Here is a 72,089-nt window from a genome sequence, read left to right on the forward strand (position 1 = left end):
TGTCTGTATGTAGAAGGATGTGTCTGTCCTCATTGGTCCTGGATGTAAAGTTGGTCCCAAGGACAAAAAATGATTTGCATTGCTCTTCCCTCCATCCTGAAATAAGGACTGACACCTTCTGTGTTTTAGATTATTATAATAATACAGGATTTATATCGCACCTACAGATTGCTGAGGGGAGGCCACACTGATACAATACAATACAAGATGGTGTGATTTGTGGGATATGGTGATAACTTTCCGGTCTATGTCCACCATTCCTCCAAATAACAAAGGGGCACCATTCCTCCCACCGATACCAACAAAGGGGCACCATTCCTCGAAATAACACCAACAAAGGGGCACCATTCCGCCAACACCAACGTTGGGGCACCAATCCTCCAACACCAACGAAGGGGCACCATTCCTCCAACACCAACGAAGCGGCACCATTCCTCCAACACCAACGAAGGGGCACCATTCCTCCAACACCAACGAAGGGGCACCATTCCTCCAACATCAACGAAGGCACCATTCCTCCAACACCAACGAACGGGCACCATTCCTCCAACACCAACGAAGGGGCACCATTCCTCCAACACCAACGAAGGGGCACCATTCCTCCAACACCAACGAAGGCACCATTCCTCCAACACCAACGAACGGGCACCATTCCTCCAACACCAACGAAGGGGCACCATTCCTCCAACACCAACGAAGGGGCACCATTCCTCCAACACCAACGAAGGGGCACCATTCCTCCAACACCAACAAAGGGGCACCATTCCTCCAACACCAACGAACGGGCACCATTCCTCCAACACCAACGAAGGGGCACCATTCCTCCAACACCAACGAAGGGGCACCATTCCTCCAACACCAACGAAGGGGCACCATTCCTCCAACACCAACGAAGGGGCACCATTCCTCCAACACCAACAAAGGGGCACCATTCCTTCAACACCAACAAAGGGGCACCATTCCTCCAACACCAACGATGGACCACTATTCCTCCAACACAAACGAAGGGGCACCATTTCTCCAACACCAACGAAGGGGCACCATTTCTCCAACACCAACGAAGGGGCACCATTCCTCCAACTAACACCAATGAAGGGACATCATTCTTCCAACGCCAACGAAGGGGCACCATTCCTCCAACTAACACCAACGAAGGGACATCATTCTTCCAACGCCAACAAAGGGGCACCATTCCTCTCACTGACACCAACGATGGGGAGCAAGTACAGAACATCCCTTTTGTTCTTGATAAAATACATTTAAAGTTGAGACGGTGTGACACGCATGTCTCCCTCCACAGAGAGGAGGGGGAGAACTGAGCGTTGTCACCCTAAGACAGGAAGTGCGTTATTCACCGGGTGAAACTAAAGGGGGAAAAATGCAGCCACCACACCTGAGGACGGGTACACTGCAATCTATTACAGATTGATTTGTTTTTAGGTTTAGACGCGCCTTAGGGAAGCTCTATTGTGCTTTTTCTTTCTTATATTACAAGTGAAATCACGTGTAACGAAAACTAAATTAAAAATATAATTGAGCGTATAGAAATGTCGGCATCAGCAGATTGCAGAGATCTGCATCGTGATCAATCACACAAATGATATCTATATAATTGTATATATACTGTATATATAGACGCCAGTACACAGGTTATGGGGAGATTGGACTAAAGCAACCGAAAAGCTCTCCAACTGAACCTTCTGTTCTGAAGCTGGACATAGACAGGTCCTCTTTTTCGTCATTCCTCCACACACATGTACATTTTGGATGGAGAACCCCCCCCCCCCCCCCCACCTTGCGGAACCAGCCAAGTTTCAGCCCATCTATGGCCAGCCTAAGAAGACTTTATCACTGATCTGGTTGGAGGACTTTCTGACACCGTTTGGTTGGGCCCCAAGCCCTACTCCATGGTTTCCATACACTAGAGACCAGTGCAAACATACCAAACTGCGCCCCAACAATTGACACCCCCCCAAAAAAAATCAGGTACAAATACCTGTATTATACAGGTATCTGCACCCCCCCCCCCCTGAAAGGTGCCAAATGTGAGACCGGAGGGGGGGGGGGGGGGTTTCCGAAAAACGGAGGTTCACTTTTTGTGTGGACCTCCGCTTTAAGTTAAAAATCAATATTTTTTGCTAGAAAATTACTTGGAACCCCCAAACATTATATATATATATATATAGCCGGATTCGGGTAGAGCGGCGCTTCTGTAGTTCGGCGTAACGCATCCCATTTGCGCTACGCCGACGTTACACAGTGAGGCAAGTACTGTATTCACAAAGCACTTGCTCCCTAAGTTACATCGGCGTATCGTAAATGAGCCGGCGTAAGCCCGCCTAATTCAAAGTAGGCTGGTAGGGGGCGTGTTGTATGGTAATGAATCGTGACCCCACGTAAATGACGCGCCTAGCGAACGGCGCATGCGCCGTCCGAGGACGTATCCCAGTGCGCATGCTCAAAATCACGTTGCAAATAGTCAATGCTTTCGACGTGAACGTAACCTACGCCCAGCCCCATTCACGTACAAATTAACGCAAATGGCGTAAACGACGTGAAATTCAACGGCTGTTCCGACGTCCATACTTAACATTGGCTGCGCCATCTTTTAGGTGGTTTATCTTTACGCCTGAAAAACGCCTTACGTAAACGTCGTATCTTACTGCGACGGGCGTACGTACGTTCGTGAATAGGCGTATCTAGCTCATTTACATATTTTCGGCGTGAATCCACGTACACGCCCCTAGCGGCCAGCGTAAATATGCAGCTAAGATACAACGGCATAGGAGACTTACGCCGGTCGTATCTTAGCAACAGGTAAGCGTATCTCAATTTGAGAATACGCTTAAAGATACAACGGCGCGGATTCAGACTTACGACGGCGTATATACTGATACGCGGTCGTTACTGTACCTGAATCCGGCTAATATATTTTAGCAGAGACCCTAGGGACTAAAAAGGTGGTTGTTGCAACATTTTATGTCGCACTGTATTTGCCCAGCGGTCTTTCAAATGCAGTTTTTGGGGAAAAAAATACACTTCAATGAATAATAAAAAAAAAACAGTAAAGTTAGCCCAATTTTTATTTATTTTTTGTTTTAATGTGAAAGATGATGTTACGCCGCGAGAATCGTGATCCATCTTCTAATCGCGATTCTCATTTTAGCGCAGAATCGTGTGTATCTGTAATGTACATTCTCTGGTAGGATAATCCTCGATGTCTATGTATTATTTGCCATGAGGACCTTCATTGGACCATGCCGGGGTATTGCTTCCACTTTTCTGCCTCTTTTAGCTGCAGTGTATGTGCCGCACATAGAGGGGGCGCTCTGGAGCCATGGATGAAAGAGTTATGATAGGGTGTCCTGGGGGGGTGGAGAGGGTGACAAAAGAGCCTCTTGAAGTGAGAAGGGCGTCTTGCTGAGAGGCAGCCTGGAGAAGGAGCTGAAAGTGACAATTAGTGACATAATACGGCCATTTAATTGTCCTAATGCCCCTTGGTGGGGGTTATATGGCCGCCATAAGCCCTCCTTGTATTGACGGAGCTCTCACCCTCTACAGCTCTATTGTTTTTTACGTCAATGTGTGAAGAGATTTACAGTGGGCTTCTTGGGGGGGGGGGGGGGTTAGAAAGCGAATTTCCTCAGATCAGAGTTCCTGAGGCCATCGCGGCCAATCAGCGATTACGCGCCTCTTCGCGTTACAAACGTGATTATTCAGGGAAACTCCATCTTGTCCACTTTAAGTCATCCGGAGACTTTTCTATTTCCAACATGTTCTATAAAAACTTTATTTTTCTGTGAAGTTAAACGCAGAAGAACAACTTATGAATAAAGCTTTGTCCCGTTTGAACACAAAAGAGTGTCAGCGGTCAGGTCACAAAAAAATCGCCCTTGTTTGGAATTCATCTTTATGACGTCACGCGTTTTATCTGCCGCATTCTCGCCACGTGAGCGGCGCTGGAATCCTCTAGAGCAGGGGGTCTCTGAACTTTCTAAGCACAGGGCCACTTTACTGTCCATCAGGCTTTAGGGGGCCGGACTGTGGCCAAAAGGAGTAGAAAAAGGTCCCAGCATCAGTTGGAGTAAACCATGCCCCATCTTCGGTGTCAGTGAGAGGAATCGTGCCCCATCACTTGTGTCATTGGGAGGAATTGTGCCCCGTCATTGGGCCCCATTGTTGATGTCATTGGGAGGAATTGTGCCCTGTCATTGGACCCCATTGATGATGTCATTGGGAGGAATTGTGCCCCATCTTTGGTGTCTTTGGTAGGAATTGTGCCCCATCATTGGGCCCCATTGTTCATGTCATTGGGAGGAATTGTGCCCATCTTTGGTGTCTTTGGTAGGAATTGTGCCCCGTCATTGGGCCCCATTGTTGATGTCATTGGGAGGAATTGTGCCCCGTCATTGGGCCCCATCTTTGGTGTCTTTGGTAGGAATTGTGCCCCATCTTTGGTGTCTTTGGTAGGAATTGTGCCCCATCATTGGGCCCCATTGTTGATGTCATTGGGAGGAATTGTGCCCCATCTTTGGTGTCTTTGGTAGGAACTGTGCCCCATTATTGGCCCCCATTGATGATGTCATTGGGAGGAATTGTGCCCCATCTTTGGTGTCTTTGGTAGGAATTGTGCCCCATCATTGGGCCCCATTGTTCATGTCATTGGGAGGAATTGTGCCCATCTTTGGTGTCTTTGGTAGGAATTGTGCCCCGTCATTGGGCCCCATCATTGGTGTCTTTGGTAGGAATTGTGCCCCGTCATTGGGCCCCATCGTTGATGTCATTGGGAGGAATTGTGCCCCATCTTTGGTGTCTTTGGTAGGAATTGTGCCCCGTCATTGGGCCCCATCGTTGATGTCATTGGGAGGAATTGTGCCCCATCTTTGGTGTCTTTGGTAGGAATTGTGCCCCGTCATTGGGCCCCATTGTTGATGTCATTGGTAGGAATTGTGCCCCGTCATTGGGCCCCATTGTTGATGTCATTGGGAGGAATTGTGCCCCGTCATTGGGCCCCATCTTTGGTGTCTTTGGTAGGAATTGTGCCCCATCTTTGGTGTCTTTGGTAGGAATTGTGCCCCATCATTGGGCCCCATTGTTGATGTCATTGGGAGGAATTGTGCCCCATCGTTGGTGTCTTTGGTAGGAATTGTGCCCAGTCATTGGGCCCTATTGTTGATGGCATTGGGTGGAATTGTGCCCCATCTTTGGTGTCATTGGGCCCAATTGTTGGTGTCATGAGTAACTGTGCCCCTTTGTTGGTGTAGATGAATGAAATACTTCCCCAAGGGCCAGATAAAAGCAAGCAAAGGGCTGCATCCGGCCCCTGGGCCGCAGTTTGGAGACCACTGCTCTAGAGCAGGGGGTCTCCTTCAAACGTTGGAAAGGCCCGACTGTGGCCAGAGGGAGGAAACAATACCCCATGATTGGTATTAGAGGGAGTAATAATGCCCCAACATTGGTATCAATGGGAGGAATAGCGTCTCTATGGTCTAAACCCAAAGTCCTCCACTACAAAGCTGCGCCGATCCGCCAACATCTGCACCGCCGATCCGCCAACATCTGCGCCGCATCCCTTCCTCAAGCTGCCGGTAATTTGATTTATAAAAACGGAGAATCGCTTCATCAATCTGGACATAAAAAAAACGCAATAATTAAAGCGGCGTAATCTGATTATAGAAACTGTCTAACGCTAATGGAACGGCGTGGCGTACGTCTCTTTTACGGCGGCGTGTTTACATCGCCATATAATGAATATTCAGCGGAGTTCTGGCGCTCGCTGTAAAAACACCACAATTCATGCGCTCGCCCTGAGCCGCGAAGCCGGCGCGTTTCATGGCACGTCGCTCGCCGTCACCTCGGCGGTGCAGAGAGAGAAGAGAAAAGAAAACATTTAGGGAAACGCACACTTTGCGGTTCTTTTATACGGATTTTTCTTCTGTCTGCAAAGTGGTGTCAAGTTTTCAAACTTCTATAAAACGTGTTCGGCGTTTATGGGCTTTATACGAGGAAACCGCGTCCGCGGGAGGAACAGGAGCCTTCTGTGTTCTCATAACCACAAATACAATATTTTATGTCACCTATAAACACCAAAATACGCCGTGGATAATATTCTATAGACATTTCCTTCTTTTTTAAAGGATATAGGAAAAAATGTGGGGGAGGAAGAGATCATAACAAAGTCAAAAAATAAAAAATAATATTTTCATATATATGTGCGAAAAAAGTTGTGGGGGGGGGGCATAACAATTGAAGAAAAAAAAAAGAAGAAAGGTTATATATATATATATGGGCATAAAAAGTCAAGAGGAAGGAAAAAAAATTCTCTCTCCTTTGACATACTGTATGTACAGTATATATTATTATTATTTAATATTTTTTCATACAGATATAATCATATCCGTATATAAAGATATAACGTTTGGGGGTAGGGCATAACAATTAAAAAAAAAAAATTATATTACACACACATACATACATTTCATAAATATATATTTAATATATATATTTTTTTCTTATTTTCTTATATTATTATTATTTTTTATATCATTACATAAAGATATAATCCATATCCGTATACAAAGATATAAAGTTTGGCAGTAGGGCGCATAACAAGTCATGGGAGATTTTTTTTTATTATTTGTTTATATATATATATGCACACATACATTTCATAAATATATATTTAATATATATATATTTTTTTTAATGCCCCTATAAAAATATTTTATAGTTCTGGGGTGGGGTAGGGCATAACAAATGAATATGAATATATATATATATATATATATATATATATATATATATATATATATATATATATTCATTTGTTATGCCCTACCCCACCCCAGAACTATAAAATATTTTTTATTGGGGCATTAAAAAAAATATATATATATTAAATATATATTTATGAAATGTATGTGTGCATATATATATATATAAAACATTGTTTTTTTTCCCCTTCAATTGTTATTTATATATATATATATATATATATATATATATATATATATATATATATATATATATATATATAAAATCATTTTTATTTGGCCTGTATTATCTTTGTGTAATATTACAATTTGTTTGATGATCTAAATTATTTAAGTGTGAGAGATATGCAAAAAAATAAATCAGGAAGGGGGCAAATACTTTTTCACACAACTGTGTGTGTGTGTGTGTATATATATATTTGTTTTTTCCATTGCGTTTTTATGCCCTCCCCCCACAACTATTTTTTATATTATATATATATATATATATATATATATATATATATATATATATATATATATATATACACACACACACACACACACACACACACACACACACACACACACACACACATACATACATACATACATATAAATAATAAATGGAAATAATATTTTAAAAATGCATCTTGGATTTCCTCGGGTTATCTTTGTGTAATATTACAATTTGTTTGATGATTTGAATCATGTAAGTGTGAGAAATATGCAAAAAAAAATTATAAAAAAATCAGGAAGGGAGCAAATATTTTTTCACACAATTGTTCCTTCCTTTTTTTTTTTTTGTTTGCATATTCCTCACACTTACATGATTCAAATCATCAAAAAAAATTTAATATTACACAAAGATAACTGGAGAAAATCCAAGATGCATTTTTTTATTATTATTTCCAATTATTAAGGGGAAAAAAAGCTGTTCAAACCTGCCTGTCCCTATGTGAAAAAGTAATTACCCCCCCCCCCTCCCATGCTGAATCATGAGTGAATTGTAATTAACCACCATTTTTGGAAAGCGGAGTTAAATTTCACTTGCCACACCCAGGCCTGATTACTGCCAGACCTGTTGAATCAAGAAATCACATAAATAGAAGCCGTCTGACAAAGAGAAGAACGCCAACAGATCACAAAAAACTGCACATCAGCCGCCACAATCTAAAAATATTCAAAAACAGATTAGAAACAAAGTAATGCTCATGTATCGGTCTAGGAAGGGTTTCAAGGTCATTTCTAAGGTTTTTGAACTCCAGTAAACCTCGGAGGGGGGGGGGGGGGGTCCAATATCCACAAATGGAGATAACATGGAACAGTGGTGAACCTTCCCAGGAGTTGCCGGTGATCTGCCGTGCTGGTTTCAGGTATCCTGGAAGTTCCAGCGCATGCGCAAACTGATGCGCTGAGCTGGTTCCAGCTATCGGGAAAGTTCCTTCAAGCCCTGTGCAGGTGCAAAACTTGCTGACGGAAATCTCCGAACCTCGGCCGGCATCCAGGGCGACGTGGATTTTGAGGTAAGTGGCCAGTCGGCCTCACGTCCTCGCTCGCTCGGCCTCCTGGCTCTTTTTTTTAACATCCTCCAATCCACGGGGATGTTAAAGAATGAGCCTGGATGCAGGGCGAGGTTCGGGAATTTCCGTCGGGAAGTTTGCGCCTGCGCAGTCAGCGAAGGAACTTCCCCCACAGGGGAACATTGAGGACAAGTCACCGGCCTACAAAAATGACTCCAAGAACGTGACGAGGACTCATCCAGGAGGACATAAAAGAGCCGAGAACATGTACAGACCTTCCCTCAGGTGAGATCGGTGTTCATCATTCACCAATAAGAAAGAGACGGGGAAAAAATGGCGTCCATGGGAGAGTTCCAAGGCCAAAGCCACCGCTGACCAAAAAGAACACAACGGCTCTTCTCACATTTACCAAAAAACATCTGAATGTCGCAATATTAATAAGCCCCAGTGAGTGCGGCCACACATCACATTGATGAAGGCGTTGTGGATATATGAACACAGACAGACCTCTATATATTGTAGGGGGGGGGAGGGGGGGGGGGTCCAGTGATACAATCCTCATCCCTCTCTATAAACACCCCTCGGGGGCCCTATGCCGGGGCCCCCCATGCACGCAGCATATTGAACGTGTCACTTCTCAATGGACATGTTAGATAAATAATTGTACATTTGTAAAGACATCCATCTTGTGAGCGGCAGCTGCACCCCCCCCCCCCCCCCCCCCCGCGCCGGAGACGGAGGAAGCTCTGCGTCCCTTCACAGAGAAAAGAAAGAAAAAAGAAAAAAAAAACACAAGAAAGGAAAACTTGCGGCGCGTATCGATCCCCGGCACCGAGGGCACGGAGCGCGGCACTAAATTATTAAACGGAGCGATTCTTCCCGTGCACTTAGAGCCGCGCTCGCATACAAATCCTCGCCGTTTACCAATCGCGCCATCGTCTCTCCTTCCAATTATTCTTCTCATTATTGGATTTCCCCTCCCCCCCCCCCCCCCCAATTTATTACTCAGATTAAAATCTTCACATTAAATTATTTTCACTTTTTCTTTTTCCTCCTCTCTACAGAAAGTAATTATCGATCACGCTGAGCGGCGGAGGGGAGGGCCAATCATTGCCGACGGGCCGCGTACAACGCAGGGATTTATCAATGACTTTAATTATCGATCGGCATTCCTGAAGGGGGCGGGGCAATGAGGACGCAATCAATTGCGATCGCCGTTTTGTTTTCTCTTCTTCCCGTGACGCGTCAGTCAGGATAGCGGAGGGGTAATGACAGTACATGGGGGGGGGGGTTACTAAAGGCAAATAGACGGTGCACTTTGCAAGGGCAGCTGCTCCAGAGCTTCGTAAATGACGGGGAAGCTCTGCTAACTTCCCTCATCCAATCACGTGCAAGCAAAAGGGCGTTTCTTTTTTTTTTTTTCTGCATGTGATTGGGAATTCTTTGCAAAGGGAATCTTTCGGGTGAATTTACTAAAGGCAAATAGACTGTGCACTTTGCAAGGGCAGCTGCTTCAGAGTTTAGTAAATGATGGGGAAGCTCTGCTGATTTCCATCATCCAATCACATGCAAGCTTTTCCTCATAGATTAGTAAATGGGATGGAGCAACTGACCTTGCAAAGTGCAACAGTTTTTGCCTTTAGTAAATCCTCCCTAAAGATCCACTTTGCAGAGAATACCCAATCACATGCAAGGAGAGAAAGCATTTTTTGCTTGCATGCAATTGGATGATGGGGGTCAGCAGAGCTTCCCCTCATTTACTAAGCTCTGGAGCAACAGTCTATTAGGTAGATTCAGGTACGTTCGCGTAACTTTGCGGCGGCGTAGCTTAAGGAATTTAAGCTACGCCGCCGTAAGTTAGCGAGGCAAGTACATGATTCACAATGTACTTGCCTGCTATGTTACGGCGGCGTAGCGTAAATGCGGCGGGCGTAAGGGCGCCTAATTCCAATGTGTTTGAGGGGGGCGTGTTTTATGTTAATGGCGCTTGACCTCACGTTTTTCCTCTACTGCTCATGCGCCGGGCGCCTACATTTCCCAGTGTGCATTGCGGCTAAGTACGCCGCACGGGCCTATTGATTTCGACGTGGACGTAAACAACGTAAATCCCGATTCAAGGACGACTTTCCACGCGGGAACGGCGGCCATACTTGACATTACTATTCCAATAGGGCCCAGCTCTAACTTTACGCGGCCTATCTCTTACGTAAACGGCGTAGAAGTACTGCGGCGGCCGGGCGTACGTTCGTGAATCGGCGTATCTCCTCATTTACATATTCTACGCCGACCGCAATGGAAGCGCCACCTAGCGGCCATCCAAAATATTGCAATCTAAGATAGGACGGCGCAAGCCGGCGTATCTTAGATATGTTTAAGCGTATCTCTGTTTGAGCATACACTTAAACGTACGTCGGCGTAGATTCTGAGTTAGGTCGGCTTATCTACTGATATCTACTGATAGGCCGACCTAACTCTACCTGAATCTACCTATATTTGTCTAATTCCACCCCACAGTGTCACCGCGCTGGAAATAATGTGTAACCCCCATTTACCAATCACAGGAGCTCAGATTGTGATAAACTGAAATCTGATTGGCTGCTGTGCCGTACCCCATAAATCAGGACCGGTCTGGGGGGGGGTATATATATATATCCAGACAATGATCTTCTCTTATTTCCTCCCTATAACAAGGGCTTGTTTACACTGCCCTCCTGAAAAGTGATCCGTAGTGTGGATCCCTTTTTATAGGGTGGTTAGGGAGGTGATATATTGCCTCCTCACTGCATGTTTTTCCCCTGAAACACAAGAGTACAGCATTGGAGATCGCTGTACTGACATCAAGTAGTTAGTACAGCGGTTCCTCTTGAGCTGTCAGTTTTTTTTTTTCTTGCTCAGCCTGCTGGGTTGAAAATAAATAAATAAAATAAAAACCAGTAGTGAGTAGCAGGCTGTAGGGGGCGCTGCTGCACAGAGAAGGTTTTCTACTTTCATTCATAGAATCAGGGGTGGACTGACAACTCATGGGGGGCCCCAGGAAATAGGAGATTATGGGGGCCCCCAGGCAATAGGAGATTATGGGGGCCCCCAGCAATGGGAGATTATGGGGCCCCCAGCAATGGGAGATTATGGGGCCCCCAGGCAATAGGAGATTATGGGGGCCCCGGGCAATAGGAGATTATGGGCCCCCCGGGCAATAGGAGATTATGGGGCCCCCGGGCAATAGGAGATTATGGAGCCCCCGGGCAATAGGAGATTATGAGGCCCCCGGGCAATAGGAGATTATGGGGGCCCCCAGCAATGGGAGATTATGGGGCCCCCAGCAATGGGAGATTATGGGGCCCCCAGGCAATAGGAGATTATGGGGCCCCCGGGCAATAGGAGATTATGGAGCCCCCGGGCAATAGGAGATTATGAGGCCCCCGGGCAATAGGAGATTATGGGGGCCCCGGCAATAGGAGATTATGGGGCACCCGGGCAATAGGAGATTATGGGGCACCCGGGCAATAGGAGATTATGGGGCACCCGGGCAATAGGAGATTATGGGGGCCCTGGCAATAGGAGATTATGGGGCCCCCGGCAATAGGAGATTATGGGGCACCCGGGCAATAGGAGATTATGGGGCACCCGGGCAATAGGAGATTATGGGGCACCCGGGCAATAGGAGATTATGGGGGCCCTGGCAATAGGAGATTATGGGGCCCCCGGCAATAGGAGATTATGGGGCACCCGGGCAATAGGAGATTATGGGGCACCCGGGCAATAGGAGATTATGGGGCACCCGGGCAATAGGAGATTATGGGGCCCCCGGGCAATAGGAGATTATGGGGCACCCAGGCAATAGGAGATTATGGGGCCCCCGGGCAATAGGAGATTATGGGGCCCCCGGGCAATAGGAGATTATGGGGCCCCCGGGCAATAGGAGATTATGGGGCCCCCGGGCAATAGGAGAACGCAAACACATCAAAAACATGCGGCTAGCGCAATAAGTGTCTTAACGGCGCTGAAACGTCTTTGTGCATCTAAAGGAGCCCAGGGAAGCAATTTCATGAAATATAGATGAAGATCCGGAGAGTAGTGGATGGAGGAGGAGGAGCCGGAGGAGGGGGAGGAGGAGGAGCCGGAGGAGGAGCCAGAGGAGGGAGAAGTGGTTTAGTGTCACTTTAACTTCAACTGATGAGCTCTGGTGAGATGGAAACAGCTGTGTGTGTGGGGTGGATGAGGAATGTTCTGTATTGGGGAATAGAAGTGACTTTGCATCCAGTGAATGTTCTGTATTGGGGAATAGAAGTGACTTTGTATCCAGTGAATGTTCTGTATTGGGGAATAGAAGTGACTTTGTATCCAGTGAATGTTCTGTATTGGGGAATAGAAGTGACTTTGCATCCAGTGAAAGTTCTGTATTGGGGTACAGAAGTCACTTTGTATCCAGTGAAAGTTCAGTATTGGGGTACAGAAATCACTTTGTATCCAGTGAATGTTCTATATTGGGGTACAGAAGTCTCTTTGTAACCAGTGAATGTTCTGTATTGGGGTATAGAAGTCTCTTTGAATACAATGTATCCAGTGAATGTTCTGTATTGGGGTACAGAAGTCTCTTTGTAACCAGTGAATGTTCTGTATTGGGGTATAGAAGTCTCTTTGAATACAATGTATCCAGTGAATGTTCTGTATTGGGGTACAGAAGTCACTTTGTATCCAGTGAATGTTCTGTATTGGGGTACAGAAGTCACTTTGCATCCAGTGAATGTTCTGTATTGGGGTATAGAAGTGACTTTGCATCCAGTGAATGTTCTGTATTGGGGTACAGAAGTCACTTTGCATCCAGTGAATGTTCTGTATTGGGGTATAGAAGTGACTTTGCATCCAGTGAATGTTCTGTATTGGGGTACAGAAGTCACTTTGTAACCAGTGAATGTTCTGTATTGGGGTATAGAAGTGACTTTGCATCCAGTGAATGTTCTGTATTGGGGTACAGAAGTCACTTTGCATCCAGTGAATGTTCTGTATTGGGGTATAGAAGTGACTTTGCATCCAGTGAATGTTCTGTATTGGGGTACAGAAGTCACTTTGCATCCAGTGAATGTTCTGTATTGGGGTATAGAAGTGACTTTGCATCCAGTGAATGTTCTGTATTGGGGTACAGAAGTCACTTTGTAACCAGTGAATGTTCTGTATTGGGGTATAGAAGTGACTTTGTAACCAGGGAATGTTCTATATTGGGGAATAGAAGTGACTTTGCATCCAGTGAATGTTCTGTATTGGGGAATAGAAGTGACTTTGCATCCAGTGAATGTTCTGTATGGGGGAATAGAAGTCACTTTGTAACCAGTGAATGTTCTGTATTGGGGAATAGAAGTCTCTTTGAATACAATGTATCCAGTAGGGATGAGCTTCGAGTTCGAGTCGAACATTGCCTGTTCGCCGAACAGCGAACTATTTGGGGTGTTCGCTGCAAAATCGAAAAGCCGCAGAACACCCTGGAGAAGTCTATGGGAGAAATCTAAAGTGCTAATTTTAAAGGCTAATATGCAAGTTATTGTCGTAAAAAGTGTTTGGGGACCCGGGTCCTTTCCCCAGGGGACATGTATCAATGCAAAAAAAGTTAAAAAAAAAAGCAGATTTTTCGGTAGCAGTGATTTTAATAATGCTTAAAGTGAAACAATAAAAGTGAAATATTCCTTTAAATTTTGTACCTGGGGGGGGTGTATAGTATGCTTGTGAAGTAGCTCTTGTTTCCCGTACTTAGAACTGTCCCTGCACAAAGTGTCATTTCTGAAAGCTAAAAAGTCATTTAAAATCACTGCTCCCGAAAAAAATGCAGTTTTTAAAACTTTTTTTTGCATTAATACATGTCCCCTGGGACAGGACCCGGGTCCCCAAACACTTTTTATGACAATAACTTGCATATTAGCCTTTAAAATCAGCACTTTAGATTTCAAACGTTCGAGTCCCATAGACTTTAATGGGGTTCTACAGTTCACACAAACTTTTGGTTCGTTCGCAGGTTCTGGTGCAAACCAAAGGGGGGGGGGGGGGGAGTTCAGCTCATCCCTAGTATCCAGTGAATGTTCTGTATTGGGGAATAGAAGTGACTTTGCATCCAGTGAATGTTCTGTATTGGGGAATAGAAGTGACTTTGTATCCAGTGAATGTTCTGTATTGGGGAATAGAAGTGACTTTGTATCCAGTGAATGTTCTGTATTGGGGAATAGAAGTGACTTTGCATCCAGTGAATGTTCTGTATTGGGGAATAGAAGTGACTTTGCATCCAGTGAATGTTCTGTATTGGGGAATAGAAGTGACTTTGCATCCAGTGAATGTTCTGTATTGGGGAATAGAAGTGACTTTGCACCCAGTGAATGTTCTGTATTGGGGAATAGAAGTGACTTTGCACCCAGTGAATGTTCTGTATTGGGGAATAGAGGTGACTTTGCATCCAGTGAATGTTCTGTATTGGGGAATATAAGTGACTTTGCATCCAGTGAATGTTCTGTATTGGGGAATAGAAGTGACTTTGCATCCAGTGAATGTTCTGTATTGGGGAATAGAAGTCACTTTGTATCCAGTGAATGTTCTGTATTGGGGAATAGAAGTGACTTTGTATGCAGTGAATGTTCTGTATTGGGGAATAGAAGTGACTTTGTAACCAGTGAATGTTCTGTATTGGGGAATAGAAGTGACTATGCATCCAGTGAATGTTCTGTATTGGGGAATAGAAGTGACTTTGCATCCAGTGAATGTTCTGTATTGGGGAATAGAAGTGACTTTGCATCCAGTGAATGTTCTGTATTGGGAATAGAAGTGAATTTGTAACCAGTGAATGTTCTGTATTGGGAATAGAAGTGACTTTGTATGCAGTGAATGTTCTGTATTGGGGAATAGAAGTGACTTTGCATCCAGTGAATGTTCTGTATTGGGGAATAGAAGTGACTTTGTAACCAGTGAATGTTCTGTATTGGGGAATAGAAGTGACTTTGCATCCAGTGAATGTTCTGTATTGGGGAATAGAAGTGACTTTGCATCCAGTGAATGTTCTGTATTGGGGAATAGAAGTGACTTTGCATCCAGTGAATGTTCTGTATTGGGGAATAGAAGTGACTTTGCATCCAGTGAATGTTCTGTATTGGGGAATAGAAGTGACTTTGTATCCAGTGAATGTTCTGTATTGGGGAATGGAAGTGACTTTGTACCCAGTGAATGTTCTGTATTGGGGAATAGAAGTCACTTTGTATCCAGTGAATGTTCTGTATTGGGGAATAGAAGTCACTTTTTAACCAGTGAATGTTCTGTATTGGGGAATAGAGGTGACTTTGCATCCAGTGAATGTTCTGTATTGGGGAATAGAAGTGACTTTGCATCCAGTGAATGTTCTGTATTGGGGAATAGAGGTGACTTTGCATCCAGTGAATGTTCAGTATTGGGGAATAGAAGTGACTTTGCATCCAGTGAATGTTCTGTATTGGGGAATAGAAGTGACTTTGTATGCAGTGAATGTTCTGTATTGGGGAATAGAAGTGACTTTGCATCCAGTGAATGTTCTGTATTGGGGAATAGAAGTGACTTTGCACCCAGTGAATGTTCTGTATTGGGGAATAGAAGTGACTTTGCATCCAGTGAATGTTCTGTATTGGGGAATAGAAGTGACTTTGTATGCAGTGAATGTTCTGTATTGGGGAATAGAAGTGACTTTGCATCCAGTGAATGTTCTGTATTGGGGAATAGAAGTGACTTTGCACCCAGTGAATGTTCTGTATTGGGGAATAGAAGTGACTTTGCATCCAGTGAATGTTCTGTATTGGGGAATAGAAGTGACTTTGTATGCAGTGAATGTTCTGTATTGGGGAATAGAAGTGACTTTGCATCCAGTGAATGTTCTGTATTGGGGAATAGAAGTCACTTTGTAACCAGTGAATGTTCTGTATTGGGGAATAGAAGTGACTTTGTATCCAGTGAATGTTCTGTATTGGGGAATAGAAGTGACTTTGCATCCAGTGAATGTTCTGTATTGGGGAATAGAAGTGACTTTGCATCCAGTGAATGTTCTGTATTGGGGAATAGAAGTGACTTTGCATCCAGTGAATGTTCTGTATTGGGGAATAGAAGTGACTTTGCATCCAGTGAATGTTCTGTATGGGGGAATAGAAGTGACTTTGCATCCAGTGAATGTTCTGTATTGGGGAATAGAAGTGACTTTGCATCCAGTGAATGTTCTGTATTGGGGAATAGAAGTGACTTTGCATCCAGTGAATGTTCTGTATGGGGGAATAGAAGTGACTTTGCATCCAGTGAATGTTCTGTATTGGGGAATAGAAGTGACTTTGCATCCAGTGAATGTTCTGTATTGGGGAATAGAAGTGACTTTGCATCCAGTGAATGTTCTGTATTGGGGAATAGAAGTGACTTTGCATCCAGTGAATGTTCTGTATGGGGGAATAGAAGTGACTTTGCATCCAGTGAATGTTCTGTATTGGGGGAATAGTAGTGACTTTGCATCCAGTGAATGTTCTGTATTGGGGGAATAGTAGTGACTTTGCATCCAGTGAATGTTCTGTATTGGGGGAATAGTAGTGACTTTGCATCCAGTGAATGTTCTGTATTGGGGGAATAGTAGTGACTTTGCATCCAGTGAATGTTCTGTATTGGGGGAATAGTAGTGACTTTGCATCCAGTGAATGTTCTGTATTGGGGAATAGAAGTGACTTTGTAACCAGTGAATGTTCTGTATTGGGGAATAGAAGTGACTTTGCATCCAGTGAATGTTCTGTATTGGAGAATAGAAGTGACTTCCAGTGAATGTTCTGTATGGGGGAATAGAAGTGACTTTGCATCCAGTGAATGTTCTGTATGGGGGAATAGAAGTGACTTTGCATCCAGTGAATGTTCTGTATGGGTGAATAGAAGTGACTTCCAGTGAATGTTCCTCTGATTTCTCTCTCCCCCAGCCTGGCTCAGTGGCTCTGTTGAGCTCCCAGCCCCCCTTCTCTTCCCCCTCCTCTCCATCCAACATCTGAAGCAGCTCTGTCCTCCTCCAGGCTCTATATAGGATCAGCAGCCAATCAGAAGGCATGGCCAGCTGCCAGGCACCCTCATCCCATTGGTCTCCCTTTATCAACAAATGGCTAATTTGCATAGGCTGCCCCGGTGTGATTGGCGGGGAGGTGTGGCTGGTCCCCGCCCCCTGCCATGGATGGGGAGCTCTCAGTCCCCGGGCAGTCAGTGGTGTGTTGGATCTCCACCTGGAAGGAGGAATAGGAGAGGTGTGGGAGTCATGTCGGTCCTCGGTCCGGATCTATGGATTGTGTTGTGGGGGGAGTAGCTTCCCTGGGCTGGGGGTGTCGGGTGATGATGAGACCCCCTCCTCTATGGATGTCCCCCCCGTGTCCTCTCTGAGAAGAAGGCTCGTCCTCCCTCTCTGCACCATGCTCATCCTCGGACTCTACATGATCTATTCCTGTGCCGGATCCTGCGCCCCCCTCCCCGCCCCCCGGATCCTGCTACCCCCCCGGGGGACATCGGACGATGGAGCTCCGATCTCCACCTTCTACAACGGATCGGGGAGCAAGAAGCTACCCCAGGCCATCATCATTGGGGTGAAGAAAGGGGGGACCCGGGCTTTGCTGGAGTTCCTCAGGGTGCATCCCGACATCAGGGCTGTGGGAGCCGAACCCCACTTCTTCGATCGCAACTACGACATGGGACTGGACTGGTACAGGTGAGATCGGCCGATGTGATGATTGGGGGTATACTGGGGTGCGAGGTGTGTGCGATTATAGGGGGGGGGGGTGTGTGTGATTATTAGGGGGGGGGGGTATGTGTCCAATTCGGGATCGCAATGTTGAAAATAGAATTTCCCGACAATTCCATCTCCCCCTAAATCTGCCGATCTCCGTCTATAGCCACCTATCTGTATACAGGAATCCTTCCCAGATCTCTGTGTACCAGCAGCGATATATATATAGATATTCTATTATTCCCTCTGTATATGGATCCATCTCTCTATATCCTCGATCTCTTACCATTACATTGGATCTTCTTCTTTCCTCCAGATCCCCCCCCCCCCTCCATTCATCTCCATGTATATTTCTATCTATAAATCCCCATTATATCTTCTCTCTCTATATCTCTGTATCTATCCCTCTCTCTGCCCATTATATGTATTCCCTTTACAACTTTCAGTTTATCATTATATATATATATATATATATATATATATATATATCCTCCATGTTCTCTCTGTATATGGATCCTCTTATTCCCACTTTCTCTATATCTGTTGCTATATATATATATATATCTCCTCCTTATTTCCTCTCTCTCTATACCTGCCCATATATATTTATATGTATCGATCTCTCTATTATACCTTCCCTGCAGAACATCCGATCTCTGTGTATATCTATCATTTTGTATCCCTGGAATGTCCTTCCTCTATATACCTGTCCCTGTATAATGGATCTATCCTCTTCTCATAGAACTTCCAATCTCTCTGTATATGGATCCTCTTATTCCCTGGAACTGTTCATATCTTTTAAAGTATATACCTGTTCCTTTTTGTGTGTGTGTGTGTGTGTGTGTGTGTGTGTATATGTATATATATATATATATATATATATATATATATATATATATATATATATATATATATATATATAATCTCTACACGTTATATTGTCTTCTCTCTGTATATCTATCCCCACATATCCTCATGTCTCCCCTCTATAATGTTATCCCATTCTCTCTGTATATCTATCCCTATATCCTCTCTCTGTATATCTATCCCTATATCCTCTCTCTGTATATCTATCCCTATATCCTCTCTCTGTATATCTATCCCTATATCCTCTCTCTGTATATCTATCCCTATATCCTCTCTCTGTATATCTATCCCTATATCCTCTCTCTGCCTCCCCTCTATATCTGTTCCTTTATAATGTTCTCTCTCTCCGACCTTTCCTATTCCCTCTCTCTATACAGAGATCTCCCAATCTCTCTGTATATCTATCCCCATATATCTCCTCATGTTCTTCCTGTCTGTATCTGCTCCTTTATAATATTATCCATCTCTCTCTTCTCTCTATATAGAACTCCCAATCTCTCTGTATATCTTATTCCCAGGATTTGTCTTGCCCACCTTTTTAAATCTGTATGTTCCTTAATACTTTGCCAACTATCACTGGCAGTGATATCTCATTCCTTCTCTCCATACAACTGCCCATCGCTCCAATATATCCACCCCTCTCTGCCTCTGTAGTCTTCGGATGTCCCTTACTGCACATTCTATATGCCCCCTCACTGCCCACCCTATGTGCCCCCTTTGCTACCCACCCTATATTATACCCTCGCTGCCCACCCAATATGCCCCCTCACTTCCCACCCTATATTATACCCTCGCTGCCCACTTCTATATGCCACCTCACTGCCCATCCTATATGCCCCATCTTTGATGCGTCTCTTACTCTTCTCATTCCCTCTTTCATTCTCTTTTCCCTCTTCCACTTTTATTTTATTTTTTTATTTTTTTACTCTTCATTTATCTCACCCTCTCCCTCCTTCACTTTCATTCTTTTCATCTCTTTTTACTCTGTCTCCTCTCTGTATGAAATCAATGGGGTCTAGCAGTCTCCATCTCTCTCTCCCCCTCCATCTCTCCTATATATAGGAAAAGATTGGGGTCTAGCAGTCTCTGTCTCTCACTCCTATGTATGAAATGATTGGGGTCTAGCAGTCTCTGTCTCTCTCGCCTATGTATGAAATGATTGGGGTCTAGCAGTCTCTGTCTCTCTCGCCTATGTATGAAATGATTGGGGTCTAGCAGTCTCTGTCTCTCTCGCCTATGTATGAAATGATTGGGGTCTAGCAGCCTCTGTCTCTCCACTCCTATGTATGAAATGATTGGGGTCTAGTAGTCTCTGTCTCTCTCGCCTATGTATGAAATGATTGGGGTCTAGCAGCCTCTGCCTCCCCTATGTATGAAATGATTGGCGTCTCGCAGTCTCTGTCTCTCTCGCCTATGTATGAAATTATTGGGGTCTAGCAGTCTCTGCCTCCCCTATGTATGAAATTATTGGGGTCTAGCAGTCTCTGTCTCTCTCGCCTATGTATGAAATGATTGGGGTCTCGCAGTCTCTGTCGCCTATGTATGAAATGATTGGGGTCTAGCAGTCTCTGTCTCTCCACTCCTATGTATGAAATGATTGGGGTCTAGCAGTCTCTGTCTCTCTCGCCTATATATGAAATGATTGGGGTCTAGCAGCCTCTGTCTCTCCACTCCTATGTATGAAATGATTGGGGTCTAGCAGCCTCTGTCTCTCCACTCCTATGTATGAAATGATTGGGGTCTAGCAGTCTCTGTCTCTCTCCCCTATGTATGAAATGATTGGGTTCTAGCAGCCTCTGCCTCCCCTATGTATGAAATGATTGGGGTCTCGCAGTCTCTGTCTCTCTCGCCTATGTATGAAATTATTGGGGTCTAGCAGTCTCTGCCTCCCCTATGTATGAAATTATTGGGGTCTAGCAGTCTGTCTCTCTCCCCTATGTATGAAATGATTGGGGTCTAGCAGTCTCTCTCCCCTATGTATGAAATGATTGGGGTCTAGTAGGACTCCAGTCTGCTCTGCCCAACCATGGTCCATACATTACAGATCCCTCGTAGTCTATATACAATGTAACACAAGTCAATGATGGGCTCTATCACCCCCCAGCTGTCCAGGTACCGTCAGGGTTTGCGGTGTCCCTGGAACAGTCCTTGTTCCATTGATGCTCCATTCTCATATTAACAGATCATAATCTCTGGTTTGGTTTTATTTCTGAATTTCCAGATTGCCTCTAGTAAGATCCAAGCACCATCCAGCATCTCAGCTAGTCCCTCTTTATATATAGATGTATTAATCGAAAGAAATGAGACTGGACTTGTCTGGGGTCTGGTATCTCCAGCTCTCCGAACACAACGGTCATTAGAAATGGATTATGAATCATTAGGTAAAATATCAATCCAGTCTATGGCTGGTACAATACAACAAAAGCCTTGGGTTCAACAATGTCCACACCTACATGTACCCTGATCAATAAATTGTATATTAATTTCCTGAATTTGTATATCCCCATCATATTCCAAGGTGCTGTACAGAGAACCATTTGCATCCATTCCTGTGCCAGAGGAGCTTGCACTCCAATATCCCTTCAACGGTCATACAGATGCATGCCGAGGGCAGTTTTAGCCTAGCAGTACATCTTTTTGAGGAAACCCACATGAAAATGGGGTATTTTTAAAAAATTTATTTGGGAACTGATCCCGGGACCCCAGCACTTAAAGGGAAGAGTGCTGACCACTTGTCCAGCGTGCCATATAGCTAAAGCCACGTATGTAGAGAACTCAGCTGTGATCTGCAGCTTATCTGAAGGCTGGCTTTGTGTCGGGTGATCCCAAATAATACACTTCTCCTACCCTTAACCCACATCTTCGTGTTCCCTAACACACTCCTCGGGGACACTTGACTTAAGCCAAGCCATGGCTGCTACAAGCCTTTCTCTTCAAAGATAAGGGTTCTGGCAGTGGGGGGAGTGTGTGATCTCTATAGGCTTGCTTTGTAAAGATTCATAATTTATCAGCAGAGCCGTGTAACACACACACACACACTCCGAGGGGGGTCACAGGCTCCCCTCCAAGACATGGCCCAATTGGTATTGATCCGGGAGCATCGATGACGTACAATGAATCCAGCATGTTATAAGATTGCAGTGAAGGTCTAATTTTCCTTTATCTAAAATGGGTCTGTGCCTTACAATGTAAAACAAAATAACTAAATAAAAAATTGCTTTGATGCGAATTTGTAATTTGGGCGGGGGGGGGGGGGGGGGGGTGTTGTGGTTTACTGCCCTGGGGGATTTCTGTTGCAGGCTGAAATTAGGCAACAATAAACTATTGATTTTTTTTTTTCCCTTTCTTCATGCCCAGACCACTTTTGTGTGGCCTCGCTGTCCTTTCATCAAAATGCATTTCCCCCCATACATTATAGATGGAGGAGACCGTAAGCGCCACTTACTGCACAAGTGCGCTTCTTGTAAGGTTGGGCCTAATCTGATAAGACCAGAAAAAAAAAAGAAACGCAGCTGCAAAGTTCCATAAAATGTAATTGTGATCATAGAAGGGTAACGGCGGAAAAAGACCATTGGTCTCAATGGACCAAGTGGTCCATTGAGTTCGCCCCCCCCCCCCCGTTTATTTTTTGTTGTTTTTGATCTTTATGTATAGTAACTTAACTGTTGACTGACCCACTAACTCCCAATACATCATTGCAGTATGGATTGCCGTTATTACTATCGGTGTCAGTTTCTATATGTGGCGTTATGTTTGGTGTTCCCGGTTTATTATATTTCCACTCTTGTTTTAAGTGATCTCATTTTTTTTATGTGAAAACAGTTCGGCGTTTTTTTATAATTTTTTTGAGACCAGTGGCTCGAAACCTTTAAGGATTTTCATTTTAACACCATAAAAGACAGCGTACCTATCGTAACGAGCTGTATGAGCTGTGAATGTTCTAAGGATAGAGTTGCAGTGATCCCTGTTGAGAATAAAGGGGCATTGCAGCCTCACAGTATTTTCAGTACAGAACAGTTATCGCCTTGGGACAAATAGAATCCCAAGGAGGCAGAACAAACGTCTAAATGTTTACAGTCATATCGGTCTTTTCACATAATTGAAGGCAGTGGGGTGGATTTATTAAAAGGAGTGGAGCATGTTCACCTCATTCAGAAGCAGATACTCCGTTTTGTTTATTTTTTCTTCTTTTTTTCTTGCATCATTGGCTATATTTTGCAAAATGAATTCTGATGTGAGAAAAGTTGAAATCCACTTTGAAACTTTAATATTCTCTACGGATTTAGTAAATTAAAGCTAATGCATATCATTGACAAAAGAATGGCATGCAAAGACTTGGACGAAAAAAGTTTAGAGCTAATCTGATCACAAAAAAAAAGTTAAAATACAAAGGACAGTTTTAAAAAAGTTAAAATAAAAGATACCGTTTCAAAAAAGTTAAAATAAAAGATACCGTTTCAAAAAAGTTAAAATAAAAGATACAGTTTCAAAAAAGTTGAGATAGTTAATATTTTCAAATAATTTGAAATAAAAGATAGTTTCAAAAAGTTAAAATAAAAAATACAGTTTCAAAAAAGTTAAAAGAAAAAAGATAATTTCAAAAAAGTTAATAGTTAAAAAAAAAAAGTTTAAATAAAAAGATAGTTTCAAAAAAGTTAAAATAAAAGATACAGTTTCAAAAAAGTTGATATAGTTTAAAAAAAAAAATAGTTAAAATAAAAAGATAGCTACCTGAGGATTCAACCTCCTGCACATTTAGTTGAAACTACTGTTTCATCGTTAATATCTGTTATGTATGTTTACTTGAATTTTTTTTTTCTTACTCTTTGTACTTTTTTTTTTAAAACTAGACTAATGCAGTACTTGCTGTATCTACCTTTGGCTATGTTTATTGAGATGTATTGCCTTATATCTTACAAATAAAGATTATTTAAAAATAATCTTTTTTTTTTTTAATTTAAAATAAAAGATAGTTTCAAAAAAGTTAAAATAAAAAGATACAGTTGCAACACCCTTTCATGAAAAATTTAAAAAAAGTCAGGAAAAAGTTAAAATGTAACTCCCTTAATTCTGTTTTAAAAAATGTTCTAACATTACTGATATTATTTCAGTAAATATTTTATTTGTGAACATTTTAAAATGTTTTGCAATTTAAATAAAAAAATTCTAAAAAGGTTTTCTCAGAATTAGCAGCAATTTTTTTGAATCCTCTATTCCTGACTCCCATACGGTGTTCCCTTTGATTTCATTTAAGAATTTCTTCCTTTTTTGTGTGTGGAATGTTTGATGTTTTTGTTTTCACATTTTAAACACTGGCTCTTTTGACAAGGAAAATGTCATTTTTTTCCCCCCTCCCTCCCCAATAATGAGCTCTTGCCATGTGCAAGCATCCTAATATTCTCCTAACATCTTTTGAACTCCAACATCCTGACAGAGATCAAATTGAGAAACGCATGAAGTATCGTCTGTAGAGCTGAAAGGGGAAGTGCATAAATATTTATTTACTCTTTTTTTTTTTTTTTGCATAAAAAGAATAGTGTTAAAGTAACAATTTTTCACTAGGCTCTCTCGTCTTTAATCTGGCTTCAAAAGAACAGACTAGGGAGAGAAAAAAAGGAAGACTTGTCACGACAGGGATGTGAACATTACCACACACACAAAAATGCCTTGGGAAGATTCTGTGTCATAATAATGTTTTGTTCTGCCCTTTGCTCTTGAAACTTTTGTTCTCAACTTTTTACTCCCTCCTTTACTCTTTTTTTTTTTATGGGAAACGACGGCTCAGGACTTCTGTTCTTTTAAATGCTTTTAGTAAGTCACCTAAAATGTTTGAGCCGTGTTCACTTTGTTTTAGTTTAATCTCACTTTGTTTCATTTTAAATCTCTTTTATAGGTTATAAAAGAGAAAAACAAGAAACTTTATAAATTTAAGTCACAAGTAGAATTGTTTTTTTCCTAAATTCAATATGGTGCTGTGGACGGTTAACAATGGATTTTTCTTGGCTGGGCGCAGGTTATGGGACAGGACGCCACAACGAACAGATGATGGTGTTAAATTGTTCTGGCAATCCTGTTCTTGAACATAAAAAAATAAAAATATAAATTGGTCTGTCAAGCAAACATTTGGGGTTGTTTTTAATAAAAATTGAAGAATGCAAAATCTGGTGCAGCTCTGCATAGGAACCAATCAGCTTTCAGGATTTATTGTCAAAGTTTAATTTAAACACTCCGAAGTTAAAAGCCGATTGGCTCCCATGCACAGCTGCACCAGATTTTGTACTCTCCAGTTTTAGTAAATCTCCCCCAAGGTGTCGTGTAGTAAAATATAGGAAACAATAAAACATCAGCGTTGTATGATGTGATGCCTTTTGTACTCTTTTTTTTTTTTTTTTTTTTTTTGGAGAATAACTAAAACTTTGACCAAAAGTGGTGCTTGTATTTATTATCAGTCACATATTCTTGTTCGTACAAAGTTTGCTGTCAGTTTGGGTAATTTCACAACTTTATATGAAGTAGTGTTTACATCGGGGGGGTCAGTGTTTTTCTGCAGGGAGGACAAGGTGTCTGAAAACAGTGACAGTTATTGAGTTGCTAAACTTTTCCTTTCAACTTTGGAAAAGAACTGGCTTGAATATAGTATACTTTTTTTTTATTTTTATTTTTTTAGTAACATCCCAATTAAGTACATTTTATATATATATATATATATATATATATATATATATATATATACACACACACATACTTAATACATACTTGTAATCCAGAGCACTTGTATATCAAAGCATTTTTCTTACAGAGTATAAAAGAGAAGAGAGGCTACACTTAGAGGCTCCTCTCTTCTCTTTTATACTCAGTTTATACTCAGTTGTGACGTGACGCTACTCTTATATCAAGACATCGCTTGTATATCAAGACAAAATGTATTAAAACAATTTGCTTGTCTTGCAAAATGCTCTCAAACCAAGTTACTCTCAAACCAACGTTTTACTGTGTGTATGTGTGTGTGTGTGTGTATATTATATATATATATATATATATATATATATATATATATATATATATATATATATATATATATAAAATATACACACACACATTTTTTTTTTCCAAGGTTGAAAGAAAAAGTTTGGCAACTCAATAACTGTCACTGTTTTCAGACACCTTGTGCTCCCTGCAGAAAAATATATTTTAATTTGCTCTTCATCTTGGTCTCTCCTATAAAAACATAAAAATAAAAAAAATTATATAAAATATATATATATATATATATATATATATACACACACATTTTTTTAATAGCAGAGACCTAGATAAAGAGCAAATAAAACTATATTTTTCTGCAAATTAAAAAACAAAATTATATATATATATATATATATATATATATATATATATAATTTTGTTTTTTAATTTGCAGAAAAATATAGTTTTATTTGCTCTTTATCTAGGTCTCTGCTATTAAAAAAATGTGTGTGTGTGTATGTGTATATATATATATATATATATATATATATATATATATATATATATATATATATATATATATATATAATTTTTTTTAATAGGAGAGACCTAGATAAAGGGCAAATATTTTTATATTTTTCTGCAAATTTGAAAAAAAAAAATCTACATATAAATGTGCATAGAAAGAGAAAAGACATTGGAGATGGGGGGGGGGGGGTATAAGTATATAATGGAGTTGATTTTCTAGATCAAATAGACTGTGAACTCTCAAAGTGCAATTGCTCCAGAACTTAGTAAATGAGGTAAAGCGTCAATTTGCAAAGCACACCCAATCACAGGCAAGGGGGGGAAAAACAGCATTTTTGCATGATTGGAGGCTGAAAGTCATCAGAGCTTCCCCCTCATTTACTAAGCTCTGGAGCAACTGCACTGGCAGAGTGCACAGTCTATTTACCTTTAGTAAATCAGCCCCAGTGTTTGCTTGTAAATTAGGGTTGGGCAGGTTGGGACAGTAAAAGGCATCCGAGCATCCGAGTATACATCGATCTGTACATTTTGGCTTTGTTGATCAGACTTCCATAAAAGTAAGTTATTTTTACCCGGCCCATAGACGGCATAGAGAAGATAACGAGAGAATGCTTTTTCCACATCTATTTTCGGCTTCAATAAGCTGCCGGCATTATAATGGCACCTGGCTGACGCTGCCAAAAGACGAGGTGTAGGATTTCAAAATTTGTAAACCTAATTAAGGAGTATGGTAACAAAATATATGAATTGTTAAACTCGCAGATCCCTTTCCGCTAAGTAAATCGAGGCGCGGCTTATAAGCGAACGGAGGGTGGAAGACTTCTGGGCAGCGCATGGTAGACTAGGCCTCGGGTTCTAAAATTGTTCTATTTAGGGGGATTTAATTTGAAGAAAATTCCAAAACTCAGAACAGTCTTTAGTCATAGAATGACAGAAAGTAATGAATATGTAAAAAAAATACAAAAAAAAATACAATAAAAAGATCAATGATGATGGGCTTCCAAATAAAATCAAAAATTTTAAAATTGCAGAACAAAGTGGCAAATTATAGGTCCAAAAATTGTGTAAAAATGTAATTGACCTTCAGGCGAAATTTCTGTAGTAAATCTGGTGTTGCAGGTGAAACTTTTCAGTGGAAATGAATCCTTCTTCCAGAAGTTGTATTAGTTTGTATTGCTCATTTTTTATTTCTTTTTAACTCTGTGATTGGATTGGTTGGTTAACATCACGTAGCACATAGTAATTAGAAATTAGGGTAAGGTGAATTCTGATTGGCTGTGGCCATTTAAAGCGGGGGTTCACCTGTACATGACCCCTTTTCCCCTTAGATTCCTGCTCGTTTTGTCTAGGGGAATCGGCTAGTTGTTTTAAAATATGAGCCGTACTTACCCGTTTACGAGATGCATCTTCTCCGCCGCTTCCGGGTATGGGCTGCGGGAATGGGCGTTCCTATTTTGATTGACAGTCTTCCGAGAGGCTTCCGACGGTTGCATCCATCGCGTCACGATTTTCCGAAAGAAGCCGAACGTCGGTGCGCAGGCGCCGTATAGAGCCGCACCGACGTTCGGCTACTAGTGACGTGATGGATGCGACCGTCGGAAGCCTCTCGGAAGACTGTCAATCAAGAAGGAACGCCCGCTCCCGAAGACCCATACCCGGAAGCGACGGAAGAAGATGCATCTCGAAAACGGTAAGTACAGCTCATATTTTAAAACAACTAGCCGATTCCCCTAGACAAAACGAGCATCCATCTAAGGGGATTGTTTGAAAAAATAGATTAATGGGTGAACTCCCGCTTTAAGATCAAACTATGAACGGCTCTGAATGCACTTCTCTACTGGAATGCCACCGAGTTCCAGGCGGCACAGGGTCACATGGTCGGTAGCTACACCATGGTTCTTGATGCTGAAGTATGCAAAAGTGGCCACACACCGATCCATACGATCGTTCAATAGATTGTACAGCGCAACTAAACTGATCAAATCTCAAGCTACTTTATTAAAAAAAAATTGTAATGTGGTTGCCCTCCGTTTTTGTTCAGGTTCCCAAAATCTGCCTGCCAGCTCCTAGAGTTCTACTTTTAATTTACCGGATTCCAACCCACAGTAATGAGATGTTTGGGAGTAGGCATCAAGGCATGCAAAATGAGCAAACATGTGGCCTGGCAATGGGGAAAGTGAATGGATATGTGGGACTCATCAGTAGAGGGATCCTCAGCAGAAGAAAAGAGGTCCCGATTGTTCTGTATAGTTATCTCTAGAGGGGTCACCAGAAGGAGGTCCTGATTGCTCTATACCAGGGTCAGGCAACCTTGGCACTCCAGCTGTGCTGAAACTACAAATCCCATCATGCTTCTACCTCTAGGAGTCATGCCTACGATTGTCAGGGTCTTGCAATGTCTCATGGGACTTGTAGTTTCAAAACAACTGGAGGGCCGAGATTGCCTCCCCCTGTTCTATATAGATCATTAGAAGGATCACCAGCAGGAGAAAGGAGGCCCTGATTGGTCTATATAGATCATTAGGGAGATTACCAGCAGGAGGAAGGAGGTCCTGATTGGTCTATTTAGATCACTAGCGGACAGGAGGAAGGAGGTCCTGATTGGTCTATTTAGATCACTAGTGGGATCACCAGCAGGAGGAAGGAGGTCCTGATAAGTCTAATTATATCACTAGTGGAATCCCCAGCAGGAGGAAGGGGGTCCCTGATTGGTATAATTGGATCACTAGTGGGATCACCAGCAGGAGGAAGGAGGTCCTGATAGGTCTAGGAGGAAGGGGGTCCCCGATTGGTCTTTTTAGATCACTAGAGGGATCCCCAGCAGGAGAAGAAGATCCAGATTTTTCTGTATAGATCTTTACTCATTTCTGGAGGAAGAAGGTCCCGATTCCTCCACATAGAGCATTAGAGGGATCACCAGGAGGAGAATGGAGGTCCTGATTTCTCTATACAGAGCTTTAGTTATAACTAGAGGGGTCCCCGGCAGGAGGTCCTTATAGATCACTAGAGGGGTCACCAGCAGAAGAAAGGAGTTTCTGACTGGTTTATATAGATAAGAGGGATCACCAGGAGGAGAATGGAGGTCCAGATTTCTCTATACAGAGCTTTAGTTATAACTAGAGGGGTCCCCAGCAGGAGGTCCTGGTTGGTCTATATAGATCATTAGAGGGGTCATCAGCAGGTAGAACGAGGTCCTGACTGGTCTATATAGATAAAATTCGAGGGATCACCAGGAGGAGAATGGCGGTCCTGATTGCTCTATACAGTATGGAGCTTTAGTTATAACTAGAACGGTCACTGGCAGGAGGTCCCGATTGGCCTATATAGATAAGTAGAGGGATCACCAGGAGGAAGATGGAGGTCCTGATTGCTCTATATAGAGCTTTAGTTATAACTAGAGGGGTCACCGGCAGGGGGAAAGAGGTCCAAATTTCACTATTGAGATCTTTAGTTGGACCTCATTTATAATACTGTATCCAGTTCTGAAGACCTTACTTATAAAAATATATTAATATGATACAGCCCACAGTCCAGAGATGGCCAATAAAAATGGAGAATGAAACCTATTAGGAGAGACTGCAGAAACATAATAATATGTACAGAAGGAAAAGGATGGACATGACTAAAACCATGAAGGGTGTGAATAAGGTTTAGAAGGGCAATATTTTCAATACGAAGCGAAGATCAAGAACACGGGGGGAAATGACTTCAATCTACTGGGAGGGGAGTTCAAAACTAACCGTAGAAAGTATTATTTTGTCAAAAATAGTTGAGTCACTCCACAGTAAGTGAATTAAAATATTCTTTGGACAAACATCTCAAACAAGTGGCAGTCCCCAAGGACTACTTGGTCTTCTTCTGCCATCACTCTTCTATGGTTAATGCAAACCTATGAAGCTTAACAAGTGTTGAGATAAGGACTGCTGACCTACTTCTTCCAGGTCCTTGACTAAAACTCTCAAAGCCAGTTGGTCAGCAATAAATCTCGGGAACTTGCATTTTCAACAGTGGCCGGTTTAGAGGTGGCTAATATTTGAATGAACAGGGTACCTGTTGAAGAAGCCTCAAATTAACTTTCCCAGAGAGCGTATCAGTTACAGGAAGTGACATCAATGACAGTGAAGCTATATAGTCATCCCACCAAAACCAGTATCTCAAGGGACCACAGAATGGCAGCTTCTCAATGAGGTTCCTCTCAAACCTTTGTGACCAATTCCCTTCAATTCAGTTGTTGTGATGTAGGAGGGCTGAATCTTATGGAGATTTATTATCATGTGATGGGTGGTTTGTGGTCCTAGCGACTGCTCACCAGCACCCGTGGGGGTCCTGCTGCCCCCCCCCCCCAAGGAGTTTTCTAAAGTTTTAAAAGGATGGGAGCACCACACCAGATTTTAAAGTCCTGCTGAAGGTTTTATTTGGCAACAGCCAATGTGTTTGCCCCCCCACCTTCATCAGGGGTTCAAGTCAATTAGACTTTCTAAACTCACAGGATCCTTATGATACACAAATTCCTAAACACAAGGCACATCAAACGAAAAATAAATAAAAAGGAAATGTTTGGAAAACAGTAGATGAATTTGCCTGGATCTAGGAACCAGACCAATGCCGCGTACTCACGATCGAAAATTCCGACAACAAAAGTCTGATGTGAGCTTTTGGTTGGAAATTCCGGCCGTGTGTAGGCTCCGGCGGAATTTTTCTGTTGGAATCTCCAACAACAAAAATTTGAGTGCTGGTTCTCAAATTTTCCGACAAGAAAAGTTCTGCATGCAATTTAGACGCACCACAAACCACGCATGCTCCGAACAAAGTCGACGCATGCTCGGAAGCATTGAACTTCATTTTTCTCGGCTCGTCGTAGTGTTGTACGTCACCACGTTCTCGACGGTCGGAATTTGGTGTGACCGTGTGTATGCAACACAAGTTTGAGCCAAGATTCCCGTCGGGGAAAAAATCCACGTTTTTCCTGTCGGATTTTCCGATCGTGTGTACGCGGCATTAGTTACAAACGTATAACTTCATCCTACAAAATGGCCTCAACCAGAGGCAGGCCCTACGCACAGCAATCCCCTTTTTCCTAAATTCTCTATTGCAGCCAAAAGTTATGGAGTTTGGATCTTTCACATGCGCATAAAAAAAATAAAAAAAAACCAAAACAAAAAAAAAAAAAGCAAATAAAACAAATGTATACCACATGTGGTATTAAAGTGCACCTGTCTCCTATAGCCTGTAGGCAGCCGAAATTCAAACAGATAACAAGATACAAACACCACAAGATACACTATATATTATATTATATATGACTTCTAGAAGTCAGTTTTTCGGGTTAAGGCAAAAAACAATGATCAGAGTGCAGTAACTCATAGCAACTAGACAATAGTATACGATGGCGAAATCAGGGAGTTAGCGTCTGGCTCGCTAAACCTGTTTATACAGCTAATAGGTATTTAAAAGGAACAGGATTAGCCCGTAATATGTTGCAGATTTCTTATTCAACTTTTTTTTTTTATTGTAGTCTGGTTTACATTACCTATTGTATTAACCTTGAACATACCTCGGCCATATTATTCACAGTTCAGGGCAAAAGGAGGACTATTTTATTAAATCTAGCGATTTATGGCAAGCTCTGCCAATTCTATCTGTAATAAACCAACCAATTTGAATATAAAACCGGCGCTTTTCTTAACTATACAAAAGTGAAAAGTGATATTTTATTATTTTTTTTCGGGTTTTAACATCCATAATATTTATTTTGGAAATGAATATCTTGCACGGTGCCAAAACGTTCCTGATTCTCATTAGGCAGTTGACAAAAAGTGGACTGACTAAAAGAGGTGTTTTAGTATACCGAACGAATCTACTTATGCATTTTCCATCCACTTAAATTCATAACACATTTTTTTATATATATAATTTTTTTTTATTACTATTTTAATTCTCCCTCTACTGATACTTTTTTTTTTTGTTCTATATTAATATTTAATCATATAGTTCTTTTACATTATTCAACAGTTCTTATGGTTTCTTAAATTACACTTGTTAAAATAAAATCAACATTGTCTTAAAAAAAAAAAAAGTTTAAAACAAAAAAATCCACTGTGTCCTCATCCTAATTTTTCATTAGGTGCCAAAATAATTATTTTACATTTCTCAGTACTGCTGATTCAGTATGAACTATGACATAGAACTGTTGTCAGAAATGTATTCATTCCTGACAATAAATAAAAATAAATAGAATTTAAAATTCAACAAATATTGTAGACTGCAAGTAGGATATAACATTTTTCAAGTGTTTTTTTTTTTTTGTATTATGCCAAGTACAATAAACAATAAGGAAAAGATTGTATAAAAATTATAACTTTTACTTTGTGGAAACGAACGGTTTATTAGCATTTAAAAAATAAAATATCCAAACCAAAGATTATTTTTGGCTTTTATTGAAACTAACAGTGTATTAGCATTTAGAAATAAAAAAATATCCAAAGCAATTAATTATTTTTTGCTTTTATGGAAACTAATGAATTTAATTGGATTTTTTTTTTTTTAAATATCCAAAAGCAAAGATTTTTTATTTATTTTTTACTCGCTTTCAGCGATTATATAGGCTTCTTTTGACATCTGCCCTGTCTTGGTGTACACATAAAAATGTTGTTCTTTTTTTCTCCCTTTCAAGTGTTGACTATACTCTTCTAACATCACCCACTTGAAATTCTCATATTTGCCATGACTGAGGGAAAGTAGATACATTACGGCATGAGCCATTTATAACGCCGCAATCTTAAAAGACGTTTGAGAGTTTATTTTGTAAAAGTATACCCACTTATTTTGGCAGTGTTGCTAGGTCAAAAAAAAACATGTTGCATTAACCCCCCTACCCCAAGAAGTACACCTGTCCGTATCATAGTTAAAAAACAAAAAAAGTTGTTAAAAAGTCATAAAAGTTCATTATTATTGGTATAGAGGATTTATATAGAGCCAACAATTTTCACAGCACTTCACATTTTTTTGTAATTTTTTTTTGGGGGGGTTACTTGTATTTATTATACATTACTACAATGACCAGTGTATCATTTCCTTTTTATAGCATTAAATCTTATTACCCGCGGCAATTTCTATATCTAGGAATGGCTCACATGTTATAGGTGATCATAAAACATTTAAAATAAAATAAATAAAATATTTTTTTTTAAAAGGAGGATTTTACACTTTGATGTAAGTTGACTATATTTGAATTTTTGGATAGAGCAATTGGCCTTTCCAAAGGTTAAGATTCATATCTGTTAGATTGTAAGCTCTCAGGAGCCAAGTCTCTTGTATTGATTGTATGGTAACAGTACCGTCTCCCTTTATGATTGCAAAACTGTTGGCGCTTTATAAATCCCATATATTACTAATAGAAATTAAAAATGTAATCTAAATTAGTAAAAATATTTACTAATTTGGCTGTTGGAACATCACAGCTTTCAATTTTAAAATCTAATTTATTCCAGTCTTTTAATATAGGGATACATTTTTTATTTATTTTTGTATATTTATTTCTGCGCTTTGTGGCGATCGTGTGTTTTTTTTATATATATATATACACACACACACAAGTTAGAACCCAGTCCCATCCAATGGCATTGCATTTACCAGTTTGGCAAGTTTTGTGACAAGGAGCCGATTACTTTTCATCAGACAGGAGAATAATGTATCCCATTAAATGTTCTCATCTGCATGGCAGCTATTAAAAAAAATATACTTTTTTTTTTCTTTCTTTCTTTCCTTTTACGCGCTTAAGACGACAGCTAAATTAAAACAACTGTCAATCTTCTGTCAGTTTAATTACAAGTGAATTGATTGTCTTTCAAATAATCTAATCTGATAATCTCCAGAGGCTACTGCAGTTGTAAAGATCACATTGACAGACTGCTAGTCCTCGAAGGAGAACCAACAACGTAACGCATGACTTTTGGGTCTAGAGTAGACAACACAAACACAACAACGTTCAAGCTTTGAAAAGGGTTTTTCAACTAGAACAGCGTTTCTTCACCACGGTTCTTCGGGCAGTAAGACATTTCTGCCTTTCAGTTAAGTAACCACTCACAACAACGATCTATTAGCAATCTGCAAGGGGGGGGGGGGGGGGGATTCTTCTCGACCACAAGCGTAAGGCGCATTCTTCCCACTGACCATCACACTAATGTTTCATGAGCTGTAGATATAATAATTATTAGCAGGGGTTCCCTGAAGCCAAAACGTTATTTAAAGGGTTCCTCCATGTTAAAGTTTGAGAAAAGCTGAACTAGACTGAACTTCTAATTGAGGGAGTTTTCTAGAACTTCTAAATTGAGGGATTTCTCAAGAACTTCTAAATTGAGGGATTTCTCAAGAACTTCTAAATTGAGGGATTTCTCAAGAACTTCTAAATTGGAGGGAGTTTTCAAGAACTTCTAAATTGGAGGGAGTTGTCTAGAACTTCTAAATTGGAGGGAGTTGTCTAGAACTTCTAAATTGGAGGGAGTTGTCTAGAACTTCTAAATTGGAGGGAGTTGTCTAGAACTTCTAAATTGGAGGGAGTTGTTTAGAACTTCTAAATCGAGGGAGTTTTCAAGAACTTCTAAATTGGAGGAAGTTCTAAAGAACTTCTAAATTGGAGGAAGTTCTAAAGAACTTCTAAATTGGAGGAAGTTCTAAAGAACTTCTAAATTGGAGGAAGTTCTAAAGAACTTCTAAATTGGAGGAAGTTCTAAAGAACTTCTAAATTGGAGGAAGTTCTAAAGAACTTCTAAATTGGAGGAAGTTCTAAAGAACTTCTAAATTGGAGGAAGTTCTAAAGAACTTCTAAATTGGAGGAAGTTCTAAATTGGAGGAAGTTCTAAAGAACTTCTAAATTGGAGGAAGTTATAAAGTAGTGGTCATCAACCATGTCCTCAGGGCCCACTAACAGGCCAGGTTTGCAAGAGAACTAAAATACATGACAGGTGATATATCATTTGCTGCTCAGTGATTGCAGTATTCTAGTCTGCATCTCCCCAAGGTAATACATAAAACCTGGCCTGTTAGTGGGCCCTGAGGACAGGGTGGATGACCACTGTTCTAAAGAACTTCTAAATTAGAGGAAGTACTCAAGAACTCCTAATTTGGCGGAAGTTCTAAAGAGGAACTAGAGTCTGCTAAATTGTGGAAAGTTATGGTTTGATCCAAATCTACCTAAAAGTTAAACATTTCCTTCAGCCATACTGCTTCGAGGATGGAACAGAACCATACTGGTGAGGGATTTGGCCATCATGTGAATAGCGGTAGGGGGTTCTCATGGGAATAGTTTGGTTGACCCCCCTCAAGACAGTTTGAGATATTTGCGCAGATGGTAAAGATAATCCATATTATAGATGTGGGGGGGGGGGGGGAGTGACACCCAAGAAGGCCTTTGCCCCCATTGAGAACTATTTAGAAACAGAGGACATTGTCTCCCCGGCTCAGATTTCTGGATCCCCCCCTCACCTGTTGCATCGCTGAACTATCCAGAATCTCTGGCATATGTCCGCGTGGCGCTGGGTGGTGCCTTTTGCTATTTCAATGCCCGTGACAAAGATTCGCACACTTGGATCAGGCGATCATCACGCCCCACGTATTAAAAAAAAAAAAGAAAACACATTTCATTTGTTTGGACTTTGAACAACGTGAAATAGTTGAAGCTGTTCGTAGCCGGGAAACACTTGTCGCAAGCTGTGCCAATCAGTCTCGCTGGAAGGTTTACATTGAAAGATATTAATTCTTGAACTGATGTGACATGATTTGCACTTTTTAAATACTTTATGACAAAAAAAAAAACGTAAAACCCACAAAGTTCAACAGACAAACCATCACTGGTCATCGTAGCTTCTTCTGTTGTAACCATTTTGGAGTCTATAAGTAACAGGCGACTGCGGGTGAGTATTTTCGAAGGGATGCAACTCGTAAAACAAAGTTGCAAAATGTTTTTTCCCAGTAAAGCATAAAAGGAGTTGGAAGTTGATCTTCTGATCTCGACAGGTGCTCAGCAACTGGTCAGTATCATGATCACAGAAGATATGGCGAGTCTGATGTAAGGAAGAGTTTCCACCACCAAATAATGTCCCTAAGAAGACGGGAAAAGCCGACTAATAATTTATGAAGCAGTCAGTCCAGTTCTGGCGCACGTCTAAACTTGATGCCTGGTTGTATTCTTAACCCCATGGATTCAGTGTGGAGTCACTGACCTGGAACAAATATATGCAGGTCGGGAAGGTCAGAGTAAAGAGAGAGTAAAGTCCTGAGCTGGTCAAAGGAGAAGTATGGATCCGTAAAAAATAAATAAAAAAAGTTACATTCTCAGTTTGATTCTGCAGCTGCCCCCCGCTGAACTGAGCGATCACATGACTGTGGATCGCTCAGTTATTGGTTTGCTTGGAGTGGAGAGCAGTGACCACCAGTCACCACTCTCTGCTCTGCCCCTCCAGGGCCCACTGGAGCAGAGGTGTACTAAGAGAGACTGAACCAGTCACTGGGGTGAATCTCGACAATATGGTTGGGATCCTGACAGAGCCTGCAGCGGCTCTGTGATGTCAGCCAATAGCATGCTTTAGCCAGCTGATTCTTGGTCACAGGAGAGCAAAAGTAAGTGCACCCCATGTGACCCAGAAGTGATGTATGACCCAAAAAAAAAAACTCCTGCCCAGTCATGCTCTCCAGTACAGTGGAACATCTGATTGCGAGTAACGCGGTAAACCAGCGTTTCGCATTACGAGCGCTGTGTATTTAAAAAAATCCTAACTCGGTTTGCGAGTGTTGTCTCGCAAAACAAGCAGGATTCAGGCCAAAGCGGTGTGCAGTACCGCATTTGGCCTGAGGTGGGGGAGCGCCAGGGCTGAGCGGAGGCGTTCGGGAATGCTCGGAAAGACAAGGAAATACTCCTTTCCTGAGCCTTTCGGAGGTTTGCCAAGGTCAGCCGAATTGCCCTTGGGCCTTTCCATCCGTTTCCGAGTCTCTCCAGCGCCCTCCCCACCTCTGGTCGCATGCGGTATTGCATGCCATTGAAGTTAATGCGGAACAAATTATTTTCGTTTTCATTGACTTCAATGGGGGAAACTCGCTTTGATATGCGAGTGCTTTGGATTACAAGCATTCTCCTGGAACTGATTATGCTCGTAATATTATGTTCCACTGTATTTCAGATGTCGGCATCATAAGTGCATGCATCAGATGGATAAAAATTTGTCCGGTTCAGCAGGGAACAGCCAAGCACGGAACAAATTTTGGCTGGTCCCTGCTGAACCGGAATCTGCTGATCACTGCTGTCAAAACACAATGGGGTAAATTTACTAATACCGGAGGGTGTAAAATCTGGTGCAACTCTGCGTGGTAGCCAATCGGCTTCTAACTTCTGCTTGTGCAATTAAGCTTCGACAAAAAAAAAAACTGGAAGCCGATTGGTTTCTTTGCAGAGCTGCACCAGATTTTGCACCCTCCAGTTTTAGTAAATCAACCCCCATTATCTCAGTGTGGAGAAATTCCCTATCCACCTTGCTTGTGTGGATGGGGGAATCCATTTTTATTTTATTTTTAGCCTGCCGGGTAAATAAAAAAAAAAAAAAAAAAAAGATCCATCTATGGCCACAGCCTTACTGTGTGCTCTGCAGATACCCAAGGAGAACAATAGTGTATCGCCTGAGAAAATTCCAAGGTGCAACAGCCCCCAAGATCTATCTGTGTTTATGTTGGAAGGTAATCAGTCATCCCAATCGTCACTCGACTACACCAGGACTGGGCAATCTCTGGCTTTAGACCGACGGAAATAATTGAGATTGCCCCCCCCCCCATCTGCGCTGCAGTACCATGTCCGCCTTAAATACGCTTTGTGCCCCGTGGCACAGCTGAGGTTAATGGGAACGGTGACCTACGGGCCTGCGAGTGCTGGATGTAATGACCAGTGTAGGCCCGGCTCTATCCCAAGCAAAGCTAATCCCTAACAAATTGCAGGTCCTATTATTTCCGACCTTGTAATTAAAGGCCCGGGCCCCGGTACCTGCTGCTGCTGCGGATAACAATCTGCGCTGTGATTAGAGGGCAAAGGCTAGAGGAGAGGACATCATTAGCACAACTTTGAAGGATTATTCCAGAGGTGTGCGGTGGCATTACCCTAATGGAGTATAGACATGGCTCCACTCAAGGAAACCAAATAGCCTCAGGTGCTTCCAAACAAACAGATCCGAATTCCGACTATTCCTCCAAAATCGCAGGCTTTCCTTTAAAGGGCCAGCAAACCTAAAATGTACAGTACGGTTTATATAAAATACAGCGCTGCCGATTTTATTTTATCAGAATACAGCCCATGGCTGCTGTCCGGGTCTCTAAACTTGCCATCTTCTCTGAAGCAGATCTCCAACTTAAGGCCCCTTTCACACTGGGGTAGGAGGCGCGGTGGCGGTATAGCGCCGCAAAAAATAGCGACGCTATACCATCAGATTTGCTGCGGGATTCGGCCGCTAGCGGTGCAGTATTAACCCCCGCTAGCGGCCGATAAAGGGTTAATCGGCGTGACATTCGTCGGCAAGCGGTTAAGCACAACTTTTAAAGGGCAGAAGGTGCATTCTATGCATTAAGATAAACCTTCAGTGTGCAGCAGCCACCCCACTAATACTTACCTGAGCCTCATCTCGATCCAGCGATATTGCACGAAAGCCTAGGCTGTCTGGTACTCTCCCTCCTGATTGGCTGAGACACAGCAGCGGGCGCCACATTGGCGCCAGTTGCTGTCAATCAAAGTCAGTGAGCCAATGAGGAGAGAGAGAAGGAGCGGGGCGGAGCCACGGTTCCGTGTCTGAATGTACACGCAGAGCAGCGGCTCAGCTCAGGTGCCCCCCATAGCAGGCTGCCTGACCTCAGCCTGAACTCTAATTGGCTACTATGTATACTGCACGTTATTCATTGCAGGACCGTATGTACTATAGGTTCAGGTTTTTTTTTTTTTAATACCAAACATGTTATACTTGCCTCTACTGTGCAGTTCGTTTTTCACAGAGTGGCCCCAATCCTCATCTTCTGGGGGCCCCCAGCGGCTCTTGGGGCTCCTCCATGCAATAGATAACCCCCAAGCGGTTACCTTGCAGGCGCGCTCCCGCGTCATACACTTTGCGTCCATAGCTGCCGCGTGTATGACTCGGCCCCGCCCACCGGCTGCCGCGTCATTGGATTTGATTGACGGCAGCGGGAGCCAATGGCTGCGCTGCTATCAATCTATCCAATGAAGAGCCGAGAAGCAGTGGGGAGAGCGACGCGGGATCGTGCCCATGTAAATTCGGGGCTCAGGTAAGTAAAATGGGGGGGCCGGACACAGCAAGGTGTTTTTTCACCTGGATGCATTAAGGTGGAAAAACACGAAGGTTTACAACCCCCTTAAAGCCACCTTAGCTTTGGGGGGGGTTGCCTGTTTGTGCAGATCTGGGAAATCGATCAATGTTCTACATTGGAAAACATTGAAGTTAGTTTTGTAGTCTATATAACTTGTTTATTTTGTAGTTTGTGGTTTCTCTTTAAATTCCTCCCCCCTCCATTTCTATTTTATAGCCCCAGAAGTGGCCATGTTGGCTTTCATTTTATTTTATTTTTTTATTTTTTAAGAATTCTTTTTTTTTTCCATCCTTAAACCGAGCATTCTTCAAGCACGCGAATCCCCCGGTGGACGCAGAACAGCTGGTTAGCTGTGATTTAACCTATTTATACAGCCAACTTGATGTCAGATGCGCGTTTTTTTTGTCATGCATCAGGGGGGTTTTAAAATATGTAGTTTTTCGCCCCATCGCGGCCGAACGAGCCAAAAAACGCAGCGGTCGCATCCAGGAACCGTATTAAAAAAAAAAAGACTGTGTAATGGCGATCCATCGCTCGAACACGTCGCCTGTTGGGAGTCACGAACGCAGAGAGAGAAAAAAAAATATATAAAATAAACACTTCTAATTAGCGAAGTCTAACTCGGGGGACCGACTCTCTTCCCAACAACTTCTCCGTCCCAAGCTGGAGGAAAAAGGAACCTGACAAGTCTGTATTTTTGTGTGTCTGAACTTTGTCCTGTAGGGGAAGGGGAGAAAAAAACACACACACAACCTCTTATTAAACTCCCAGACTTGTAATTAGCCAAAATCGTTACCCGTGGAGACTGGCACCAGCCCCCCCCCCCCCCCAATTAATACATACCAAACAAGGATTTCAGGAAACGGACGCGCTGCTGCGAAAAAAAAAAAGATTTAGCACGTGCCAAAAGGAAAGAACTACGCCAGAGACTGCTGCAGACGTTGCACTTTTTTTCCTTTATATATATATATATATATATATATATATATATATATATATATATTATATATATTATTATTATTATTTAAGAGGTGAAAAATGTAAAATTGTCCTGAGCGGAGACATCAGAGGACGGTCGGGTGTACGGAGGAACGATTGGATCAAAATCTCTTTATTTTTAGCTGTAGACAACAGTATTTAAAACATTGAAAGTAGAAGAAGTAGGCCCTTGCGGACAGTGGGGGGGGGGGGGGTGGATTTACTAAAACTGGAGAGAGCAAAATCTGGTGCAGCTCTGCATAGAAACCAATCAGCTTCCAGGTTTTATTGTAAAAGCTTCATAAGGAAAGGGGGGTGCACTGTGATGTAAGGGAGAGTGGGGGGACTCACCTTCTGATGGTGGGGGGGCTCTTGACATCTAATGTAAAGGGGAGGACTTCTGATATGGTGGGAGGTCTTTTAAAGTGATGGGGGGGGCTTCTGATGTCATGGGGCCTTCTGATCTGAGGGGAAGACTTCTGATATATTAGGGGGTTTCTGATGTGATGGGATGACCTCTGATATGATGAGGGGGCTTCTAATGTGAATGGAGGTCTTCTAAAGTGAAGGGAAGACTTCTGATGTAAAGGGAGGTCTTCCGATACGATGGGGAGGACTTCCGATACGATGGGCAGGACTTCCGATACGATGGGCAGGACTTCCGATACGATGGGCAGGACTTCCGATACGATGGGCAGGACTTCCGATACGATGGGCAGGACTTCCGATACGATGGGCAGGACTTCCGATACGATGGGCAGGACTTCCGATACGATGGGCAGGACTTCCGATACGATGGGCAGGACTTCCGATACGATGGGCAGGACTTCCGATACGATGGGCAGGACTTCCGATACGATGGGCAGGACTTCCGATACGATGGGCAGGACTTCCGATACGATGGGCAGGACTTCCGATACGATGGGCAGGACTTCCGATACGATGGGCAGGACTTCCGATACGATGGGCAGGACTTCCGATACGATGGGCAGGACTTCCGATACGATGGGCAGGACTTCCCATACGATGGGCAGGACTTCCCATACGATGGGGCAGGACTTCCCATACGATGGGCAGGACTTCCCATACGATGGGCAGGACTTCCCATACGATGGGCAGGACTTCCCATACGATGGGCAGGACTTCCCATACGATGGGCAGGACTTCCCATACGATGGGCAGGACTTCCCATACGATGGGCAGGACTTCCCATACGATGGGCAGGACTTCCCATACGATGAGCGGTCCTCTGATGTGATGGGGCAGGGGGGCTTCTGATAAGAAGGGAGGTCTTCTAATGTGATGGGGGGTTCTTCTGATATCATGAGGTACTTCTGATGTGAAGTTATTCTTTGGAGCGTGTTCTATCATTTAATAAACAGATTTTTTTTTCGGCCCATACATTTTCCTAAAATATACAATGTGGTCAAGTGTACATAATGGTGTAGCGACCCCCAAGCTAGAGGAGCAATTTTTCCATCACACTAACCCACAACATGGCCAGCGATTGACTCTTCCACCCCACGGTGTTAAATATTTTCAGGTTTCCATAGTCTGAGGGATGCGGGTTGTAAAATTCTTACCAGATTTGCAGAGCCCACCAAGGCTGGATCTTTTTCATAGACTTTATATTATGGATAATACAGCTGTAACAGGAGGAGTAAAGACTCCATATGAGAACGGTGGGGGTAGGAGTATTGGAGAGTGTTGAAAATGTTGTGTCAGATTTGACGTGTGGGTTTTCATGGAACCGACGTGAACAAAGCTTCACCTATCATGATAGAACAGCTCAGCACTTTCCATCTTGCGGCGGAGGAGAGAAAAGAACGGAAAGACAATTTCTAAATTGTGACGGACGTCCGAGGCCCCGGGCGGGAAAGCCGTTCTGAGAGCTGAACTTGTACTAATGAAAGTACAACTTAGTAATTGAACAGCGGCGGGCGCGATATAATTAAGGAAATTCATCATCTCATATATGATGTTCCGGGCGCTCCGGCCTCTATAATGTGCTAGTCATTTTGGTAAATTATTAAAAGTAATTAACTAAAGATGGAATTCCTATAAATAGTGTAATTACTGAGCGACAAAACAAAATGAATGCCACTTGCTGTCCCATTTCATTGCTTTTTTTTTTCTTTTGGGGATAAATTATAGGCCAGTAAAAGCTCACATTAATGCCGAACTCCTGGCAAAACGCCGTAACACATATAGGAGAGCCGTTATACCCGTCCAAAGGATTTGTATTTGTCCGTCCAATCCTGAGATTTCTCAGCCACGGTAATTTCTGGCAGGGAAGGAGACCTTATTTTTTTATCTGCTGCAGTCACTCTGCTCTCTTCTCCTATACAATACCTCATATTTGCACATGAGCACAACTGGTTGGCTCCTTGTGCTGCACATTGGTCAGGCATGGTCTGCCATTGTCACCATCAAGACGGGGAAGGCGGTCCAGAGCAATGGATGGCAGCCAACACTTATACTCTCCTATCGGAGACTACAGACGGCCATGTTGATGCACATTGCTCAGGAATAATTTACCATTGTTACTACTGGGGCGGGGAATTCAGTCCAGAGTAATGGATGGCAGTCCAGTGCTCATACCCTCCTATTGGAGACTACAGGCGGCTATATGAAGCACATTGCTCAGGAATAGTCCACCATTGTTACCACTGGGATGAGGAATTCAGTCCAGAGTAATGGATGGCAGCCAGCACTCATACCCTCCTATTGGAGACTACAGACGGCCATGTTGAGGCACATTGCTCAGGAATAGTCCACCATTGTTACCACTGGGACAAGGAATTTGGTCCAGAGTAATGGAGGGCAGCCAGCGCCCATACCCTCATATTGGAGACTACAGGCGGCCATGTTGATGCTAATTGCTCAGGAATAGTCCACCATTGTTACCACTGGGATGAGGAATTCAGTCCAGGAATAATGGATGGCAGCCAGCACTCATACCCTCCTATTGGAGACTACAGGCGGCCATGTTGATGCTAATTGCTCAGGAATAGTTTACCATTGTTACCACCGGGATCGGGAATTCAGTCCAGGAATAATGGATGGCAGCCAGTGCTCATACCCTTCTATTGGAGACTACAGGTGGCCATGTTGATGCACATGGTTTAAGAATGGTCACCAACCGGACAGGGAAGATAGTCCACAGCAAGTGCACCATCCAGCCACAGTCATAGTTTGATGGGCTGCTGGCACACCTGTGCCCTCGCCCGCAGCTAAATGCCACAGCCCCATGCTCCGAGGTCAGACATCCATTGTGCTTCTGGGTCTTAAATGTCACCTCAAGTTTGGGGTTACATCTCCTTTAATTACAACCTAACCTTGGAGATCATGATGATTAATGACATTATGGCACATGGTGAGACACGCAGAGCCGGGTGATGTTACACAGTCAGCAGACACAAATTTGCTGCAAAAGAAAACTACAGTATTAATTAGATGCTATTAAAAAGATGAGCTTGTCCATGCAGAGAGGAGCTTTTCTGGAAAATGAACAGTAGGGAAGGACAGGATGGGTCAAGTCAAGCTTAGCCAATCCCGTCCCAGCTTCACGATGGGACACAATGGCTCAAGTGGTCATGATTAGGGACAAGGGGGGTGGTGGAGCCTGACAAAGCCTTTTGTAGGGAGAACAAGAATGGAAGGCAGAGGTTTTCAATGGGAACCACTGTGGCTAATTGTGTAGGGGAGCATGTTGGGTAAAAAAAGACAGAGAACTAAAAGTGGGGGTGGAGGGGCCACAGTAGTGTGGATAAGTAACTGGGGTGAGCGGGGAGGGAGCGCCAGCAATGGCCTTCATGAATGCAACTAGCAACAGTTGAAAAAACAAAACCGTGGGGGACAGGAACCTCCTGCTGCACCGAAGGACAAAACACGGTTCGTCCCCGCAGGATCCGACATGTCAGCCTTTTATGTGTCCTAAAAGCTTTTGCACACAAGGATGGCTGCATTGTGCGACTCTGAACCGTTCATGCTGATTCCAGGAGAATTGCAAATTTCTGCAAAAGCAAAATGACTGACGCATGTAGATCTGTTAATTACTGTCTGCCGACAGCGTGGAAAATACAAGGCAGGGCTGTTAAGAGACTGTTAATGCAGTCTGGTTATCTAGCCACGGTCCTTGGGGAAATCTGGAGGCAAATGCCGATTTTTAAACCCAACTCCAGGAAACTTGAAAATCGTAACCTTGCAGTGGGGCTGCAAGAGTTAATTGCTTGTTTAGTCTAGAGTAAAATAGCACTTCCTCCACTCCTCCAGTAGGCGGCACTCTGGTGGTAGGATGTCTCTTGGCGTCATCATCACATCCTAGTTATGGACCCTACTATGGGCGTCCACTGGGAGGGGCAAGCGCCCCCCCCCCTGGAATCAGGGATCAGCAAGGTGTCCACCATAGGTGTGCACATGGAATGTACATGCCTGAAATCTGCACCCTGTACATGGCACACGCCTGGAATCTGCACCCTGTACATAGCACACGCCTGGATTCTGCACCCTGTACGTAGCACACGCCTGGATTCTGCACCCTGTACGTAGCACACGCCTGGATTCTGCACCCTGTACGTAGCACACGCCTGGATTCTGCACCCTGTACATAGCACACGCCTGGAATCTGCACCCTGTACATAGCACACGCCTGGAATCTGCACCCTGTACATGGCACACGCCTGGAATCTGCACCCTGTACATGGCACACGCCTAGAATCTGCACCCTGTACATGGCACACGCCTGGAATCTGCACCCTGTACGTAGCACACGCCTGGATTCTGCACCCTGTACGTAGCACACGCCTGGATTCTGCACCCTGTACGTAGCACACGCCTGGATTCTGCACCCTGTACGTAGCACACGCCTGGATTCTGCACCCTGTACGTAGCACACACCTGGGATCTGCACCCTGTACGTAGCACACGCCTGGATTCTGCACCCTGTACATGGCACACGCCTGGAATCTGCACCCTGTAGATAGCACACGCATCGGCCAAACCTCTATAGCATTAAATACTATACTGTACGTTGATTGGTCATGTGACGGGTCACAGTTGATGCCCCCCCCTCTTCACCTCATAAGTTGAAAACCACTGCTGCAACCGCCATTGTTGGTCTGTATAACCGGATTAGGCATCACGACCTAAGGGTGGCTTTTTATTGCCAATTTTGCCTTCTTTTCCCCCCCATTAAAAAGGTGTGAAGGGAAGGACCTGATTGGTGCTCTGAGATTAGTTGTTCTTTCAGACCCTTCATATCTCTAGTGCAGGGGTCTCAAACTGGCGGCCCTCCAGCTGCTGCAAAACTACAATTCCCATCATGCCTATGCCTATGGGAGTCATGCTTGTAACTTTGTCAGCCTTGCAATGCCTCATGGGATTTGTAGTTTTGCAACAGCTGGAGGGCCACCAGTTTGAGACCCCTGCTTTAGTAGTTATCAGAGAAGGGATTGAAGTTTTATGATGTGAAATAGAGGAAAAGTTGGGGGGGGGGACCGCCATTGAATGTGGTTTTATGTCAAGTCAAATGAGCCTTCAGTGGTTTCCCTTTAAGGTCCCATCCAGTCAGGTGATCACCTTTTTTTTGCCTTTGTTCTTCTTGTCTGTGGTCTTTGTTGTGATGGCGAAGGGCTGGGCCTCAATGCTTTTTATGTAAGTTATCAAGTGTCGGGTGTATTGTGATGGAGGAGGCACTCTCGGTGGATTAGTGAGGAAATACAAACAGGTCAGGACATCGGAGGTAATTAGTCTGATGGATGATGAGGACGAGCTCCAGGGTTACAGATAACCACATTTTTGGAAATAAATCATTATGGCTGCTGTTTGGTCAAGGCGGTGTCCTATTTCTCACCCAATCTAAACACCAATTATCTCCAGCTGAAGGCGGCCATTTTTTTTTTTTTGGGGTGGTTCTTGGTCATCTGTAATAATATGCAAACACACTTTTTTTTTTTAATTTATTTATTCCAATCAGATTTTGGACTTCCCTTTATATCAGTCAGTGCCTGCATTTCGTAATTGGACACTATGGCTGCCCCAATGCTCATTGTACGTGTGTGTGTGTAGGCCCCGAATCACATACATCGGCGCATAGATATGCCGCCGTAGCGTATCTCTTTTACGCTACGCCGACGCAACGCTGAGAGGCAAGCATGGAATCCACAAAGCACTCGCTTCCAACGTTGCGCCGGCGTAACGTAAATTCGCCGGCCTAATTCAAAGTAGGTGGAAGTGGGCGTGCTCCATTTAAATGAAGCGTGACCCCATGCAAATTATGGCCCGAACGAACGGCGCATGCGCCGTCCCGTGGACGCATCCCGGTGTGCATGCTCAGAATCACGTCAAATACTCCCTAAGATATGTCGAATCACTGCCTACGACGTGAACGTAACCTACGCCCAGCCCTATTCACGTACTACTACTACGCAAACGACGTAAAATACGAAGGCTGGTCCATACCTTTGCATAAGTTGCGCCTCATAGATGGGGAATAACTATACGCCGGACGTAAACCGAGTATATTAATGCGCCGGGCGCAAGTGCGTTCGTGAATCGGCGTATCTCACTCATTTGCATATTCGAATCGTAAAATCAATGGGAGCGCCCCTTGCGGCCAGCGTAAATATGCGCCCACGATACGACGGCGTAGGCAACTTACGTCGGTCGTAGGAAGCCTATTTTCAGGCGCATCGAGTTCTGTGGGCACGGCGCACAGGATACGACGGCGCACATTGACACTTACGCGGCCTATCTCAAGATACGCCGGCGTAAGTGCTACGTGAATCCGGGCCATAGTGTATATATGTATACACACACACTATAGAGTGGAGGAGAACCGCACCCGTTTTGTAGTATGTGACAGCATACAGGTCTTCCCACCAACCTTGCATAAACAAATAAAGTTCAAGAGTTGCTGCACTTAAAAAAACTTTATTTTTTATTTTTCAAATTTTCTCAAGAAAGGTTACATACCAAAAGATATTCAAGTTTTGGGCTTACATGCTCACGCCCTTCTTCAGATCAGTCAGAATTTATTTAAATAATATATATATTATTTATTATCAATATATATTATTTATTATTAATAAATATATATATATATATATATATATATATATATATATATATATATATATATATATATATATATATATATATATATATATATATATATATATATAAAATAATATAAATGTATAAAATAATATAAATGTATAAAATAATATAAATGTATAAAATAATATAAATGTATAAAATAATATAAATGTATAAAATAATATAATAAATATATATATATCTCACACACACACACACTATTTAAAAAAATATATATATAATGATTATTTATTTATTAAAACCTCTTTTTATTTTTATTAAAACCTCGAATACGCACAGTAAAGAAAGGGGGACCGATTGCAAAGGGTTACTTTATGTTTGTATATCAGCAAGCGAGCGCGTAGAACGGCTGCCAGGCGCAATGTCTTAACTTCAGCGTGCCAGCACGTTGGCGTTGCCTATGAAATATGAGGCAGCAGAATTGTTTACAATCCATCACAAAATGATCGATGCCGCTCTGCCATCTCCGCTCTCAGCTGGTATTTCTATCTAAACGTTTTAAACGCCAGGCGGCATTGGGGGTTAACGCGCGTGTTGGCAAACAATTTAAAAAAAGAAAGAAAGGGAGGCCCGGCAATCTGCAGAGAGTTTACAGTAATTTGAGGCAATTTAGCAATCTGCTCTGCGCGGGGCCGACGGCCGTTATCGGAGGGAAGACGGGTAAAAGGGATGTAATTGGATGAAGAAATGGCTTCATTTGTGGCGGATTCTGGGAGACGAAGCGCCGTTTGGCCCTCCTAAGCCGTTATTGTTCCCTTTTTATTACGGCACTAAGAGGCTCCTCATTATTTAATCGCTCTGTTAAATGCCCGGGCGATACATAAAGTAGATTTAAGCGCAGCGATAGTGGACTTCTACAGTAGCGTTAAGATTATTACCATCTATTATTGCCGTCTTCGTTTTGTGTTTAACTTTTTTTTTTTTTCCCATCGAGAACAAAAGGAAAGGAAGCGTAAAAATACAACTAAAGGCTTCCGTGTGACAGTCTAGACAAGTCCGAAACGCAGTTATTATGTGCGGCAGGGCCGCTCGTCTGTCCCTAATTGCATGTCATTACTCCATGTGCAATGACATGCAAATCGCTGTGGACAGTGTCAGCCCGTCATCGATTTGTACAGGCTTCCTGTCTGCCGCGGGTTGCAAGCACTTCCCGCACATACACAGCGATTGGGGTGGTGTATAACCTTGGATGACCGTGTGAATGAGCCCTCAATGTCCCGGGTTGGTGGGCTTTTGTTTGCATCCAAAAGCAGCTTGAAGCAGCTAAAGTACAAAAGTAAAAAAACACAAGGCCCGTGGGCAGAATCCAGGACGCCAGGCTTTGTCATGTGGCCCTCGCACCCAGTTTGGCAGACGGAACACCATTCCACCACCTCCAGCTCCCACTCTCCGCTGTTACTTGTAGACCCACAAGCCTTCTGTGTTTATAGGGCACAGCTTTGCTCTCAGTACCAACAGATCCCTGCACGCATTTATGGTGACGGATCTCCAGAATCTGAGAGAAGGAGTTGGGATAGCACACCCCTAAACCCTGCACTCTGTACACGGCTTATCCCTGAACTCTGCATTCTGTGCACAGGGCAGCCCTGGAACTGCACTTTTTACATAGCACACCCCTGAACCCTGCACTCTATATGTAATGCACTCCTGAACCCTGCACTCTATATGTAACGCACCCCTGAACCCTGCACTCTATATGTAAGGCACCCCTGAACCCTGCACTCTATATGTAACACACTCCAGAACTCTGCACTCTGTGCACAGGGCAGCACTTGAACTGCACTCTGTTCATAGCACACACCTGAACTCTGCATTCTGTGCACCAGGCAGCCCTGGAACTGCACTCTGTACATAGCACAGCCCTGGAACAGGACACTGTACAAAGTGCACCCCTGAGCCCTGCATTCTGTGGACAGAGCAGCCCTGAAACTGCACTCTGTACATAGCACACCCCTGACCTCTGCATATAACGCACTCCTGAACCCTGCATTCTGTGCACAGGGCAGCCGAGCTGTCCCCGGGCACACATGCAATGCTGTATCTTGGCCTAGGCCAACAAGGCCTAGGGCAGCACTTTGCAGGGTGGCAGCACGAAAAGAGTCCCAGTAGCTTGCGCTACACTTTTAGTGTAGCGTCAGTTTTTGGTGGAATGGGCCGCTACTGTCGGTATAATGATACTGGCAGGGCCACCATGGGGGGGGGGGGGGGTAGCCCATACGCATGGAGGAGGCTAGGGAGTCAGACCCCAACCAATAAGTTGTTGTGTGGGCGGGTGGCATTCCGCAACTGGGGGGCGGGGCTTTGCTTCTAGTTTTGACTGTCCTATCATAACAGTGGACCTCCCACCTGAGTTCTCAGCTAGAGAGAGACAGATGCCATGTCGGGAGGCTAAAAACTGTCAAACAGTCAGCCGACGGGCTCCAAAGCAAGACAGGAAGTCAGGGTAAATCCCTGCAAATTAGGGGACTCTACTGCCCCTCCAAGGCCCTCAGAACTGGTGTCCCCACTGGAAAAAGTCAGGGCAGGTCTTAAATGGGGGTGTGGCCTTGACAGGAAAGGGGGGGAAGCTGTGGGTCATATTTAAATTAGGGGGGTGCACGAGTTTCGTCAGGCCTAGGGCAGCACAAAACCTAAATACACCACTGCACACATGCGGTATTGCATGCCATTGAAGTCAATACGGAACAAATTATTTTCGTTTCCATTGACTTCTATGGGGAAACTTGCTTTGATATGCGAGTGCTTTGGATTACGAGCGTTCTCCTGGAACGGATGATGCTTGTAATCCGAGGTTCCACTGTATATAAAAAAAAATGCCATACCTGAAATTCAGCTTTAAATCACACCTGAGTGACCCGTCGTGGCATTACAGAGGGTCCAGAACTCCATATTCCAGCAGCCCACACCCACCACCACCCCCACTATGGCGCACAATCCTGAATGTAGCAACCATTAAATTAATGAAAGGAAAAAAAAAATGCACATGGATTTCCGTCACCTTTTTCTCACAGGGATAATGACATAAATGACTGCCAACACCTGCACAGTTCTGTGAAGATGTTTCAGGATTAAGGTGTAAATTGTACGAAAGCACCACTCCACCCCAAGGACAATTTGTACCTGTCACAGGCGCCCCCTCCCCCCACGGCAAGAGAGAACCTTGTCACAGGAACAAAGTGACAAATGTATAGAAAGTGCAAATCATGCGCTAGTCTGATAATGTTATTCTTCTATAGATCCGTCATATCCCTAGAATAGAACTGAAATGTATTATCGGGTTATAGCTTTCATATATCCTTTGTATCTGACCCCAGAGAGGGGCAGGGCAGCCGTTTTGTTTGGTCATCCAGGCTTCAAATATTCGCAAGGAATGGCTTTTTGTTTCCAAACTTACATAGTTAGGTTGAAAAAAGACACAAGTCCATCCAGTTCAACCATAAAAAAAAAAAATATATTACATTTTTTTTTTTTAAATAAAACAAAAAATATATATATATTTTTTTTTAAAACAAATAAAATAAAAAAACATAAAAAAATATGTTAAATAATAATAACATACAACAACATATACCCAACTCCACACCGCAGGGGTAGGCTGCCTCGGCACTCCAGCTGCCGTGAAAACTACAAATCCCATCATGCCCTCTGCCTCTAAAGGCGGATATTCCGACAACAGGATTTTTTTTGTGTCGGATAATCCGACCGTCTGTATGCTCCATCCGAAAAATTGTTGTCGGAATTTCCGATAAAACAAAATGTTGGATGGTCATGCTCTCAAATGTGTTCCGTCGGATTATCCCATCGCGTGTACACCAGTCCGTCGGGCTAAAAATCCAAAGTACAAACACGCATGCTCCGAACCGATGCTAACCATCAGACATTAGCAGAAGTTGCCCAAAGGGTGGCGCTAAAGAGCTGAAAAAAAAAAACACGTAGTTTTGTGTATGTTGGCTGAAAAAGTTCTGCCGTCTGTATGCAGAACAAGTTAACGGCCAACGCCCTTTTCGGCCTAAAAACCACGGATTTGTCCGATGGAAATCCGATCGTGTGCACGAGGCTTAAAAGGGGTTTTAAAACAAAACATTTTTTTTTTTTTTTTTAAATAACAAACATGTTATACTTGCCTCCACTGTGCAGCTTGTTTTGCACAGAGTGGCCCCGATCCGTGTCTTCTGGGGTCCCTCTGCGGCTGCCTCTGGTCCTCCCAGCAAGAACTCCACACATTCATGCGAGAGAGCTCGTATTGTGTGTAGTCCTTGAGGGTGCGCTCCCGTGATACAGCGAGCGGCAATAGCCGCTCACTGTATCACTCGGCCCCGCCCCTCGGCGCGCCGCGTCACTGGATGTGATTGACCGCAGCGCCAGCCAATGGCTCCGCTGCTTTCAATCCATTTGCTTTAGCCAATTAGCGGCCAGGCAGAGCGGCGAAGAGGCTGTCGGGGCCGAGCGCGGGACTTTCGAGGGGACAGGTAAGTATAACGTGGGGCCGGGGGGGGGGGGGGGGGGGGGGCTTTATACTCGGAAGTTTTTTCACCTTAATGCATTAAGGCGAAAAAACCTTTTTCCTTTACAACCCCTTTAAGAGTAATACCTGCGATTTCTCTGTACCACAGGATACTTCGGCTGCTTCTACCCCACCACAGTAAGCCTTTGCCCATGTGAGCCTGGCCTAATAGTACAGCTGTGTCCCAACAATCGTCCCATCCCAATGACCTCCATACCATGCCGCTCCTCTCTCTGAACCTCACATAACTCTTCACTTATTTAATGAAGGGAGGGGAAAAAAAAGAACCGTACTTCCACCCCACCATACAGCAGTTAATTAGCTAAATGGGTCAATCCATCTTGAAGCTGTGCAAATAAGTCAGGCAGACATTAGCGCAAAGCTTCTAACTAGGTATCATTTGTCAAAAAGATGGGTCTTGCCTGGAGCGTTAACCACTTAACTGCTACATTCTTATTGCAAAGCCTCGGGTTGCCTACTAAAAAAAGGGAAACAATTTCTGTGTATTCTATATCATATATATCATACAGTCTTTTCAACTCCAGTTAATTAGGCCTCTTCTGGCCGATCATTCAGTCCACTGAAATGTCTTCATTGTATGCAAAGGACAGCTGGTCATTGGCCTTATATTTAGGAGGTACTGAATGGAGCTTGTGATGAATGAATGAATGAATGAATGAATGAATGAATGAATGAATGTCTGCCTCCTGTTTTGTGTAGGTTCATTTTTAAACTGAGTCTGCTCTACATGCAGTCATAGATATGATGTTTCTACATGCAGTCATAGATATGATGTTTCTACATGCAGTCATAGATATGATGTTTCTACATGCAGTCATAGATATGAGGTTTCTACATGCAGTCATAGATATGATGTTTCTACATGCAGTCATAGATATGATGTTTCTACATGCAGTCATAGATATGAGGTTTCTACATGCAGTCATAGATATGATGTTTCTACATGCAGTCATAGATATGATGTTTCTACATGCAGTCATAGATATGATGTTTCTACATGCAGTCATAGATATGATGTTTCTACATGCAGTCATAGATATGATGTTAACGCCTTTCCTTCTCTTTTCTGGCAGAGACTTGATGCCACGGACTCTCGATGGCCAGATCACCATGGAAAAAACTCCCAGTTATTTTGTGACCAAGGAGGCCCCAGCCCGTATTTCGGCCATGTCGAAGGACGCCAAGCTTATCGTGGTGGTGAGGGACCCCGTGACTCGAGTCATATCGGATTATACCCAGACGTTATCCAAGAGGCCCGACATCCCTACTTTCGAGAGCCTGATGTATAAAAACAGGACTACGGGCCTTATCGATATCTCATGGAGTGCCATCCAGATTGGCATCTATGCCAAGCACTTGGAGAACTGGCTCCAGTATTTCCCTATGAGGCAGATCCTGTTTGTGAGCGGGGAGAGACTGATCACTGATCCCGCTGGAGAACTGGGGCGCGTTCAGGATTTTCTAGGGCTCAAAAGGATCATTACGGACAAACATTTTTATTTCAATAAGACTAAAGGTTTTCCTTGCTTGAAGAAGGCAGAAGGGAGCAGCAAACCCCACTGTTTGGGAAAAACCAAGGGCAGGACTCACCCCAACATTGACCCCGAAGTGGTGCAGAGACTACGGGAATTCTACAGGCCATTTAATATGAAGTTCTACCAAATGACTGGGCACGACTTTGGCTGGGACTGAAGGTTCAGCAGAGGTCCTTTAGCTTTATGCGAAGCTAAACACATGTTTATATGTGTGCCTGTATAAATGTACAGAAATCTATTTTATTATAATTTATTTGTAATTCCTAAGCAATTAATTCACTAAGCTGCCTAACCACGTGGTTCCTTGTTTGCCCATAGTGTTAACATTCCATCATGCATAACCCTTGCATTTATGGAGATCGGTATCAAAGGGGTTATCCATCTTCGTTTTACATATCTGTTAATGGTGCTCCTGCTGCGGTCGTGTTTTGAGGGGGGGGGGGGGATAAAAAAATGAAAAGCACAATAATATCTTCGTATTTTATGTTTACGGGTATTGAAATCTTTCACGCACGCTTGTTGGTTTCATGGCCTTCAACTCGATTTTTTTTTTTTCGAGCGTGTATGGGGAAAGGTCCAGATGTTTGGGTGGTGGAAGAGAACTTGAAATATTTAAAACTATGGTGCCACAATCTAAGATAATCAGTTGGCTTATGGTAAAAAAAAAAATAAACGACTTGTTCAGAAGGCTACAAGACAAAATGAAGGCTGTATAGTTGTTATGCTGACTTTAAGGTGGGCCAGTCTTATTTATCCTGCCTTGAAATAAAGGGAATCTCGTGGGTGAACTTTTACCACATAGGATAAAGAACTTTAGTAACACTAGAAAATTGCAGCCAGTATTTCGGAATTCACTTTTTATGCACCCCAAAGTCTTTTTACGAAAATTTGCACGGTCAATCATTTGTGGTCCATTTGGTGGCAGTCATTAATGCCCTATGTCTTCCAGCTTTACAAAACTTCTATGCATCGTACAGAAAACGTGTTTTTCTTTTTATATTGTCTATACTATTTGGTCAACTTCCTCACCCTTCAAATCGGTATGGTATTAGCATTTGGGGGGAAAAATTGGAATCATTTTTTTTCTTAATTGCAATCAATTTCGTAACAGTCAATTGCACTATTGCAGTCAGTAGGTACAATTTAGGCCTCATGCACACTTGACGTTTTTTTACAGCTGCCGTTTGTGGCTTTAGATGATTTTTTTTTTTTTTTTTTTTTTTTTACTACAGTCAATAAACTCTCCAGCATGTTATCCTGTGTGTCAATGCACACATAGTTGGTAATCAACTGTTTTTGGCTGTTAAGAAACCCCAAAACTAGTGGGTTCTGAGACGAGTTTTTCAGCTGTAAAAACGCTCCAATGTCAAAAAAACGCGGTTTAACATTTTTTGATCCAATTGAAAATAAAAAAACGCTAAAAAAACTTTGTTGAAAAAACTTTGCAAAGCTACTGGTGTTTTTTAATAACATTATAATAACGTCCAGTGTGCATGAGGCCTTATTATTAAAGGCAATGCGCAAGATACATCGTTTCTATTTTTTTTTATTCCTGGACTCCCAACAGCCAATTTTTGTTAATTTTTTATTTTTTTTTAGATAGAATGGGGGAATGGTTAAAATCTCTGCTGGGTTTTCACGGGTCTCTGGGTACCCCCTGGGGACACTTCCTTTTCCAGAAACTACCATTTCTGGGACAAGAAGTGAAGCGAATCTCACCCGTTTTGTCACACCTCTAATTTTCAGGGTTGTTTTTTCAAGAAGTGAATTTTCGGGTTTATTGCTATCCCCATTTGAAAGCCCACTTCTCGTTCCCTAAAACTGCAACAGTCAATTTTTGTAAACATTTTTATTTACACAGAATGGGGGAATGGTTACAAGAAGTGAAGCGAATCTCACCCATTTTGCCACACCTCCAATTTTCAGGTTTATTGCTATCCCCATTTTGGCACACCTCTAATTTTCGGGTTTATTTCTCAGAAACTACCATTTCTGGTACAAGAAGTGAAGCGAATCTCAACCGTTTTGCCACACCTTCAATTTTCAAGTTTATTGCTATCCCCATTTGAGAGCCCACTTCTTGTTCCCTAAAACTGCAACAGCCAATTTTTGTAAAATGATTATTTATACATAATGGGGGAATGGTTTAAACTTCTTTCCCAGGTCTCTGGGTACCCGTTGGGGACATTTCCTTTTCCAGAAATGACCATTTCTGGGACAAGAAGTGAAGCGAATCTCAACAGTTTTGCCACACCTCCAATTTTCGGGTTTATTTTCCAGAAACTACCATTTCTGGGACGGGAAGTGAAGTGAATCTCACCCGTTCTGCCACACCTCCAATTTTTGGGTTTGTTTTTCAGAAACGACCATTTCTGGGACAAGAAGGGAAGCAAATCTTTCACGTTTGGCACACCTCCAATTTTCGGGGTTGATTGCTATCCCCATTTGAGAGCACTTCTTGTTCCCTAAAACAGCCAATTTTTGTAAAAAATGTATTTACACAGAATGGGGAGAATGGTTAAAACTTCTTTAACAGGTCTCGGAGTACCCATTGGGGACATTTCCTTTTCCAGAAACTACCATTTCTAGGACAAGAAGTGAAGCAAACCTTCCCACCGTTTTGGCAAACCTCCAATTTTCAAGTTTATAGTCCCCATTTGGGAGCATTTACCCAGTTTCCTGACCCGGTTAAAAATGTTCAATGGTAAATGAAGCGAGGGAGACCCTTAAAAAAAAAAAAAAGAAACAGGCTAAAACATTTTTCTGCAGTTTCACTTTAAATTAAATCAATTTCCAAACATTTCGACTGTTAAACTGACCTTTGATAGTATCCAATTGCCCAAATGCTCTTTCCCATTAGATTTAGATCTTATATAATAATCTTTTGTTCCAAATACCCTAGGAAAATATATATACTGCATCACTGCAAGATAACGTTCAGGGCCTTTATCATTTTCATAATAGGATGAACTCAAGTAAGCCATGACAGCTCTTTGCGGCCATCTTGTGGGTGTCAAGCCCAAGATTGGAAGACCTACTCTACATCAGTGATGGGGAACCTCGGCACCCCAGATGTTTTGGAATTGCATTCCCCATGATGCTCAACTACACGAGCATCATGGCGAAATATAGTTCCAAAACATCTGGGGGTGCCAAAGTTCGCCATCACTGCTCTACATGCTTTCAAGAAGCTGCTCTCCCCCCCATGAAATCTTGCACGAGTCCTATCATGGGGCCAGTCAGCTGTCCAGTGTCCTAAGTGTAAAAGGGTACAACGCGTTTTGTTTTAATGGCTGTAAGTTGTAATTTTTACACTGCTGCTAAAAAATAAAAGAAGTGGCTATGCAGATATCTAGAAGTATTTAAATTAACAAAAAATGAAAATGTTATTTTTGCCCCTTTTTTGGGATGCAGCCATGGACTTCCAATCCAAGACGAGGGCCTACTTAGCAGGACTCTCGGATCACACGCCTTGGTTGCCATGGAGACCAGGGCCTAGTTGCTGGTTTCGTACTAAAAGTACTGCATCCTACAAAAAAAGAGGGTTCCGTGGTTTAAAATTTTCGCACATACGACAGTGGTTGAGTTTTATTCAGCCATATGTATTTTTATTATTTTGTTTTGTTTGTTTTTTTTCCCTTTTGTAACCTGTTACTTTAGAAATAGCAAATTTTATATAAATATATAAGTAAAATATATATATATATATATTGAGAAAAGAATATGAAACACGTTGCAAAATAGAAAAAAAATGTACATTGTAAAATCCAAGTATTTTGTGGTATGTACCATACAAAAATTAATTTTACACAGGAAAAAAAATGTTTATAAAGGAGATTGTGTTCTGAAAATTCATACTGTGTCTTTGTATGAGCAAATAAAGCTATATTTTACCAAGATAAAATGGACCGTTACATTATTTTTGTTGCAAACACGTGTTTTAAAACGTTTACCCTATAAAAAGGTGATTTTTAGAGGGTGTAAACTGAAATGGATACTGTAGGAAAACAAGGAGGACTTCTTATGTTCCTCAGGAAGGGATGTGATAATCTCAGTCATCAAAAAGTGAACAGTACCGCAGTGATCATGGGCGTCCGCAGAACTTTTTTCGGGGGGGTGGGCATCATTTTAGGGTCATCCATGCGCCACCCCTTTTCGACAATGTCATTATTACATTATCATGGTCAGAGACTGCAGACATAGTACAGTCCCCAGGATAAGTAATGGATAATGGCCGATAGGTCCTCCTACCAGACCCAGCGAAACTACAGCAGTGATCCCTCCGGCTGGGCTGGGCACCCGGTGAGAGCCGCCATCTCTTCTCCTTGACAGGAGAAAGACTTGGTGGACCTGGTGAGAGCCGCCGTCTCTTCTCCTTGACAGGAGAAAGACTTGGTGGACCTGGTGAGAGCCGCCGTCTCTTCTCCTTGACAGGAGAAAGAGGGGGCACATGACCCCCCTTGTCCCTACCTGCGGATGCCCACGGCAGTGATGATACTTACCCTTTCTATACTGTAGGCCCAATCAAGTAGACCAACACTACCCCCCAATCACTGCCAACTACCACGTTACAGAGCACACTCTACTATTATATACAACAAAAGTGTAGCACTGGATGATGGACGATATGCAACCATATAATCCAGCGAAACTACAGCAGTGATCCTTCCGGCTGGGCAATTGCTCACTCTGGGTTGCCCGGGGGCAATTCTGGTCAGTAGTGTAGCAAGTCTGTACCCGGGCAGTGGCCAATGGGGAAGGAACGGAGTGGGAAGGAAGCTGGGCGGGGAACCTGGTGAGAGCCGCCATCTCTTTTTCCTGACAGGAGAAAAGGCGGGGGGGGGGCGGGCGGGGATACCTCTGACAGCCCGAAGCTCGCCTTTCTCCTGACACAGCGCCGGCAAGATCTCTGCTGGACAGAGCAGGGAAAGGAGCCCACAGTCAAACTACACTGATGGGTGGGGGGGGGGCTTGACAGCACCTTAATTGTGTCACCCCGCTGGCTGTCCGAACCCCCATAGCGATGCCACTGTACTGAATGTGCCGATTCGATTCCAGGGGGGGCACATGACCCCCCTTGCCCCTACCTGCGGACATTCATGGCAGTGATGACACTTACCCTTTCTATACTGTAGGCCCAATCAAGTAGACCAACACCACCCCCCCCCCAATCACTGCCAACTACCACATTACAGAGCACACTCTACTATTATATACAACAAAAGCGTAGCGCTGGATGATGGACGATATACAACCATATAATCCAATTAATAGTGAAAAAAAGTATAAAAACACAGAATAAAATTAGTATGGAGTGAACAGTGAATCAATAAAGTTCATACATAAAAAAAGTCCAATAAATTCATGTAGACCTCCAGTGATGTAGGACATATGAATAAAATCCAATGCGTGATGGGACCCGCCACCAAGAGAAAAAGTGAGGGCTTACTAACTAGCCAGAGACCGCCCTTCTCAGGGGGAGGTCAAAACAGGCTCAGCAGAGGGATGGTCCTCGCTGGGACTTTAAGGAGTCCTCCCTGACCCGATCGTTCACAGATGTCACTTCCACAGTTTCCAGATGGATGATCCGGGTGCAATCCACAGACAAGTTCTAGGAATATGTAAACATCCGATGGTAAGGGATGGCATACACCCAATAGGGGAAAAGAAAGGAGACTCCAATAGCGTAGACGTCCTTAGAATGATTTATTTAAAAATGAGATACAAAACCATAAAAACGAAAATCCTCATGGATAGAGAATAATAAAACAAAATTCCTTGCAAGGATAAAAAGAGCTCTGTGTAATGTCAGTCTGAGGTCCGATTTGCGCATGCGCAGTACATGTGCGTGACGCCCTACGACTGTTTCGTCACAACTGACGTCATCAGGGGCACTCTACTATTACAGGCCTGGATTTCAGATGTCGTGTTGGGGGTACATGCATAAGAGGTACTATTGTTAATATCCAATGCCTCACTTCCATGAAGCTACTCGTATGTACCAAAAGGCACCCCCCCCATCAAATGGGTGGTCCTAAAAGGAGTTCAAATATGTAAAAAGCAGTAGAGGAGCCACACCAATGGTCAAAGAGTTCAGAATTAGTTGAACAATTGCTAGAAAATTAGATCTATTGTGCTTCGGGGGTTCAGCCACTCCCCATTCATAAGGGCTGATGTATATTGTGTGACCTCAAAAATTACCAGACTGTGTTTTTGAGACTACTAAATGTAGAATCAGATAATACCCCCATCAGGCTGTACCACGTGTACCCCCTTATAACAAGGGTAGGCAACCAGTAGCCCTCCAACTGTTGTGGAACTACATTTCCAACGAGGCATTGCAAGGCTGCCAGTTACAATTACAGCGGAACCTCGGATTACGAGCATAATCCGTTCCAGGAGAATTCTCGTAATCCAAAGCACTCGCATATCAAAGCGAGTTTCCCCATAGAAGTCAATGGAAATTAAAAAAAATTGTTTTGCATTCACTTCTAAGGCATGCAATACCGCATGTGGCCAGAGGTGGGGGGGGCGCCGGAGAGCCTCGGAAATACTCGGAATGGCTGGGGGACAGCTTGGCTGAACTCGTAAAACCTCAGAAAGGCTCAGAAAGTTTTTCCAAGTATTTCCGAACGGTGCTGATCAGCTCCGGCTCCCCCGCACCCTCTGGCCAAATGCGGTACTGCACCTCTGTGGTTTGAATCCTGCTAGTTTTGCGAGACAACAGTCAGAATAATAATAAAAAAAAATGCTCATATTGTGAAACACTCGTTAACCGCATTACTCGCAATCCGAGGTTTCACTGTACTCCCAGAGGCATGATGAGACTTGTAGTTCTCCAACAGCTGGAGGGGCCCCAGGTTGCCTACCCCTGCCTTATAAGTAGGGGCATTTCTTTATCTTTAATCTCTATATAAAAAAAAGGTCCATTGCCAAGCAGGTTCTTCATGAATAGATAGATAAGGCTGTATTTAGTGCCACATATAATGTATGCTGCTAAATGCACTAATATGCTTTCCAGCTTCTGAGGAACCCGTCCCGGAGGTGCCCACATGATTTAATCATGACTATATACAGCAAGTAGGCATGTGACCTAGTTCCAGCACTGCAAGCTCCATCTAATGTTTAAATAACACCTGATCGGGGAGCTGTGAATTATAATTCTACAGCGTTTTAGGTTTTTCAGAAGGAGGTCAGCAATGGCAGCCTACTTCGTTTTTTCAGCGCAGGTTATTTTTTTTTTAAAGCTAGATTCCAAGGTATGGCAATATTTACATCGTTCCATTGGTCCAGCTTGGACCAGTGTTAAGTATGTGCTATACCTATGATATCCTCGTAGAAGCTGGAAATCACTGTAGTAGCCACCGGTACTACATATTATTTAACACTTAAAGATGAGCGCCAGGCTCCCCCCCCCCTCCAAAGATACAAAAAAGAAAGCCACTGCCCCCACCTATAAATGGACGTTGCAGCAAGTAGCTTTGGAAGGCAACATAGGTTAGAAAAAAAGCCACGGAAAAATCTGGGACGACCAATTTGACGCAGTGTGCAGCGTATGGTCTGAGCAGGGAAAGGGAGTTACCGCTCCAGGTGGATTTGCTTATACAATCAGGCCCGGATTCACAAAGCACTTGCGCCGACGTATCTCCAGATACGTCGCGTAAGTGCAAATATGCATCGTCGTATCTGTGCGCCGGACTCAAACTAAGATACGCCTGAAAATAGGCTTCATCCGACCGACGTAACTTGCCTACGCCGGCGTAGAGTGGGCGCATATTTATGCTGGACGTATTTGGCGCTCCCATTGATTTTCTATTTACATATGCAAATGAGAGATACGCCAATTCACAAACGTAAGTCCGTCCGACGCAGTGCGTGTCAAGTCATACGTCCGGCGTAAAGTTATGCCCCATAAAGGAGGTGTAACTCAGCAGCATCCATGCAAATGGCTGCACCAGGGAACACAAGCCGACGTATTTTACGTTGGACATGAATATGACTAGGCGTAGGTTGTGTTCACGCCGTAGGCAGTGATCTGACGTATCTTAGGGAGTAGTTCCGATGTGATTCTGAGCATGCGCACTGGGATGCGTCCACGGGACGGTGCATGAGCCGTTTGTTATACGTATCTGTCTGACACTCGGCCCATCATTTGCATGGGGTCATGCCTCATTTGCATGGCTCACGCCCACTTCCACATACGCCGGCTTACGCCTAGGAAACCCAGCGCAGTTTTGGCAGCACTGGCTTTGTAAATTCAGTGCTTGCCTCTCTGCGCTGTGTCGGCGTAGCATAAAGGAGATACACTACGGCGGCATAAATGTGCGCCGCTGTATGTGAATCCGGGCCATTAGCTCTAAATTTATAGGTGGTTTTGATACATAACGATGGTACACAAACCCCCTCCCCCACCATCAAAAAAATAAATAAATAAGATTTAGATACCCCAATATGTGGATAGAGATAATCCCGAGACATTTTCTTCCACACACAAATATCATAAATTACAACAAGGGCCTATAGACAACATAATCAGGTTTTATTTTCCTGACCGTGAAATGGGATTATAGAATGAAGGTGTGTGGATCATAGCGGGCGCCGATTCAATGCTTTCCAGACTGTGATAAATATTTTCTGTGTTGCTCATGTGGTGAAGTGATCGGGTCTGAGGAGCAGTCACGTGAAAATATAAAACCGGCAAGCCAAATCTTGTCTGGACCGTCTCGCGTCCTCTCCAGCACACTTTGGGGGAAAAAAAACAAAGTTCATCTTCGAAGCCGGTTCCCATTCTAAAGAAGTGTTTTCTGACAGGATTTCCCGGCAAAGGCTCGCTGTTGACCTACTTTCTGAAGTAAACACCTGAGTTTGCCAGTCTGGCAACCCAACAAAGGCTTTACCAACTGCAAAGCCTGAATCAATGATTTTTACAGAACAGATCTGACAGCCGCGTTCGCAAACGTGTGTGGAAAGTTTTCCCGTCCTGACAGAAAGTTGACTACGGTATAGAAAAAGTTGAGAAACTCTCCTTCAGATGGATGTTTCAGGTTTAGATTTTGGTTCCTTAAAGTAACTCTAACCAAATAGAGTCTAGGCTTCACCCGTCACGATGGGCATACCCCCAAAAAAAAGAGTCTTCAGGGTCTGGGTTCCATAGGGATGGACAAAGGTCCTGGACTTGTATAGAAACCTGTGTCTAACTACACATGTTGCACTCCTCCGAAGGAGTCTTCAGGGTCTGGGTTCCATAGGGATGGTCAATGGTTCTGGACTTGTATAGAAACCTGTGTCTAACTACTCATGTTGAAATCCTCCGAAGAAGTCTTCCGTATGGAACCCAGACCCTGATGGACCATAACCCTGGACCTGGACATCACAGGATCCCTAGACAGGCAAGTGTCCCAATAATAACCACTTCATTACCCGCATATTGTCATATGACGTCCGCATAAAAAAGGTAAAAAAAAGAAAAAAAATATCGCAATAAGCGTTTATTGATCGGTTTGAGCAAAAGTTACATGGTCTACAAAATAGGGGATAGTTTTATAGCATTTTTTTAAATAATTTATTTTTTACTAGTAATGGCGGCGATCTGCGATTTTTATTATGACTGCAACATTATGGCGGACACATCGGACACTTTTGACACATTTTTGGGACCGTTGTTATTTTTACAGTGATTTAAAAATGCACTGGTTACTGTGAAAAAATGACACTGGCAGTGAAGGGGTTAACCACTAGGTGGCATTGTAGGGGTTGTCACCTAAGGCGTGATTCTTACTGTAGGGGGGGCGTGGCTTGCTGTGACACGTCACTGATCGTGTTCCCGATGACAGGGAACAAACGATCAGTGACAGTGTCACTAGGCAGAACAGGGAGATGTTGTGTTTACACTGACATCTCCCCGTTCTATCTCTCCGTGAGACGATCGCGGGACCCGGGGGCGCGCTCACGGAGATCGTGGCGGGCGTGCCCGCAACAACAGCTTCTTAAGGGGGGACGTACAGGTACGTCCTTTTGCCTGCCAGTGCCATGCTGCAGACGTATATATCTGTGTATATCGCTGTGCGGCAAGCGGTTAAATTGACGCTCTTCTTTTGTTTATAGTGCAAAAAATAAAAAACGCAGAGGCGATCAAATACCACCAAAAGAAAGCTCTATTTGTGGGTATGTTGTTTTTTAAACCACTTAAGACCCAGACCTTTAGGCAGCTAAAGGACCTGGCCAGTTTTTGCGATTCGGCACTGCATAGCTTTAACTGACAATTGCGCGGTCGTGCGACATGGCTCCCAAACAAAATTGGCGTCCTTTTTTTCCCACAAATAGAGCTTTCTTTTGGTGGTATTTGATCACCTCTGCGGTTTTTATTTTTTGCGCTATAAACAAAAATAGAGCGACGATTTTGAAAAAAAACATTTTTTACTTTTTGCTATAATAAATATCCCCCAAAAATATATATATAAAAAAATGTTTTTCCTCAGTTTAGGCCGATACGTATTCTTCTACCTATTTTTGGTAAAAAAAAAAAAATCGCAATAAGCGTTTATCGGTTGGTTTGCGCAACATTTATAGCGTTTACAAAATAGGGGATAGTTTTATTGCATTTTTATTAATTTTTTTTTTTTTTTTTTTTACTACTAATGGCGGCGATCAGCGATTTTTTTTTCGTGACTGCGACATTATGGCGGACACATCGGACAATTTTGACACATTTTTGGGACCAGTGTAATTTTCACAGCAAAAAATGCATTAAAAATGCATTGTTTACTGTGAAAATGACAATTGCCGTTTGGGAGTTAACCACCAGGGGGCGCTGAAGGGTTTAAGTGTGACCTCATTTGTGTTTCTAACTGTTGGGGGGGGGGGTGGCTGTAGGTGTGACGTCATTGATTGTGTTTCCCTACAAAAGGATTTACACGATCGATGACAGCGCCACAGTGAAGAACGGGGAAGCTGTGTTTACACTCACCTCTCCCAGTTCTCCAGCTCCGGGGACCGATCATGGGACTCCATCGGCGATCGGGTCCCGGCACTGGGCACTTAAAGAGGACGTACCTGTATGTGCCTGTGCCCAGCCGTGCCATTCTGCCGACATATATATGTGCAGGAGGCGGTAAAGGTAAAAGTTTTTTTATCCTATGCATTAAGGTAAAAAAACATCTGACAGCACCCCCCCCCCCCCCCCCGGCCCCCGTTTTACTTACCTCACCATTTGAAAGTCCCGGGCGCATGCTTGTCATCTTGTTCGGGTCCCAGCCTGGCCGTTGATTGGCTAGGCTGGGCGGATTGATAGCAGCGCAGCCATTGGCTGGCGCTGCTGTCAATCACAGCGGATGACGCGGTGCGCCGGGGAGCGGGGCTGAGCGAGCGCGCTCGCAAAAGCTTTCCACCATGCGAGGGAGCTCGCATGAACGTGGAAAGCTTTTGCGAGGAGGAGCCGAGACAGCCGCCGAGGGACCCCAGAAGACACGGATCCGGGTCACTCTGTGCAAAACGAACTGCACAGCAGAGGTAAGTATAACATGTATGTTATTTAAAAAAAAAATCTGCCTTTAGTGTCCCTTTAAGTGGTTAAATGTCATTTGGTTACAGTGTTGCATGACCGCGCAATTGTCATTCAAAGTGCGACCGTGCTGAAAAATAAAAACTGGTCTGGGCAGGAAGGGGGTGAAAATGCTCAGCATTTACAGTGTTTGTAGCTGCCGACTTATTTTTTTCCTGCGGGAGCCCGGAGCTCCTCTTTAAGTACGGGTAAATTTAGGCCACATTTTTTTCTACAAAAAGGCCAACAAACAATACAAAACATGTAGGACCTGCGAGCAATCACAGAAGGAGAAGAATAAAAAGAGCCCCTCGTGATCTCAGACTCCCTCCATCACTCCGTCCAGCCTGGCGCTTGTTTGTTTATGACGTCTTCCAACAGGAAAAGGTTAATTTGACCACTTAAAACAAACTGCTAATGATACAAAGAGGAAACATTAGTACAAAACCCCGTTGTGTCAACACTTGTTGTGGTCCGCGGTCTCATTATCACAGCTGCGCGGTCCCCCGGCCTGTCATTAGCACAAGAGCCTCGGGCTGTTGTTCTGGGCCTAATAGATGTTTGGGAAGGGATGGAGGAGACCTGTTGATATCACATTGGGGAGATATTTTTTGGCCTTACTTGCTGACACAAGGAATTCAATAAATACAAGTAGAACACATTTCTTAGATAAAGAGTTTTACAAAGAAAACATCTTGGATCTGAACCCCGCCACGCAGGCTGAAGGTGTTGGATGGCGGCTGTGCAGGCATGATCGTTTTGTATTCTGTACTCGTACTAGAGCGGGGTCTCCGAAATGTCTAAACAAGGGGCCAGTTTACTGTCCTTCAGACTAAAGGGGGGGGGGGGTCCAGACTGTGGTCAGCGAGAGTAGAAAGTGTACTGGTGTCAGTGGAAGGAATAGTGTCCCATCATTGGTGTCAGTGGGGGGAATAGTGTCCCCATCATTGGTGTCAGTGGGAGGAATAGTGTCCCCATCATTGGTGTCAGTGGGAGGAATAGTGTCCCATCATTGGTGTCAGTGGGAGGAATAGTGTCCCATCATTGGTGTCAGTGAAAGGAATAGTGTCCCATCATTGGTGTCAGTGGGAGGAATAGTGTCCCATCATTGGTGTCAGTGGGAGGAATAGTGTCCCATCATTGGTGTCAGTGGGAGGAATAGTGTCCCATCATTGGTGTCAGTGGGAGGAATAGTGCCCCATCATTGGTGTCAGTCGGAGGAATAGTGTCCCATCATTGGTGTCAGTGGGAGGAATAGTGTCCCATCATTGGTGTCAGTGGGAGGAATAGTGTCCCATCATTGGTGTCAGTGGGAGGAATAGTGTCCCATCATTGGTATCAGTGGGAGGAATGGTGTCCCATCATTGGTATCAGTGGGAGGAATAGTGTCCCATCATTGGTGTCAGTGGGAGGAATAGTGTCCCATCATTGGTGTCAGTGGGAGGAATAGTGTCCCATCATTGGAGTCAGTGGGAGGAATTGTGCCCCATCATTGGTGTCAGTCAGAGGAATAGTGTCCCATCATTGGTGTCAGTCAGAGGAGTAGTGTCCCATCATTGGTGTCAGTGGGAGGAATAGTGTCCCATCATTGGTATCAGTGGGAGGAATAGTGTCCCATCATTGGTATCAGTGGGAGGAATAGTGTCCCCATCATTGGTGTCAGTGGGAGGAATAGTGTCCCCATCATTGGTGTCAGTGGGAGGAATAGTGTCCCCATCATTGGTGTCAGTGGGAGGAATAGTGTCCCATCATTGGTGTCAGTGGGAGGAATAGTGTCCCATCATTGGTGTCAGTGGGAGGAATAGTGTCCCATCATTGGTGTCAGTGGGAGGAATAGTGCCCCATCATTGGTGTCAGTGGGAGGAATAGTGTCCCATCATTGGTGTCAGTGGGAGGAATAGTGTCCCATCGTTGGTGTCAGTGGGAGGAATAGTGTCCCATCGTTGGTGTCAGTGGGAGGAATAGTGTCCCATCGTTGGTGTCAGTGGGAGGAATAGTGTCCCATCGTTGGTGTCAGTGGGAGGAATAGTGTCCCATCGTTGGTGTCAGTGGGAGGAATAGTGTCCCATCGTTGGTGTCAGTGGGAGGAATAGTGTCCCATCGTTGGTGTCAGTGGGAGGAATAGTGTCCCATCGTTGGTGTCAGTGGGAGGAATAGTGTCCCATCGTTGGTGTCAGTGGGAGGAATAGTGTCCCATCGTTGGTGTCAGTGGGAGGAATAGTGTCCCATCGTTGGTGTCAGTGGGAGGAATAGTGTCCCATCATTGGTGTCAGTGGGAGGAATAGTGCCCCATCATTGGTGTCAGTGGGAGGAATAGTGCCCCATCATTGGTGTCAGTGGGAGGAATAGTGTCCCATCATTGGTGTCAGTGGGAGGAATAGTGTCCCATCGTTGGTGTCAGTGGGAGGAATAGTGTCCCATCGTTGGTGTCAGTGGGAGGAATAGTGTCCCATCGTTGGTGTCAGTGGGAGGAATAGTGTCCCATCGTTGGTGTCAGTGGGAGGAATAGTGTCCCATCGTTGGTGTCAGTGGGAGGAATAGTGTCCCATCGTTGGTGTCAGTGGGAGGAATAGTGTCCCATCGTTGGTGTCAGTGGGAGGAATAGTGTCCCATCGTTGGTGTCAGTGGGAGGAATAGTGTCCCATCGTTGGTGTCAGTGGGAGGAATAGTGTCCCATCATTGGTGTCAGTGGGAGGAATAGTGTCCCATCATTGGTATCAGTGGGAGGAATAGTGCCCCATCATTGGTGTCAGTGGGAGGAATAGTGTCCCATCATTGGTGTCAGTGGGAGGAATAGTGTCCCATCATTGGTGTCAGTGGGAGGAATAGTGTCCCATCATTGGTGTCAGTGGGAGGAATAGTGTCCCATCATTGGTGTCAGTGGGAGGAATAGTGTCCCATCATTGGTGTCAGTGGGGGGAATAGTGTCCCATCATTGGTGTCAGTGGGAAGAAGTGTCCCATCATTGGTGTCACTGGGAGGAATAGTGTCCCCATCATTGGTGTCATCGGGAGGAATAGTGTCCCATCGTTGGTGTCAGTGGGAGGAATAGTGTCCCATTGTTGGTGTCAGTGGGAGGAATAGTGTCCCATCGTTGGTGTCAGTGGGAGGAATAGTGTCCCCATCATTGGTGTCAGTGGGAGGAATAGTGTCCCATCATTGGTGTCAGTGGGGGGAATAGAGTCCCATCATTGGTGTCAGTGGGGGGAATAGTGTCCCATCATTGGTGTCAGTGGGAGGAATAGTGTCCCATCATTGATGTCAGTGGGAGGAATAGTGTCCCATCATTGGTGTCAGTGGGAGAAGTGGCTACTTCACAAATAGGCCATCCATTGTATGTACTGGCCAGAAAAACATTATAGGGCCCGGGTACTCGATCTTCAGGCCCTTTGTAACTTACTGTGCGTCTCTCGGCCCCAGAAAACAGTAGCACGTGTGCGGGCACAGAGCTGTAACGGGGCTGTGGTCTTTAGCAGTCTCTGATCATCTTCTGTAGTACACGAGTTTTGTAGTATTACATATGTGGGATATTATGTGCAGCTCTGGGGAATGTCAGGGGCTGGTTGTACTCCAGACACAAGTCATCCAGCACATGCTCAAAGCAGATGGTACAGCTTTCAAAGTCAAAATCCCAAACAGTCCCCAAGCACATCATTAGGACCTTCGGTAAAGACAGCTCTTTATTTTAGCATATTTTAGCTTCCACCAATGTTTTAGGACCGATAGGTACACTATGTCTGCACCATGACAACGGGGCCTTGTGGGGCTAAATATTTAACGAGCTACCTTCTGGTGATGTTTTGGTGGCATCTTTGAATGTTAACAGCCAAAAGGCAGGTGCAGGGTAGGGAAGGGGGCAGGCTAACCTACAAAGAAGCTGTATGGTTTGTAATAACCCAATAAAGTGCCAGTGTTTTGAGGACACAAGGACTCTCTGGAGAGAAAGGAAGACTGAGTGGGCACGTGAAAGTCCACCCTTCCCAGATTTGGCTCCACCTTAGAACAGAAGGTGAGTAGGCTCAATTTAAAGGGGAGTTCCACCCACAATTTCAATTTTTAAATATAAATACCCCTGTAATACACAAGCTTAATGTAGTCTAGTAAAGTTAGTCTGTAAACTAAGGTCCGTTTTGTTAGGTTGTTACAGCATTTAGTTAGTTTATAATCTAGAAATAGACCGTGGCCATCTTAAGTGTGGGCATCATGAAGCCAAACTGTATGACTTCCTGGATTTCAGCCTTGCAGATCTCGCACATGCTCAGTGCTGCACAAGCGATGTGATAGGTTTCCGTCAGGTTTCCATAGCAACGGGAGTGTCAGAGGAAGTTGCCGCCCCTTCTCTATGCAAATAGGCTATTTGCAAGGACTACTGGGATACATGATGCCTATCCCAGAAACCCTTGCGAATAGCCTTGTGACTTAATAGCCTAGGCTAATAAGGAGGAGGAAGTAATGAAGGACTACAAAATAAAGGTATTTACAAGCAACAAAATAAATAAAAAGTGTCCATTCTGAACACTATGAGATTAGGGCATGCAGCACAGACAAACATAAAAAAATGGGTGGAACTCCACTTTAAGGGGGTTTTGTTATGATATCAATATGGCAGCAACTATTGGAAGTTAGTTTTTGCAGAGTTGTACGTTCCAGGCCTGTCATCCTTGTTTCAGTACTTAGTGAGCCATTGACCTGGGAGCAGGACCGGAACAAGGGGTGGGCAGAAGGGACGGCTGCCATGGTCGCAATGGTTTACCATGGGGATGGGGGCGCCTTCCTTCTGTTACAAGGCTGACAGGAGTAGTGACAGGGGCAGTAATTTTGACAAGCGAGTGACTTCTGGGCATAGGATCACCTAAACTTGCACATCATGATTGGGGGAGGGAGGCGCGGTTTGGCATCTTTGCCCTTGGTACTCGATGACCTCGTCTCGGCACTGCCTGGGAGCATGCATATATCAGTTATCCCATCTTCTTCGCAAATCTCCCAACATTTTAAATACAAAAGAACCCTTAAGCAACTTTCCAGTCTTGGAGGATCTGGCTTATAATTACTATTAGTGATATGGTGTGTGGAAAGAATATGACTTGAAGATTCCCCTTCTCTTCCTCTTATCCATTGGTCTAGTGTCTGTGGTTACTTATCTGAGAGGCAGAAATTGCTGGTTGTTCAAGGAACCCCCAGCAACCTCCAGAGCAGGGGGTCTCAATTTTATCGTGGGCCGCATCAGCATTATGATTGCCCTCAAAAGGGCCGGTTGTATCTGTAAGATTAGATGTCCAGCGCATCCCCTCCCCTTACATTAGATGTGAAGAACCACAAGAAATGGCCTGGAGGGCCAGATTCGGCCCGCGAGCCTTGTGTTTGACACCTGTTCTCCAGAGGAACCCTGGTTGAGAAAGGCTGCCTTAGTAGAAGAGTGACCATATTCTTCAGAGACTGCAATTACTAGGATTCCATTTCATTGGGCTACCAGTGAACATCACCACACCGGTTCCACATTCTCATGTAAGCCCATCTGTGCATCCCCCCTTTTCCACCAGTCCAACAAAAACTAATTGGCTTCCTTAAAGTGATTGTAAAGGCTTGTTTTTTTTTTTTAAATAACAAACATGTTATACTTACCTCCTCAGCCCAGATCCTCCTCTTCTCAGGTCCCTCTTTGCTGTTCCGAGTCCCTCTTTGCTGTTCCGAGCCCCTCCCTCCTATTGAGTGCCCTCACAGTCAGCAGCTTCCTATGGGAGCACTGGACCACAGTCACAGTTCCGTGTGTCCATTCAGACACGGAGCCCCGACCTGGCCCCGCCTCCTCTCTCCACTGATTGACTGACTTTTATTGACAGCTGTGGGAGCCAATGGTGCCGCTTCTCTGTCTCAGCCAATCAAGAGGAGTATCCCGGACGGCTTAGACATTCTTGGACATCGCTGAAGAGAGATGGGGCTCAGGTAAGTAATTAGGGGGCTGCTGAGGAGGCTGCTACACACAAAAGTTTTTTTTAATCGTAAAGTGGAGTTCCACCCAAAAATGGAACTTCCACTTTTTGTATTCCTCCCCCCCTCCGGTGTCACATTTGGCACCTTTTTAGGGGGGGGGGGGAGCAGATATCTGTAATATAGGTATTTTGCTCCCACTTCCGGGCACAGATAGCCAAGCCACCCGCAGTCATCTATGCCACTTCCGGCGCCTCCTCCACCCCCCCGGCTGTCTTCTGGGAGACACACGGGTCCCAGAAGACAGCAGGGACCAGTGGGATCGTGCAGCACGACTTGCGCATGCGCAGTAGGGAACCAGGAAGTGAAGCCGCAAGGCTTCACTTTCTGATTCCCTTACCGAAGATGGCGGCGGCAGCCCCCCGAGGGACAGATCGGCTTCGGATGCCCATATCGCGGGCGCCCTGGACAGGTAAGTGTCCTTTTTTTTAAAGTCTGCAGCTGCAGTATTTGTAGCTGTGGACTTAAAAAAATAAAAACAAAATGGCGGAACTCCACTTTAATACATATAATGCATTAAGATAAAAAACCTTCCGCCTTTACAACTCCTTTAACAATGGTCTCCTGAATTCATATACAAAGAGAATTATTTAAAATGCAGAAAACTAACACAAAAGCCTCTGGCAGTGGAATTGACTCTACTAAGTGTTCTGGATGTTTCTAGCCTCAAGTAACTTGACAGCTGTGGA

The 72,089-nt window shown here is 43.7% G+C and overlaps 1 protein-coding gene across 1 annotated transcript; it reads left to right on the top strand.

The window, feature by feature from the left end:
- Positions 1-17,504: 17,504 nt before the first annotated feature.
- LOC120919093 (heparan sulfate glucosamine 3-O-sulfotransferase 3B1-like) lies at positions 17,505-54,428 on the top strand. Its single transcript, XM_040331092.1, has 2 exons — positions 17,505-17,987; positions 53,412-54,428. Exons 1-2 carry the CDS (start codon positions 17,638-17,640, stop codon positions 54,028-54,030), a joined length of 969 nt encoding a protein of 322 aa, XP_040187026.1. The 5' UTR covers positions 17,505-17,637; the 3' UTR covers positions 54,031-54,428.
- The last annotated feature ends 17,661 nt before the right edge of the window (positions 54,429-72,089 follow it).

This window comes from Rana temporaria, chromosome 12 (genome assembly GCF_905171775.1).
Source record: "Rana temporaria chromosome 12, aRanTem1.1, whole genome shotgun sequence".
Classification (NCBI taxonomy): Eukaryota; Metazoa; Chordata; class Amphibia; order Anura; family Ranidae; genus Rana; species Rana temporaria.

What these genes read in the sequence shown, in the direction of transcription:
- LOC120919093 (XM_040331092.1), top strand. Translation starts at nt 17,638, where the DNA reads ATGGATGTCCCCCCCGTGTCCTCTCTGAGAAGAAGGCTCGTCCTCCCT. An exon ending in ATGGGACTGGACTGGTACAG is followed by an intron (nt 17,988 to 53,411) that starts GTGAGATCGGCC and finishes CTTTTCTGGCAG; the next exon opens with AGACTTGATGCCACGGACTC.